This window comes from Cibotium barometz, chromosome 4 (genome assembly GCF_041138505.1).
Source record: "Cibotium barometz isolate CiBa-2024 chromosome 4, ASM4113850v1, whole genome shotgun sequence".
Taxonomy (NCBI): Eukaryota; Viridiplantae; Streptophyta; class Polypodiopsida; order Cyatheales; family Cibotiaceae; genus Cibotium; species Cibotium barometz.
In genome coordinates, this window is record NC_141049.1 from 15,522,538 (window position 1) to 15,594,626 (window position 72,089).

Sequence of the window (72,089 nt, forward strand, 5' to 3'; positions counted from 1 at the left end):
ATGCTATGGAAAAGAGCAGGAAATAAGCCAAGGCAGACAAGGATTTCTTGGGAACATGTTACTACTCCGAAGAGGAGTGGAGGGGCAGCCCTATTAGATGTTAGATTACATATGGTCGCTAAGAGATGGCCTTTATTGCAAGATATGTGTGTATCTCAAGGGGCATGGGTGGTAATGGCGAAGGCCCTCATAGAGGAGGTTCCACTTGTGCATGGTAATACCAGAATTGATGGTACATGGTGGGATATAGTGAATGGTTCCCAATAGGTTCGAGTGGTGGCTTCACCTCTCCTTTCTCATTTGATGATCTCATGGAAGGAGGTGTTGGCACACACTAAATGGAAGCCTTCAAATCAGTGGTTACAGTTGAATTCTATGGCAGGTGAGGTGTTGGCTACTTCACGAATTCTGAAGTGGCTTGACAAACTTGTTGAGCAACCAAAATTCAATAGAATGGCTCGATTGGGACTAGTGAGAATTCTGGATGCTTTGTTGCCACGTAGAGGCCGCTTATTGTCTTTTCAGAAAATCCGTCAATATTTTCGGGCTCCACATGGATATGTACAGTTATGGGGGAAGGTGAGAGAAGCACTTACACCGTTTGCTAATATTCCTTAGTTGGAGGATCAGCAACCTTGGTTAGATTGGGCATTTAGAAAGCCTCAGGACATTGCCTAGCATACAATAAATCAAGTGTACCATATGATGGTAGAAGATAAGTGTTGGATCATTGAGAAGGCTAATAGGGTATGGAATATCAGGAGGAGTAGGGCTTGATGGAAGGAAGTAATCTTACAGGGCTGGTGGTCTAAGATTCCATATCAACAGAAGGTGTTCCTATGGCACATGCTAGTTGGAGGCCTACCATGGAGGCCTACCATTGGTGGGGGACCAGTTGCGAAATCGATAGATTGCTTCTAGTAATTGTATGTTTTGTACTACATTCTTGGAAACATGCCCGCATCTTCACTGTGCATGTCTCCCTCCCCCCTCTCTCTCTCTCTCTCTCTCTCTCACACACACACACACACACACACACACAACCCTACTAATGTGTCTCTCATTCTCTTGTAGAGAAGAGCACACTCTCTATCCCTCTATGCGGAGAGCGATTCTTGTCCTACCGATGCATTCTCTACTCCGTTCAGACAAGCGATGAAGCATTTCTCTCTCCCCACTCCTCGTTGTGCCCTCACACCCCCGGCCCCCCGTGCCGTGCTTGGGCGACCGCGGGGGGGGTGAGGGCACGGCAACCAGCAGGCTTCGATGAGAGGATGATGGGATGGCAATGCCTGTAGAGCAAAGGGTGGACAGCCATATGCCAAGGATGGTTGGAGGGTAGTAGTTGGTGGGCAGTTGATGTGAGGAGGCGAGCGAGGGTGTAGCAGGTGGGCGGCTGAGGTTTGTGGAGTGTGGCGGTGCAAAGGAGAAGGGGCCAACGGTTCAACCTTAGAAAGAGAACCTTCCCATAGTTAATGGAAGGCAATAGTCCCCCATTAATTAATGCGTCATAAAGTAAAGTTTTCTCAATAGGAGACTACAATGAGTAAAAAAAGGAAAATCCAAAAATTAATTAATTAATGTAGGTAACTTTTAACTAAATTCAAATCGCCCGACTAAGATTGAGAAATGGTGATGCACCATTCCATTTGTTTTCCTTGCTTCTATGGCTAATGTGTCCGCAAACACAGACCACCAGTCAAAAATAAGGATAACTCTTAAATCTAACCGGTTTTCCAAAATCTCTATGGCATGCCAGTTTTATAACTAAAATATATGGTCTCACCTAGTTTTTCTTAATTATGGCCAATAAAAATACACTAGAATTCCATTTCTTTAGAGCACTGCAGATGAGTACATCCCTTGGAGGGGGCTCCCAACTACCACCAGTCACCCTTTTACCAAAAAAATCAATCTCCCAGCGTGTGTTCCCCAATCCAATAGCAGAATTCAGCATTTTAAGGATAGCTTTGCAATGTGGATTCATTCATCATATAAGAATTGACACAGTGTGCACGATAGCTCTGCCCTTCCCTGCTCGCCTGCGCCCTCCGCCCCTCCTCTTCGCTTCCCCCCCGTCTTCTTCTACCCCAGCATCCCGCCCCCCGTTTTCACCGCGCTCCTCCTCCCCCTTCCTTGCGCAACTGCACTTTTCTCCCTTGCCCGCCTATCTGCCCCCCTTCTGCGCCTCTGTCCACCCCCATCTGCACCCCTATCCGCCCCTTCTGTGCCCTCTGTCTGCTCCCCTCCTTCGCCATCTATCCACCCCCCCCTTCTTCTTCGCCCCTCCCCCAGCCCTTACTCCTACCTACCTCCCCCCCCTATGTTCTTTCACCTTTTGGCCGCCCCTTTCACCTTCGCCCTCTTTGCCGAGGTTTCTGCCCCCTTGAGCCTCCCCTTCCTCTCAATTTTTTTATCGTACCCTCTTTTTCTCATGTTCCCTGCAGGTTTGTTTCAGGTCTTCAGGGTGTTTTATTCGGCAAGTCTCGGCCTTTTCAGGAGGACTCCATGGCAATCGCTCCGTCATCCCCAACTAAGGCCATCGTCTCTTGCTTATCTTTTTCCGATGCAGACCTTCAGATCCTCGCCCCCACGACTATTGCAGCAATAGAGGCCTCCACCCTAGTTTGCAAGATTGTCGGTAGCCACCCCGTGCGTGGCCAACTCAGGGATCTTCTTAAGGCTAGCCTCCTAGGTGTGGCTGCAAAGATTGCAGACATTCATCCTTTGAGGCGTGGCTACTACCAAGTTGAGTTTTACTCACCCATAGCGTCTGATCTTGTCATGTAGCTAAGCCTCATTGCATTGCATACGGCCTAGACCTTCTTTGCACGGTGGCAGCACAGCTTCGACCCTGCATCTGATCCTCGCTGGAGTTTCAGGCTTTCTCGTGACTGTCTGCTTTCCAGGCCTCAAGAAGGAATATCTTCCTCTTCTCCCCGATAGGTGGTGCCATCAAGAGAGTGATGGAATCCCCTCCCCACCATTGCCTCGGCCCTCGCACGAGTAGTCGGGATTCCATCTCTCTGCATCTGTGTTGCCTCGTCAGATGTTGTGCCTCACACGATATCGATTCCCAGCCTTTGGGGCGATCCCATTTTACAGAGAGTGGAGTATTTCGGCCTTCCACGCCAATGTTTCATTTGTAGGCAGATGGGTCATCTGGCCAGAGCTTTCCCTCGGCGTCAGACTAGGAGATCGCTCGCGGTGCTTCCCCCTCCTACTTTCCACTCAGATTCTCACCAGGGGGCTGAGGGAGAAGCAGTTTCATAGGCCACGGAGCACCAAGCTCCGACCATGGATGACCCATTAGCCGGAGAGTGGTGGACGGTTGGCCCCCGCTCGGGTCATCGACCGAGCACCAGAGCTGAGCGTCGCCACCACACATGCCAGCCTGGTATCATGCAAGAGGTTTTGGTTCTATCAGAGAACCATTTCAAGCACTTATCATAGCACCCGTCCACAGACGACGGGCCCCCTCCAAGCACAGAGGGGGGGGGGGGGCCTTCGCCACCCTGATCTAGCAGTCGATTCCTTGTGCGACTTCTCCTTTGGCCCTCAGTGCCCAGTCGGGCAGGTTGACCCCACCTTCTTTTTGTTGAGCCTTCCCCTCAGCAACCTTCCTCTCCAATGGATACCTCTCAGTAGCATCCCTCTCAAGCCTCTCCGCCCTTCCGCTCCCCCTCGCCTCCCCCCCCCCTCTTCCCCCACCTCGACTCTACCCGCAGTTGCTCCATTTGTCCCTTCCTCTTTCTCCGTGCCTACCATCCCTCCCTCACCTCTCTAGAGCATTCCTCTAGGCCCCCTGTAGCCCTTGATCCAAAGAGGAGACAGCTAGTGAGTTCCATTCTTCGTCACCTGACTCATCATTTCTCAGAGCCGGTGGAGATGACCATTGCGGCCTCACTAGTGAGGGCTCTCCCACCTGAGTCTCCAAGCGGGCCCCCCACGATCTTGGGGCAGCCTGTGGATTATAGTTTCTTCTGGTGTCTTCCGACGGAAGGGACTAACAGGTTTGAGGAGACTGTAGTCCCTATTCGGGTATGTGTGGTCTTCCACCACTCCAGACCCTCTACGTCAGAGAATGGCACGATGATCTTCTCTTTCCCCTTGAGTGCCGTCCTCGAGACAACATGGGATCCAAAGTCGGTGACCGCTACCATTCAGGATCAGGCAGTTGAGCTATCACATCATCTATAGGATCTCCGCATCACCGACGTTCCTACTCATCTATGGCCTCTGGCCAGGATGGAGCTTGTTAGATCAACCCACAAAGACCAGGGAGGGGAGATGCTGACCTCCAATCTAGAGGTGCTTCTTTTTGTGTTCATTCATACCTCTATCGCAGTACCTCTCCCCCCTCCTTACAGATATCTCCATTGTGATCGATGGAGTACGGAGTATGCATACTCTCGTGCTCGGGCAAAGTGGCAGTACATGGAGGGCAGGATCCACACCCACTTGGCGCGATAGATTGGGACCTCATGGGAGGCTAGACAACTTGTGGGACCTCATGGGAGGTGGCCTTTGTGCTACCTTCAATGAGATTATGCTCATAGGTGACATGCCAAAGAGGCTCACAAAGGGCTTGATACATTTGATTCCCAAAGAGGGTGGTGATAGATTGGAGATCCAACAGTGGAGACCCATTACCCTTTTAGGGACGGCCTATAAGATTTTGGCCAAGGCCATCAGCAGGTGACTTCAGCCTTCTCTCCCATACTTGATCCATGACACTCAGATTGGTTTTGTTCAGGATCGGAGCATTCTGGACAACATCTTTACCTTTTGGGAGGCAATAGCTTCGGCCAGGATGCGGTAGCAGGACCTCATTGTGCTACTCCTAGACTTTGAGAAAGCTTATGATGACAGGGTGGATTGGAGCTTTTTGGAGGGCACTATCAGTCGGACGGGATTCTCCATGGAGTGTATTCGTGAGTCTTAGGACTTTATTTAGCATCTCACAGCCAGGTTCTCATTCAAGGAGCCCGAGGCAACAGATTTCCCCTTTCCCGCTCGGTTCGACAGGGCTGTCCTCTAGCACTATACCTCTTTCTTTTTGTCGATGAGGCCATGAGTAGTTTTCTCTCCGCCTAGGAGACCGAACTTCAGGGATTGCACCTTCTCCTCCGCACGCAAAAGGAGCTGCTGGACTCGGAGTTTGCAGGTGACACAACAGCCTACCTTGCTGGGCGATGTTAGGAATCTCCAGAGATTAACAGAGAGGCAATAGAGATTTTATGTCGTGCATCCGGAGCGCAGATCAACTAGCACAAGTCGTGTGGTTTTTGGGTAAGCTCAGCACCCACCCCGACTTGGCGACCAGTTGAGACTTTCTAGTGAATCTGGAGGGGCACTCTAGTTTGATACCTCGATTTCCAAGTTGGCATTGATATATCTCCTGAGCAACAACTCACTCCACTTCTTTTGAGTATTTGGAAGAAGCTTTTATACTGGAGTTCGACGAGGCTATCCCTAGCAAGCAGAGTGGTGGTGGCGAACTAGGTACTGCTTGCCACCATGTGGTACATCACCTCGTGCTGGGCCTTTTCTCGAGCATGTATTGGCCAAGTACAGCGTTTGATTCGAAACTTCTTGTGGGCCAGAATTGATGGGAGGCCAAGGTGGCATGGAGAGTGATCATTCAACCACGTAGCAAAGGGGGGCTTGGCCTCAACGGTCCAGCTATACAGAACCGTGCCTTGCTGGGCAAGTTGATTGTCAGAGGAATCCTACCTGGTGGTGAGCCTTGGAAGAATTTCCTCTTGGCCCGGATTTCAGCTCGCACTCCGAGCCTTGGACGCCCGTGGCCACAGAGTACTAGATGGATCTTCACAGAGATGTGAGCTTGTGGTTTTAGTCCTACCTTTGAGGACAAAGTCGCACAGCCAATCTACTTCGTGCTTGGGATCATCTCAAGCCAGCCCTTAGATAGATTGTTCTAGTGGCCTCAGAGGAGTAGCCTTTGATCTGGAACCCCCTGATCCGTTTACCCAGTGGCTACATGCTAGGGGCCCAACCACACATATCCTAGGGAGCCTTGAGCATGGGACCAACCAGGTCTCTCAAAGATTGGATTGCACATAGGCAATTACCTCAAGTGGAGTAGGAGAGAGGCCTCACAAGGATCCGGGGTAGAGACAAGCTCAACATCGACATTGACTCAGCTATTCCTCACGAGTGGCTGACTCCTATTCTAGACCCGACCCCCCCCCGGTGTGGCTAGGCGCGTTCACTAGAGACGATATCCTCATGGCAGTCCATGGAGCTTATGAGAATAGTGGTCTACTCACTTTTTCTATTGGATCCCATGGCAGACTAGAGAGATCAAAGCACCCCTTGGAGGATTTCAGAGTCTGCACCTTGCAGAGGGTGGGGTGATTGGTTTTCGGGCACATGCATGGCACATAGATCCAGCACCGGCCAAGGTGGCCAGGGAGAGACTTTGACGGTTATGGATTTGCGAGTGTCGACTTCTCACGCGATTGTAATGGAGCCCTGGAGAGTGGACTTAGCCTGATCCCACAGATCAGGTGGAGACTTTGGATACCCCTTTCTTTGCATGTACAGAGCAGCTTGGCCGCAAGATCCAGATGCCTGAGATAGATGGCACACCAGTAGCAGCAACACACTGGCAGTCTCTCAGGGCGTATCACAACGCTTCCTTTCAGATTTCTGGAAGAGTCTTTGGAACAGCTTTCGGCACAGAAAGATCTCTCTCTTTCTTTGGCTAATGGCACACAGGAGTCTGGTGGTTGGTACTTGGCTGGCAGTCGGAGGTCGGTCAGCAGCTTGCCCGAGGTGCGGCCACCCCCAAGAGTCTCAGCGACATTGCCTTTGGGATTTCCCGACGGCTCAGCAGATTTGGCAGCGGATTCTCTACATCTTCTCTATGGACAGGGCATTGACCCGGATCATCACTTGGGGTACTGTCACTTGGGCCATCGAGACTAGAGTGGTCAGGACTTACGAGGAGGATGGGGAAGGACTACGCCTTCAGCTCTCCCGCAGTACCAGTCACAGCCCGTCTGGCAACCTTGCTCATGCCAGCAATGGGAGATTTACAGTAGCATAGCAACCTGGCACATCTGGCGTGCTAGATGTAGCAAGGCTATCAAGGGTACCCACACTCCGCCGACTGAGACCATCGGGAGAATATGGTTCAATATCACTCACACCCTCTGCGGTTAGTGGGGGAAGCTACAAGGAGGTTCTGACCGCATGCAGAAGCGACGGGAAGCCTTCTTGAGACTTTGGAGGCCTGGCCCTTTCCTCACATATAAAGACGGTGACTCCATTTGGCATTTGTATAGTTGTTCCCCCTCCCCCTGTATGAGATAGCCTTCTCCTCACAGAGCAGCCAAACGGAGGAGAAGCATCTCTTCCCCTTTGAACATTTGTCTCCTGCCCTTATATAAGGTGAGGTTGTATTTAGCCCGTCATGGTTGTACTTAGCCCTTTGCGACTGTTTTTTCTTTAACTAATTGAAGGATCTTTTTCACGGGGGGAAAAAAAGAACTGACACAATGCTATCCTCCCATCTACTTGAAATCTTGTATAAGGGGAAAAACAAAATTATGTGCATTGCATACCAAAAGGAGCAAATTTTGCAACACTTGGGAAGTCTGTTTCAACATTTTCATGTAATGCTAGCTGAACATATTGATTGAGAATGTGATAAAAAATTCCATGTGTTCAACTCTTAAGGACCAAAACATGCCATAATCATTTTATTTTGATATAACCATTGCTATCATGGAGCAACAAAAGGTTATAATTGTCACCTTTTACTAGCCCACTCTAGTAGTCCATAGGGCTCAAGAAAGTTCAAAAAACACAAGCATAACACATCCCTCATCTTTCCCGTTTGAGGATTAGAAGAATAGCACTAGTTTACAGGTTTGAAAATTAGGTTCTATATTTTACAAAGGAGACTTTTAATATATGCATTCAATTTTAGGCAAAGAATACAAAATCAAATTTTGAAACCTATATTCGTACCCTAGCAAACAATAAAAGCCCTCAAACCTCAACAAAACCAAAACTTGTCACTGAGCTTTTTTTTTGAACTCCAAAATTTCTCTTGGAGGCTACTTTCATGAGTTACAACCATTGAAGGCATAAGTACAAGCACAACCTTAGGATAGCTAGCACTACTATGTTACTTTCAGCATAGATTATTGCAAATATTATGGGCTCAAAGGTAAACCCCAAGATAAAAAGTCAAACTTCCCCTATTGATGCAATCCTTAGTCTTGGACACGGTGTATATCGCTTTAGCTATGATGAAACACCTTCCTTCATGCTTGAACTCTTCAAACACTTGGGGCTTACTTGGCATGGCAATGTTGTTGACTCCTTTCTGAAGAGTACTTCTTATAACTCTGTTTAGGATTCAAGGCACAAAGTTTGTGTTTGGAAGCACCCATGTTGAACTCTTTCTAGAAATGGCCTTACCTCAAGGCGCGAGATTGTGTGAGTGGCAATGTTGCGCTGCTTCGAAAAAAACTAGACATTTTATACACAAATCAACTCATGTCACCATTAGAAATCATCATTAAGGCCTCTCTTTAAAAACGATCTTTCTGCAAGACACATGGTTGCACATGTAAAGAGCATCCATAATCACATTCTGATACTGTTACTGCAGTCAGCAAGCTCTAACACGAGTGGTAAGCTTGTGATACCCTACCAAAGAGTTAGTGAGCCCCAACCCAACATTTTTTTCAAGACAATGTTCTTGTGTGGGGGCCATGATTACATCCTAATGTTAACTGCACTAGTAGGGCAGCCACTACATCAATGCAACCAGGTTCTTTTCTGCTATCACTTGCAGTTTGACCTCGAAGGGGAAGTTCATACTGCTACTGCCAGTGGCTCATTTCATGGTTTAACCCCGATGCCATAATTTCATAAGGATTAACCTAGCGAGGGTGATGTGCCCATGTGTGTTTCCATTTTTCCATTAAAAACATTCACAAGAGAGGAGCATTTACATCGAGTGATTGTCTGAAGCAGAAAATTTGATGTTCCAAAGTCCAAAATTGAATGATGCAAGAATTCTTTTAAAGCGATGTCATGAAATTCTACATGTGACCACGGTAATTTAGTGAAAATTCTAACCACCCTGGAGTAAATTGACCACGTTTGGAGAGCTTGTATTTAAGAATCCCAGCTAAAGAATTATAGACATTTAAAGCAAACAAAAAGGACCCCAAATCGCTACACGACAAGGTGGAAGTGTGGCAAAACCCGGCCTCGAAGCTTGTGTACAATTCACAGCTCACCCTCTTATAGCATGCCGACTGCTCCTTGAAACCAAGGCCTAAAATAATTCATAGGAAATTGGTCTCGTGTCCATCTGCACACTGCAAGCCACTAAATTGGGCTAGGTCACTCTGCAAGGCATTTCTTAGTTCCTGTATCCAATCCCAAAATGAAATCTCCGCTGATTGATATCGTTCAACGCGTATTCCAGACGCAATGGACCAAGAGGGGAGTCTACTCGAATGCCAGCCCCATATCCATATCCAGTTCCAGGCTTACCACGGGCACCAGCAGGGTCCCCTAAATGTAAACAAGGGAAACTTTCATGCAGTTTTCTTCAAGAGCCAAGTCCACATTCTAAGCGTTATTACATGCATACACTCACCTGGAACGGTCTGGCCCGATCCAAGATCTGTGCCATAATCAGCAAAAACAGCACCTTCCACTGGTCCAAACTGAGACAAAAGATGCAATGCAATCATATAAAATCCTGGGGAAAAAACAGTGAAATACTTCACAAAAGAAAAAACACCATCGCATGCACGCACTTATATGCCCATAGGTGTGTGCACGAACATCTACATTCTAACACATGTACAAGCACATAATATCTTGTTAAGTTTATATGCATATGATACTACATCCACTAGAAAGTGGTAGCAATCATCTAGGTGGTCAGAAACGTAAATACCATCGGAACTGATATCTCGCCACTTGCCACAATGCACGATCTACCTGAGCCAACTGCTCCCTCCTCATATCCACGAACACTATTTGTGCCTCCAATAGGAAAGGCTTCATGGGGAGCCAGATCTCCAATTACTGTACCTCCAGAGAAGCTGTATACATTAAAAGCAATCATAATACTGTTTCAGTTTGCTCAAGAAGATACAGTCAGTGCCACTAAGTATGTCAGACACAAATGCACTCTGTTTAGAAATACCTGGCAATGCAACGTGCAGGACCTATTTGAACCCCTTGTCTGGTACGAAGGTTTAACCGGTTGAAAAACAGCCAGTCTTGCGCAATGGGCATACCTTGCTCCACATTGAAAACAAACTGATGGTACACATTTCAGAATCGAAATGTAGGGCAACAAACTGATCCATGGCCAAATAAAGGAAGCGTTTACAGAGATGATTTGCTTTACCTGAGAAGAGCCATGATCTCCAGACTCTGTATAAACTGTTTCAAGCTTGGCAACAAGCATGTCATCATACGCCTTGCCACTGTGCACAATTAGGCCCTTTTCAAACCAAATGATCCTAAAAACACTACAGAATTTGCTTTTTAAAAGAAGGTTTGCATACCATTACGAGAGTAGATAATCACCTAAACGTTAAGGGACCACCATACATATCTGCAACTTTGGGGCATCCATTATCATCTCGGGCTCCTGCACGCTGAGAAAATGTGTATCACATGTCAGAATACTGCATTTAGAAGGAGAAATAATAGAACTGAACCTCTCTTTAGTTACTCTTTCATCGTTAGTCATGAATCGGCGAGCCTTGACCTTGTGACTAAATAGGTAATGTGACAGGATGACATGGCATCATTGTTGTGTATCAACACAAAGCCCTCGACGAGCTCTATGATAACATGAGAAGATTAAGCATAGGCTATCTTTAATAGACCTAAAACCTACATAGTTCGTGAGAATACGCAGGTGTGAGCCTCCACTTTATAGGTTTTGTTGAGGTGGACCCTCTTTGACTTAGCAGAGGACACTTCCCTCTTTCATTTTGGCCATTTGCTCCTTGACCCCATATTGAGGCTACTAGGACCTTTAAACATGCATTATGGACACTTGACCTTCTAACTTGATGTGGTGTGGTCATTGGGCATTTTGAGTAGGGACACCGAAAGCCCACGATGAACTCTACCTATAGGCAACGATGCACGATAAGACTTTGCAATCCTCTTGTACATTAACCTTCTAGCAAAAGCTACAGTGGAACCCATTAAGTGTTCGCTTTGTCTTCCAGCAAAAATTAGATGCATCATACAAAAGAGGAATTTCTTGTACAAAACTCTTACCTGGAAAGATATACCAGCAGTACCACTCCACTTTGGTCTCAAAGGGCGGCTGTAGTCCACCCCTGCTGTTAGCCTGCCAATGGTGACACCCCCGTGCAAAGGGCCTGTTGATCCTCTTCTGATACCATGGACTATTGTCCCAGGAGTCCGAGAATTCTGTCATAGAGGTAATAGACAAGATAAGTAAGCACCATATTCTTACATGTGAACGCTCTGGCAGACACAGACACAACCCTTACCTGCACTGTAATAGAGCGTGATGTACGTTTATCATCTCCTTCAATCCAAGGGTCAGTGTAATTGATTCTAAACATCGAATCAACTTGGCCCCGCTCCAATGATATGTTTAACTTTTGATTTTTCCCCATGACATTTCTATGGGAGTATGCAAAACTGCAAAGAGCCGAAAACCTCTGTAAGTCTGGATCATTGATCATGATCAGCCACAGCATCACTGCCAGACAGACGACCTAGCAAATAAGTACTACTGCAATGATGAGAAGAGGCAAACCTGCCAATAAGAGCTGAAAGAGGACCACTTGTGATGCTGCAAGGGGAGAATTATCACCATAAGATTATATAGCATGCACAGAATACGTGAAGGACTTGAAAAGACACTACAATAAAGAACCACTGCTCCTACCCATTGCCTGATAAACCACCCCCAGCAGAAAACCCTCCAGGCACACGCTCAACTACGTTCATGGTTAAATCGACCATACCAGTGTCTGTTTGAGAGAGAAATCCAGAAATAGGAATCATGAAGCCTGTGACTAATTCATGCTTTCACAATTGCATAGGAAATCAGGCAGGGTATTCAACCAAATTCAAAGGGTGTTACCAGCAGCAGCAGCCTGAGGAACTATGTTCACATCCTCCATGATGCCCATGGTTAAAACTGTCTCCACATCCCGCCTGCCTTGCTGCAAACTGTAAACCTGCAGGGTACATCAACATATGCAAACAAATGAAAAACTCACCAAAGGATGTATGTATGTATGTATACATATATATATACATATATATATATATATACATATATACATATATATGTATATACATATATATAAATATATATACATGCATACATGTGTGTGTGTGTGTGTGCGCACACACACACACATGTATGTATGTATATGTATATGTATATGTGTGTGTGTGTATATATATATATATATGTTTTTTTAATATATATATATTTTTCATTAAAAAAGATATAGCAAGCATGCCATGCATGCTTGCAAACATACTCTACACACACACAAGACTACGTGAGATATATTTTTGAATGATATAATCAATAATCTATACCAATGGGAAGTTCAGGTTATTCCCCAAAAACTAAAGTGCGACTTGACTCCATGAGAGTCTACTCACCAAGCTTCAAATCATCAACTCCATCATGCAAAGCATAGACTATGTTCTATGGCATCCCCACTCACGTCATCAGCACCTAAGAGTAGGTGCAGGTTAATGCATAAAGATATGTCATTGTAGTAGACATATTTTCATTAATAAACCATAAATGAGTTTCTATCATTTGTCCAGAGATGAAGGGCAGATTCAGCCATGATGAAGGCTATCGCTAAACGCACAGTAGATAGTTGGGGAATTGCACTATTTGTTTTCCAAGCACAACTGCATGCAAGTATAATACGCACTTAAATAACTCATACTGATAATATTGCTATGGTCAAAACAAAATTAAGAATGTTCTCTTGAAAATCCATATTAGGGCTGCCGTGCAGGGGGGGGGGGGGGGGGGGGGGGGGGGGCAGGGGGGGGGGGCACGCGAGAGAGAGAGAGAGAGAGAGAGAGAGAGAGAGAGAGAGAGAGAGATTAACGTCTATAGAAGGCCAAAATGACCTACGAGACAAATACATAACTGCAAGACCATGTTGGTCTTGACCTAAATCTATGGTCCAAAAAAGAAAAACATACATGAAAAACATCCTAATAATCTACTAGTAAATCTGGTGTCAAGTATCAAAATTACAATCACTTCCGCTAGAATGTTCTGTTGAAAATCCGTATTAGGTCCGAGAGAGAGAGAGAGAGAGAGAGATTAACATCTACAGAAAGCCAAAATGACCTATGAGACAAATACATAACTGCAAGACCATGTTGGTCTTGAGCTGAATCTATGGTCCAGAAAAGAAAGACATACATGAAAAAAATCCTAATAATCTACTGGTAAATCTGAATGTCAAGTATCAAGATTACAATCACTCCTACTAAAAATCACATGGTATTTGTTTTTTTTTTCGACTAGCCTTTGGCCCAAGATCCTCCCGTAGTTACCAATTTTTCACCGCTCGTAGGCGCTTAATTATCTGCCCGTAGGCGAGGTCGCCGAGGAAGCACCAAGGGGGATTTTGAACCCAGGACCTCTTGGTCCTAGGCAAACACCTTCACCACTTGAGCTATCACCTCATTGACCATGGTATTTGTTTTTTCTTGGGTTTTGGCTCAGGTTTCTCTTTCAAGAAATCCTCAATGAGAGAGAGAGAGAGAGAGAGAGAGAGAGAGAGAGTTTTGGGAGAGAAAAAAGAAAAGATGAAATTTTCTAAAATCAGTTTAAAAAATCTTTTCTTCTCATTGCTAAGCAAATAGAACATATTGGCTTTTTGTAAAAAGGCAAGCCAAAAACAGGCCTTTATTAAGAATTGCTTGAACTTGATACAAAATGTTCAACCAACACACATGCCTGTCCCTTTTTGCTGGTTAACTGCCTGAGAAGTGTCTCTGGGTGTGTCTTTCCAGTCGTCGGCTCTCCACTGCTAGTGCAAGGGAAGTGTTGAGAATAAAAGCATAGAGCACATAACTAAGATTTGAATGGATAAAGCAGAAGTGATCGGAAAAAATACATACGTCTTCCTGTCAAGAAAGCGAATATTGATACTGTTCACCACTGCCTCCGACACTTGGACTCGTATGATGCCTCCGGATAAAAGCTCAACATCTGTAACCTACAAAAGATGCAGCAGTAAGAATGGCAAATTACATAGCCACCTTTTGAGAACATAAACAAAACATTAGGGGACTAATTTGCCTACTTGTGCAAAAAGGCCACGTTCCATGTACCACCCATTCAACGTGTCCAGCACCTTATTCAATCGCTGAATATTTACAACCTTTCCTGTCAAATTTTGCATTAGCATGGTCAGGCTCATACACAACAGCAGACTTTTTGTGATTAAAACCACAAAGATAATCCCATACATAAAGACAAACTGTACATGGGTAGCTTGAATGACGTCCTATATGTACGGGATTCCCTAGGGGCAGGCACGTGACTAGAGAATCTAGAGGGCGTAGACCAGTGGGTGAGATTGCTAATGTAAAGAGGAGAGATGCCCTAGGTATTAATCTATATGATTAAAGGTTTTGGGCCTTCACATTTAATCATATAGCCTGGGTCCTTTCCCTTGGCCATTCCTCTTCACATAAGCCACCTCACCTACCTGACCTGAGCCCTCTAAGATACCCTAATTGTGCACCCATCACTAGGGGAATGCCATAAATAAGAGACATTCACAGCTTGAGGAGATGAACTTCCTACTAAAAATTAAAATGTTACGCATGCATGCCCTGTGCGGTCAATAAATCCAATATGTGAAGCCTTCAATGTTCAAATTGCACAGCCAAGAAAACCTACCAAATTCATTTTTGAAGGCATCTTCTATGATCCTTGTGGGAAGAACATTTGCACCATCACAGACCAGGCCTTTCAGCTCATGATTTGGCTCCACCTTCAGCATGCACTTGTTTAGTTAGAACTAACAGCACAATTTAGAGATGTTTATGAACTTTCTATAGATGCACTGCACAACAAAGTGTCCCCTTTGATAAGGATAAACATATTTTAATACATAATAAAGAGGAAAGCCTCGACTCCTCTATAAGAGACGTATCGCAGTGGTATCTTGTTGACACAGATGTGCTCGGCTTCAAATCTATTAAAGGTCAGTCGCAAAACATGGCATTCCCTCTGCTCAAAATATGTCAACGGTTGCTGGAATGGGAGGTGCAAAAGAGCAACACTTTCACAGCACGAATTTCAGCAAGCCGTAATTTGAAGACTATACCTGTTATGGTAAAGACTAATCAACCCACAATGGAATAATTGGCGTCATTGCATTCTCACTCTATTTTGAGTCATGCAAATTCAAGACCTTCGCATTGGTATTCAAGAACATGTATGAAGGTAATGTACAGAGATTGGATGTGTATCACTCTTGGGCCTAGGCCCCAAAAGCATCATCAGATACTTGACTACATGACCGATTGCACTATTTGTTAGAAAGTAAAGGTTCCCCACAACAAGATAACAATTATTGGAAATCAAAGCAGCAGCAAGATGGCACAAAACCAAACAAGACAGCCATGCTGAAAATTTAAATGACACTAGCAATAGGGCCGGAAAGGGATGACCTTGAGCAGGCTCTTTAGGCATTACCCCGCAGGAAATATCCTAGCGAGGATGGACTCTGTCATCATTTGGTCCCTTCACCAGTCTTGACCAGTGTTTCACACACTGAGCGGAACCAAGGTGTGAACGGGGATTTTCCACATAAGAAAGCTACAGCATTTTACAGCCATGGTTTGGCCTGGAAGATGGCCATACAGCATGAGCAGCATGGGATTTGATTCATCAAAGTGACTTATAATATTTATAAGTCGGTGTGTTCACATATCATTAATGATGGGCTGGACATACTATTGTTTTTGGGCTTGGACAGGTGGACAAAAGGAGGCGCTTAGATGAAACTTGGACATCAAGTCAAGAAAAGCATAAAAGCTGATATATTTTGACGAGTTCAATTATTTTTGCGCTAGAACTTGGAGTACAAGCCAAGGAAAGCATAAAGTTGGTATTTTGGGCTAAAACAAGCCAAGAAAAGCCGTAAAGTTGATATTTTTGGGCAAGCTCACCTATTTTGGGCAAAAAGGGAAAAGGGCTACAAATATAGCTACTCGACTTTATTAAAGCAAAGTAGAGGACTGATTTAGGCAAGTCGACTTCCTTCATAGCTCCCACATGGCTGGTCGACTACCTCTATGGCTCCTATAGGGCTGGCAGACTTGCTCCAGAGATGCTACAGGGCTGGTCGACTGCCTCCATAGAATGTCACGTGCATCCCGCACTTGGATGCCACATAGAAATATCTGTACAGAAGGTGCAGGACCTAGGATGGAAAAATGTGAGTCCAGTCCGAGACGAGTCAGCCAAGGTTCCATCCCAATCGTCCGAGGTCAGGTATGCACTGTCCTGCACATGAAACAATGCCAGTATGCGCTATGAGTCTCCCTCTGGAATGATGTTAGTGGTTCTATGTATTTGGTAGGATACTGGATGCCAGATCACTGTGTAGACAGTTAGGGTTTGCATGTAAGAAAGGGGACAGTTAGGGTTTGCATGTAAGAAAGGGGCCAGCCCATAGGACTACCCCAAGGACAGATGTGGGCATGGGGAAGGTGTAGAACCATCCCCATAGGGGCCAGGAAGGCCTTGGCTGTACCCACCAGCCATGGGATGGCCATGGAGGGGTTGTAGGACGGCCCTAGGGCTCTTGGAAAGGTAGCCGACTGGTTACACAACCCCTAGGGGACTGTAGGCCAGGTGTGGGGCAGCCCACACAGGCTGCCCAGCAGCCAGGTTTGAGGCACCTGATGGCCAGCCTTTATTTTAGTCATGCGCAGCATTTTCAGCATTTAATGCTGTATTTTTCTAGTTGTGGAGCATTTTTTGGACAGCGGACTACTGTAGAACTAGCTGACTGGATGTCCTGAAGGGTATAAATGTCAGAATGCGCAGCGGAAGACTAACGCACGTAGGAGACGCATCACCATCGAGCTCCACGAACACCCCCAATAGGCACTGCAGGCTGCAGCATCCCTCCACCGGGCTCCCATCTCCCGGTGAGCTACCTCCCAAAACACCGGCCCGAGGAGATGATTATGACAAGGTGCCACTCTAGCCTATATATGGCTCTTCAACTTCCCATGCTTCCACTTATGGGATAATCCAAGGCACCTTCTAGCCATAGATCACACGCTCGAAATCACCAACCTTCCAACACCCTCCCTTGATTCGAGCTCCGCAAGCCACCGAGGCGCAAGGGGGGTCGCCCCCAAGACCACACACGCCTGAGCCGCCCAAGACCACACACGCCCGGGCTCTAATACCATGTCAGAATGCGCAGCGGAAGACTAACGCACGTAGGAGACGCATCACCATCGAGCTCCACGAACACCCCCACATAACTCTCTCTCTCTCTCTCTCGCTTCTTCCATGGCTTCCCCCTTGCGCAACCCGATGAAGGCGACCTTTATGGTCACAAACAAGAGGATAACAAATGTGGAAAAGGAGATGAAGGAATGGAAGGCGGAGATGGAGGGATGGTGGAAGGAGAAAGCCAACTTTCTCCAAATGGTATTCAATGAGGGTAAGCAGTGGAAAGAGGAGGAGGAGGACCTCATAGCAGAAGTCAAAGACCTTCACGGGGAAGTCAACACGCTCAAAGGCGTGATTTCAACTCTTCAGAGGGAGCTTGCAGAGGCTAAGGCAAATGGTGGACTTGAAGAAGGTGAAATTCAGCCATCCATGATAGAAGAGCTCAAGGTTATCAAGGAACAAGTACGGGCAATTAAGGAAGAAGAGAAGCAACACGAAGCAAAGACTTCCTCATGGGTGGAAGTCATAACCAAGACTCAAAGGAAGATGGATGAAGCGGAGAAGTGGATAGAGGTCGCCAAGAAGGGTAAAGAACAACCCCTACACCTACAATCATTAACATGACTTTGGAAGAGGAACAACGAAGACGTACACGTGCTTTGCATGTAAGGATTACCGGCCTTAAAGACGGGGATAAAGTTGAAGAGGAGGTGAAAGAGCTTATGGTGTTGATGGGGATTGACAGTCCGGCACACGCAAAAGCCTGGAGAGTGGGCAAAAAAAGCGGAGGCAACGGGGAAACATCAAAGGAAAGAGCTCTCATACTTCGCTTCCCCTCTATTGAGGCGAAGGAGGAGTTCTTGAAGAGGCGACCCACTTTAAAGAATACAGGCATTTTTCTTGGTGACGATCTTACTCTTTCACAGCTTGCACATATGAAGGAAGTCATGCCAGAGATTAGGGCGGCAAGAGAAAAGGGAAAGATAGCATTTTATAGAGAAGGGAGGGTGGTCATCGTGGAGCGACGCTCTACATGACGGTGCAAGACCTATGGGACCAAATTAAAGCTGGCAGCCTGGAACTGCAATGGATCCCTCAGACTTGATGTAGGTGCCTTTGAGGACAGCTTTAGAGATAGAGAGATAGTCTTCTACTCGGAGACTCACCAGGCCCCTGGTCAGATGATGCCACAGGTGACAGGATACAGATGGGAGACAGCTTGCAAAGTAGGGACGAGATCGGTACACAGTAGTAGAGGATCAGGGGGGGTGGCAGTTCTTTTCAGGGAGGAGCTGCAACCGCTTCTACACATCGTTCGGAGAGATGATCAGGCCAGATATATGTGGGTGAGACTGAGGGCCGACATAGGCAGATTCTTGTATATTGCCATATGCTATTTTGCTCCTAGTACATCGACATATGCAGCACCTAGAGGGCAGTCTCCTTTCTCTGTGCTAGATGATGACATATGGGAGTTCTCTAGTGATGGAGACATCATCCTGTTAGGGGACTTTAATGCCCGGACGGGCAACCGCCAGACAGCCTTTTATGATACCTCAGAGGAGATGCTGAGAGAGCTGGACACTCTGGATATGAGATTAGACAGACACTCACAGGATGTGGAGTGCACAGAGTATGTGTAAACCGGCCTTCAGAAAGCAAAGGACGGTGAAACAAACATTTGCACATAAAACACTTCAACACCATTGAGGACCCAGAAAAGGAAAACAAACAGGGGGAGCTAGAGTGCTCCTGCAAAAAGTACACGGACACCGATTGGCCCCAAATCGCAGTGGCGCCCCTTGCGGTATTTCTTTAATTGATTTTAAGAGCTTTGATTACAATATAAGGCTGGAAACTCAGCCGTCCCAGTAGAACTCCTGAAGCCTGCAAAGAACCTGCATCTGGCTTCTTGTCCACACGGCATCCACAAACAAGTCCAGCCATTGTTCATATCAAAAGACTCTCACACATTGAGCCTGCATACAGAAGCTTTCTCCCATGATCAAGGCTGCCACAACCATCCATAGCCTCTCACACTATGAACAGCATCACACCCTGACACATCCAGTGCTCCTGTATCACAACACAGACTCCCAAACTGTCTCTCAAGAGAGTATCACAGCACAGCATACCATACAGTTGACACACCTTTACAAACCCTCTCTACCTTCCAAGGGTACTATCCATCTCTGTCATGGAATCCCTGTCCCCTGTCTTATCAGTAGCAAGGTAGCAAGGCTGTACCAAACATGTGTCCACTCCTGTACCTTCTGCCTGCATGTGACCTGTCTCCTGGAGAAACCCAAATAACATGTTTCCTCATCGAGAAACCTACGACCTGTTTCCACATGAAACCCTTAGGCCTGTTTCCCTTTGAAACTTATGCCCTGTCTCCATACATCTAGTTACCTGTTCACACATGAAACATCTGGCAACATAGAGATTCTCGTAACTGTAGGTCCCTCTGTTCCTTTCTAGCAGGAAGAAAGCAATCTGCTCCATGAGCACGCACCCATGCGAGCTTGCATCACTCCCATGCCAAGAAACATAACCACAAGACCTGTACTTGCAGTCAAAAACCCAAGCACATGCTGAATTTGCGACCAAACAAAAACAGCCCATAAACTGTCCCAAAACAGTCCCGAATCAAAGCAAAGAGAAACTGAAAGTTCCATCAGATGAACGCCATCGACATGATGTCTATGTTCATGGAAATCCAGCCCCTCCTTTCTGTAGAAACACGGCGTCCTCCAAAAAGCACACACCTGGCAGCCTGTGTGTCTAGAGAAACCAACCTGTAAGCGTCTCTTGTGCAAAAGAGCATGAACTTCAGCCCTCTACGCCTGCAGTCCAGCCCCGTATGCATGGAGAAAAACATGTGCTGCTCTGTCCAGCACTGCCTGCAATCCACCTGTTGGCATGGGAAAGAGAGAGGGCACACCCAGTTCTGTGCGCCTGCAGTCCTGCAGCCGCCTGCAAGAAACGCAGCCCTGCAGCCCCTGCCTGTATGCGCCTCTTCTTCAGAAAACCCTCCACGCACAGCAGCCTGTATGCGCCTGCTTTCTGTCCTGTCCGTACAGCTGTCTGTACAGCTGTCCGTACAGTCGTACAGACCTGCATAGATACTCCTGTGCGCAGCCAACATCAGCAGCCGACTCCTCTCTTCCATGCATGAGAACTTGCACGCCTCCCCAAAAAGCAAGAGAGAGAAGCAAGAGAGAGACGTGGGCCTCCAAAAGTGGTGTAACATCTAAATATTACTTAGTGGCCTCCTAAGGTTTTGAAACCTTTTAAAACATTAATTTTATGGCCACCAAAGGTTATAAAACCTTTTTAATTAATGTCTCTTTGTCCCCCTTCACACTTGGGGTTGTCCACACATGGGCTTCCATCTTCACTCCCACCTGATGCCATTTCACACTGTCCACCATGTCCCCGTGCACACCTGCATCTTGTCCAGAGAAAAACACAGGGTCATGACAGTATGGGAGATATTTGGTAGATATGGGCACTGCACATGGGTTGGCCATGCCGAGCTTTGTTTCATGCATTGAGGACTTCACAGTTGGATCTCGGCCCATTGGGGTAGTAGCGGATCATGCATTGTTGACATTGACCATCTCTTTTCACTTTACCACAGCTCAGAGGACACGAGGGGCAGATCACACTCGATATACTTTTACTTCAGAGACTGATGCTGTCTACAGCGATGGGATTTATAGACGTCTGTACACAGAGAAGCCAGGGAGACCTTTGGAGGAGCTGACCCATATACTGACAGAGACTTTATAGGATGCAGCGAGAGAGGCATATCCACATACTCAGCCTGGACAGAGACAGCGTTCTAGGTGTATGCCCCAGAACAGCTGGTATGATGAGGAGTGCAGAGAGACAAGAGCCCGACTGCAGCGAGAGGTTGCTTTGGGAGTCACTACTCACCGACAGTCACGTATTGCCTTCCGGTGCCTTGTGCGAAGGAAGAAGCGGGCCTTCCTTGCTCAGCTAGAGCAGGAATTATACCAGCTGTTCTTGAGCCAGGATTCAAGGGAGGCTTGGCGTTTGTTTCATGAGTCCTCCCCTGCTTTGGCCATCACTTCTACAGAGGTCTGGGGTAGTTATGCAGCATCTCTATATACAGTTCCTGGACAGACACCTTTTCCTGACCCGCCAGCACCATGCCCACAGACATGTACTTTCTTTACCGCAGAGATGGTAAGGAAGGCCATTGATAGGATGAAGACTAGGAAAGCATATGATCATGATGGATTGGTCGCTGAGCACTTTATTCATGCGAGACATGCTGGCAAAGCTTCTAGCAGTGATGTTCAATCGTGCTATGTGTGAAGGCTTACCCGAGACTTGGAGTAGGTCCACCATTGTGCCTATCTTCAAGTCAGGGACCCTATGGAGCCAGGGAATTATCGCACTATTATGATTGGTCACACACTAGCACGATTGTATGCATCCATTCTTGAGCAGCAGTTGAGTAGATGGGCAAAGAGAGAGGGCATTCGAGCAGAGGGACAGGCAGGGTTCAGGAGAGGTTTCTCTACTCTTGACCACATCTTGACTCTGCGGGCCATTATTGAGGAGGGCAGGTCGCATGGGCGACGGATTTATCGTAGCTTTGTGGACTTCCGCAAAGCATTTGATACAGTACCCAGAGCCAGATTGATGAGGCGATTACAGGAGATGGGGGTACCCACAAAGCTCATATGGGGGATTATGGCTTTATATAGATCAGTTGCAGGACAGGTACGCACCCCAGAGGGGGTCTCTACTTTAGTTCACTCCACTATAGGAGTGAAGCAAGGTTGCCCATTATCTCCATTGTTTGGTATGTATGTGGATGAGGCCTCTGACTACATTGAGAGATTAGGGGACAGAGGAGCCCAGCTAGCAGGTACATGGATCCCACTATTGTTATATGCTGATGATATTGTGTTGATCTCTGACTCCCCTGAGGGTATGCAGCGTCATCTGGATGCTTTACATGAGTTTGCACATGATAGTGGATTGTCTGTCAACCTTGGCAAAACCAAGGTTATGGTGTTTAACACCACGCCACAGTGGGTTAGGCGATCAGCTCCCACATTTACATATGGGCAGGAGATTGTGGAGTATACAGATGCATATACATATCTTGGGGTAGTATTCAGTGGGCCAGTGTTTTCGATGAGGAGAGCAGCAGAGACTAGATTGACTAGAGCACATGCAGCCCTGGGTGGTTTGGAGAAGATGTGTTCGCAGGTTCAGTTTCAGGAACCTCGAACGAAACTTTGGCTTTTTGACACTCTAGTGACATCAGCTATGCTTTATGGAGTGCAGATATGGGGACCTTCAGTGGGCCATCACAGGGCTGGCGGGTGGAGAGGTATGGAGAGGCCTTTGGTATCTATGATTGCTAGGATTATTAGAGCCAAGGCCGTGGTACCTCATGAGATTATTCGAGCAGAGCTGGAGATCAGTCTCCTACATACATGGCTTGTGGGATCTCCCCCGAGACAAGTATGCACGCCTCGCCCTTGAGTCCTCCCGACAGTTAGCTTTACAGGGAGACACAGCTTGTTGGTATGGACAGATGACATCTTGGTTCCAGGCACACGGTTTTAGCATGGACAGATTGCCTCCCTTCCAGTATTCTCTGGAGGCACCCTCTCTCACTCTCAAACGGACAGAGATTACCAGACTCATCCGTCAGGATTTAGTTCAGCTAGACATTAGGAGGACATGGATACAGCCGACTGAGGAGCTAGGCACGAAGATGGCTTTCTACAGAGAGCATTTTCTTCAGCTCACAGCAGATGGTTTTGTGATCAGACCCAGTTACATGGATGTACACTTGTCTCATGCAGTACGATGTGCTATCGGTCAGATTCGCACATCCTCACACCAACTTGAGATTGAGATTGGCCGATATAGAGGTATACCAGCTGAGGCCAGGATATGCCGAATATGCCATGGGGAGCCAGGGACAAAGCTGCATTATATATGCCATTGTACTGCATACTATGAGATACGTGGTCGTTTCCACTGTTTATTCAGAGAGGGTTTTGGACCACTTTCCAGAGTCATGGGGTACCAGGACCAGAGGTGTTTGGGATTGTTCTTGCTTGAGCTGCGGAGATATAGAGATAGCCTGCTTAGGCGCACAGAGAGCCAGACTCAAAGGCACATTACAGACTTCTTTAGTCCAGCCATCACTGTGCCAGATGGACCACAGCAGCAACAAGACATGGATACCGCCCACACCAGCGGTACACTGATTGATCGTGCGATTGAGCTTGGGTGGTCCAGACGCCCACGACTACGGAGGAGGGCATCCCAGCATAGACAGAGGTTGCAGCGGCGGATTTGGATTATTCTTGCGAGACATGCGGGACACCCAGTCAGGGTGCTGACCACAGAGGATATTGAGGAGATCCGCCAACGTCCGATGCGGCACATATTATGAGATGGAGGCACCTCCATAGTGTACCCCCCCGTCCCGCATGATATTGTATCCCCTCACTGTACTCCACTCACCTCCATAGCGTACCCCCCCCCCTCACTATATTCACACCCTATAAGGGTTTCTGTTTACCTTCCAGTTCCAGTTTCATTTTCTAGGTGCCAGCAGTATCATCTTTATTTTTTCATTTTCTGGTTTTTTATCCAGACATTGTATCAGATCCACCATGATGTAACTTTTTGGTCTCATAGGTCATTATGGCCTTTTGAAGACGTTAATATAACATTTCATTTCTCTCTCTCTCGCCTTGTCATGGGCAGATTTGGGCCTGTTTATGGAGCAGCTTTTGGGGCTGATTTGGCTCGGAATTCGGGGCTGTTTTGGGCTCCATACTGGTCTGTTTTCTGAAAAGTTTTAAGGGCTATTTTATGGACAGTCTATGGGCTGATTATGAGCTGATTACCGGACTGTTTTGAGACAGTTTTTCGGATGGCTTTTGGAGCTATGTTTGTATCTTGGCTCTAGACTGAGACCTAGGCAAGAGATGTGTTGTTGCTTTGTGGAAAATCCGGTGTTGTATGCACCCGCACCTTGGTATCTTGTAAAAGCTTCTATGTGAATAAAGATGTTCCTACGGCGGGCCGGCCGTTCCAGCTCAGTGCGGTGTTATTGTATTGTTTATGGTTCTTCCGTTGTGTTATCATGCTCTGTCTGGTATTTGAAGTGTTGGTCTATTTCTATCGTTCCGGGTAGTTTCCCGCCCAGTTTGTGACAGACTCCTAGTCTCGTTTTTCATGCACCACTAGACCTCTCAAATACCCAAGCGTCTCCTCGTAGAGCAATCCTAAAACATGACCCAAAACCTGCAAAACAAAGCCATAAAACGTGAAGGTGATGGAGGCCTGACTCACCACCCAACCATGACAGCCGTGGGCAAAACCCACAAGACTTGGCTGTCCCCACCGAGCCACGAGCTGAGCTAACTAGCAAGACACACCAACCAGTCTCTACTCCGTGACGTCCCATACCGCCACGGAGCTACCCTCGCGGGCCTCGAGACTGTTACCAACCTCGGCTGCATGAAGCAGGTGCACGTCTACACTAGATCCAGGCTCCTGACCGCAGAGCTCTCGCAAAGACTTGCGAGACTCTGACCAACTGACTGACCTTGGCCACCCTTTTATAGGCTCTTGGCCGGTCACCGGGCGTCCACACTTGGGCGCCCCCCCGTCAATCCATCCCTAGCTCAGCTCACCAATCAGCTTGCCTAGCTCCAAGCTACCTCAAGCCTCAAAGCTAGTCTTGTGTGCACTCTGACCAACTGACTGACGTTGGCAACCCTTTAATAGGCTCTTGGCCGGTCACAGGACATCCACACTTGAGTGCCCGCCCGTCAATCCATCCCTACATACACTCTGTGCACATGACAAGACCTTTTAAAGGTTGGCCCATGGGCGGCCTTCAATGAGGTTATACATACAGGTTCTCTCCCAAAGATACCATGTGCCTCATTCACCTTATCCCCAAAAGAGGGTGGCGATCGTACGGAGCTTCGCACTAACACAGACTACAAAATCCTTGCCAAGGAGATCAGCTTGTGCCTTGAGCCTCACCTACTAGATTTGATCCATGACATACAAGTAGGTTTCCCCCGGGATAGGGCCGGGCAATCCAAGATAACATCTTCACTTGTTGGGAGGCGATTACCTGGCGATTGAGGATACAGCATCTCTCCTTCTCGACTTCCAGAAAGCCTGGGATTTCTTGGAGGGCACCCTGTTTGCAGATGGGTTTCTCAACCTCCAAGATTTGGGGTCTTTCCACCTTTATTCCTCCACTCTCACACCTAGGTTCTCATTCACAAGGCGCGAGGAGATTGCTTCCCGATTTCTTGATCTGTGTAACAAGGCTGCCTCCTGGCCCCCTTCCTTTTTCCTCTTGGTTGCAGAGGCGATGAGTTGTTTTCTTTGGGCATACAACAAGTTCTCTCTCCCACGTTGAGGGAAACCTCCAGTGCTTTGCTACCACCATTGAGGAGTTTTGCCTCACCTCGTCTGTCCACACCAAATAACACAAGTAGGGTGGTTTTTGGATCAGCACATTTCCGACCCTGAATTGGTGTCCAAATGAGGCCTTTCAGTGGATTCCTGGGGGCACCATGGTTCGCTACCTAGGCTGCCACGTGGGTAAAGACATTACATCTAAGCAACAAATCGTTGTCGTCCTCCTAACGTTTGGAGGAATGTTCTGTACCTAACACTAATCCTTGGGATTCGGTCCTAATCAAGGTTGGGGAGCCCTATTCGAAACTACCTAGGCTATGATGAGAGCTAGCCATAGTCTCCTCATAAATCTAGTATACTTGATGGCATCCTCAAGTGTTCTGTTATGATTGTTCCTCACAAGGAGCTTGTGATCTCATGCATGTATACGGATAAAAAGTTGTGGCATCCATGTGCCCTGCTTGAGACTGCAACTCTCTAAATCTCTGTAAATATGTGTCAAAAGACATGTTGCACATATCCAAGTCTGCAAACTTGGACACCACATCAAACTCATCCTCCGCTTGGAGGAACATCTCGGAACTGTGCCTCGAAATCTCCCCAAGTACTGGGTTTATCCCTGAGTTCTCTCCACCAAGTAAGGGCCTTCCCCTTTAGGAGACCCCTCACCATCTGTATCTTCTCGGCATTAGGGAAAGGCTGAAACTCAAAGTGCACGTTCCAACGGTTGATCCAAGAGTCTACAACCTCCTATGTCCTCTCCTCCTCCTCAGCCGCAAAAGCATCAAGTCTGAAGGAAGAAGCCAAAACAACCGTACCTAGAGTAGGGGCTGAACCAACCACTACCCTCTGAATAAGTAATACTTGTTCCCGCAACTGCTGAATATTAACCTGTAAATCTGTCCGGAGTTTGGCCATGTGCCCCTCAAGGCAAGTTTTCCTGAACTCAACCGGCTTCCCATGGGGTTGAGGATGCTCCTCATGGTCTGATAGGTTATCATCAAACTGAAGTTCAGGCTCCATAGATGAAGTGAAGATAATAAAGCGGATGTCACTGCAAGAAACTAAGTGCCGATTCTGAAATTCAGAAACCAAAGAGAGAAAAGCATGCTTTTACACGAGAAAAGACCAGAAATCATGCGAAAAACCCCCACCTATCAATCCTCCACGCATGTAAGGGGCTCCTCCCTAGGATCACCTAGTACACAGGCATAAACAAGATTAGTACAAACAAAGAAGGGTGCAGGCAAGCGCACTATCTAGGTCCCAACCGTAGATTCGCATCCGCAAACCACTGTAAACCGGCCTTCAGAAACCAAAGGGCGGTGGAACAAACACTTGCACATAAAACACTTCAACACCATTGAGGACCTAGAAAAGGAAAACAAACAGGGGGAGCTAGAGTGCTCCTGCAAATAGTACACGGACACCGATTGGCCCCAAATCGCAGTGGCGCCCCTTGCGGTATTTCTTTAATTGATTAAAAGAGCTTTGATTACAAAATAAGGCTGGGAACTCAGCCGTCACAGTAGAACCCTTGAAGCCTGCAAAGATCCTGCATCTGGCTTCTTGTCCACTCGGCATCCACAAACAAGTCCAGCCAATGCTCACATCGAAAGACTCTCTCACATTGAGTCTGCATACAGAAGCTTTCTCCCATGATCAAGGCGCCACATCCATCCATAGCCTCTCACACTATGAACAGCATCACACCCTGACCATCCAGTGCTTCTGCATCACAACACAGACTCCCAAACTGTCTCTCAAAAGAGTACTCGCATCACAACACAGCATACCATACAGTTGACACACCTCTACAAACCCTCTCTACCATCCAAGGGTACTATCCATCTCTGTCATGGATTCCCTGACCCCTGTCTTGTCAGTAGCAAGGCTGTACCAAACATGTGTCCACTCCTGTACCTTCTGCCTACATGTGACCTATCTCCTGGAGAAACCCAAAAACATGTTTCCTCGCCAACAACGGCATACATCTAGTTACCTGTTCCCTCATGAAACATCTGGCAACATAGAGATGCCCATAGCTGTAGTTCCCACTGTTCCTTTCTAGCAAGAGAAAACAATCTGCTCCATGAGCACACAGCCATGCGAGCTTGCTTCACTCCCATGCCAAGAAACATAACCACATGACCTGTACTTGCAGCCAAAAACCCAAGCACATGGCTGAATTTGCAGCCAAACAAAAACAGCCCATAAACTGTCCCAAAACAGTCCTGAATCAAAGCATAGAAAGGCTGAAAGTTCCATCAGATGAACACCATCGACATGATGTCTATGTTCATGGAAAACTAACCTCTGCCTTCTGTAAAAACACGGCGTTCTCCAAAAAGCACACACATGGCCTAGCTTTTTATGCGCCGCATGAACCCTGGTGATGCGCCACCTACAACAGTACAAAACTGACCTGAACTGGCCCACTTGTACCTGCTGGACAGAAACTGTACGCCGGCTGTACCCGACTGTACCAGCTGGTACAGATCTGTACCTACAATCAGCCGCCTATCAGCAGTTGTACAGCCGCCTGTACCTGCTGTACAGTTCCCTGACGGCTTCACCTGCACCAGCCAACCACAGCGCAGCAATCGACTGAATCAACGCTGCCTGTACTTGCAGCCGGCTGTACCTGCAGCAATCGTACCTGTACCTGCTGTCGTACAGATCAGTACGGGCAAGCTGTACGGCCTGTTCTTCCAGAACTCATAGCAGCCACACCTGACTGGAAAAGCACACCCACCACAAAAGATAGGCGCCTGCTGCTTTTTCTGCCCTACAGCCCCTCTTTTACCAAAAAGCTCACACGTGGCCCCAAAATAGCTTATGGGCCACGTTTTCTTTAATGAAGGGCTTTATAATAACTTTAAAGGTTTTTAAACCTTTGTCCCCTCCAAAATCCTTTTGTTCTCTTTCACACATGGGGTTGTCCACATATGGGCTCCCTTTTTGACTCCAACCTGATGCCATTCACACTGTCCACCATGTCCCCGTGCACACCCGCATCTTGTCCAGAGAAAAACACAAGGTCGTGACATACCCCCCTCTTGAAAAATGGCAAACGTCCTCGATTGCACTCAATGGCACAGTAAAGCATCTCATGAGCAAAGACACCCCATATGGCAAAAATAATGGCCCTCCAATGCATCTGAGTGATAAAATAATCATCCTGCACAATAAGCCACATTGTCCTCTTGCTTGTTCCTTCAGAACCTACAGCAAAAGTCTAAAACCAAATGGAAACACGTTAACTGTGTTAGCCAAAAACAAAACCATGCATCATTCTACATATGGCACACATATGCATGACACACATATGCATTCGCAAACAATATGCTCCTCAAAATGCTCTACCTACTCCAAAGTAACAGTCTAAGGGCTGCTCGCAAGCCTTACGCCCATGGGCATCCCGCAGGACCCATGACTGATGGTAAAACATGAGCATATGAAAGCACTCAATGCATCCAAACACTACATCCACTAAGTACTTTCCCACATATGTTTCATGGCCATCCCGCAGGAGTTACACCCAATGGTGCATCCATGAACATAATAAAGCACTTGATGTATCATACCAACATACATGCAGCACATGACACAATGCAGAGTATTTCCCAATGTATTCTCAATGGTACCAGGATCCAATGGCACCAGAATACAAAAATACCTCTACCTCAAAAAGTGTATGCATACATGCAAAAACAGAGTTCGATCCATATTTCCATGAACCAAACCAACTCTAGGACTGCTCGCAAGACTTATGCCCTCCATAGAGTTATCCATAGTTGCAGTTAGAGTTCCAGGTGCGCGCGATTGTGAACCATACTCAACCATCACCTCATGTGTCTAGAACACAATATCATAGAAGTCCCATAAGCAGATGTACTGTCAGCCTCAGTACCTTCGGGTGAATACAAAGATGTCACCAAGCGACTCCTAGATAACAAATGAGCCTGTCTGTAACAAGGGAGCGGAGGTGCTACCCCCCTCTTGAGCATCAGGCAATGCTCCAGACCTATGCTCTGCTGAACCTGAATGAGCCGTAACAAGAGTCGACTCCAACTCATAGGCATCAAAATAAAGCTGCAACTCCTGAGGTGAATCTGCTAAGTCACCCTCCTCCATCCACTTCGCATCCATCAGTGAACCTCCTCCATCCACTTCGTATCCATCAGTGAACAGCTCTTGAACTTCACAGGATAGCGACGGGAAACCTTACCTTGTACCTTTCTTTCCTTATGTGCCAGTATATGCTCAGGAATAAGAACCTCGTCAAGTTCCTCTTCCATCTGAGTCTCATCTGATACATCCTCAGGCACCCAAAACCTGCTTGCACTCCACCCAAGTGGTAAGCACAAGTCCTCGATGAAGCATAGTAGATCACCACTGCTAAACATAGAAAGAAACTGTCTTCCGAACCCATGAAGCCTCTATGAAGATACCACTGGTGACAAACTGTCGAAAGCCATAGCCTTCAACGCATCTCCTACACCATAACACTTCAACTGCTTCTTGTTCCTGGGAGACTACTTCTTGTCCTTGGTGTCTTTTCTCCTGAGCTTCATCTTCAGCTTTTGCTCTTCACCTCATATAGGCAAAGACACAAAATCCTGTACTATGTCCTGCACTTCCTTTTTACTTTCCTCATGTTGAAGCTTTTGATGTGACTCTCATGAGACAACCACGAGCTCGCCCCCTTAGGAAAGTTGGCGATTGTCTCGACCAAAGCAACCACGGACTCGCCTCCTTCAGAAAGTCGACGATGTGTCCCGGCAATGGAACCTTGTAAACCGGCCTTCAGAAACCAAAGGGCGGTGGAACAAACACTTGCAATAAAACACTTCAACACCATTGAGGACCTAGAAAAGGAAAACAAACAGGGGGAGCTAGAGTGCTCCTGCAAATAGTACACGGACACCGATTGGCCCCAAATCGCAGTGGCGCCCCTTGCGGTATTTCTTTAATTGATTAAAAGAGCTTTGATTACAAAATAAGGCTGGGAACTCAGCCGTCACAGTAGAACCCTTGAAGCCTGCAAAGATCCTGCATCTGGCTTCTTGTCCACTCGGCATCCACAAACAAGTCCAGCCAATGCTCACATCGAAAGACTCTCTCACATTGAGTCTGCATACAGAAGCTTTCTCCCATGATCAAGGCTGCCACATCCATCCATAGCCTCTCACACTATGAACAGCATCACACCCTGACCATCCAGTGCTTCTGCATCACAACACAGACTCCCAAACTGTCTCTCAAAAGAGTACTCGCATCACAACACAGCATACCATACAGTTGACACACCTCTACAAACCCTCTCTACCATCCAAGGGTACTATCCATCTCTATCATGGATTCCCTGACCCCTGTCTTGTCAGTAGCAAGGCTGTACCAAACATGTGTCCACTCCTGTACCTTCTGCCTGCATGTGACCTATCTCCTGGAGAAACCCAAAAACATGTTTCCTCGCCAACAACGGCATACATCTAGTTACCTGTTCCCTCATGAAACATCTGGCAACATAGAGATGCCCATAGCTGTAGTTCCCACTGTTCCTTTCTAGCAAGAGAAAACAATCTGCTCCATGAGCACACAGCCATGCGAGCTTGCTTCACTCCCATGCCAAGAAACATAACCACATGACCTGTACTTGCAGCCAAAAACCCAAGCACATGGCTGAATTTGCAGCCAAACAAAAACAGCCCATAAACTGTCCCAAAACAGTCCTGAATCAAAGCATAGAAAGGCTGAAAGTTCCATCAGATGAACGCCATCGACATGATGTCTATGTTCATGGAAAACTAACCTCTGCCTTCTGTAAAAACACGGCGTTCTCCAAAAAGCACACACATGGCCTAGCTTTTTATGCGCCGCCTGAACCCTGGTGATGCGCCACCTACAACAATACAAATGAAACCGATCCCGTCAAGTGGGAAAGACTCAATTGGACACCTACACGTTTAATAGCACAACTTTAAAACCACAAATATGAAATGGACAACTTAAAACAACTTGAAATTTAAATGACAGAAATGGAAAGATGGACACCAGCACTGGGGCCGGAACGGGCCGACCCCCCCCTCAATATATGATATATTTATTGGGAGTATTTAAAGAATACAATGCTTCACGGGTTCTGAGAACCAGATCATGTCCATGTACATATGAAAACAGTACTAAACAGATAGCTCGAATTACGATGTAGAAAAACTCGGAGCAGAACGACCACTAGTGTGGTCCAATCACTACGGTCCTGTGCTTTCACTGGACTCCGCGGAGAGCACCACACTGGTGTTCCGAGACCACGCACAGACAGGCGCTCTCGTACTAACGCCTGGCTCTCCCGATCTCAGCACCTTTGGACCGAGGTTCGCCCATATAGCTTGGACAACCCGGCACCGAACGGGTGTAGGCCGAGCGGGACGAATCTTTTACCAGATTTTAAACATTAAATGCTTTACTCAAATCTGAAAATCACTTACTTGTAGTTGGTTGATAAAAGACCAAGACTTGTGGAATGATGAAGTCTTCCAGGTGATGAAGAAGCAGTTGCCTCGTGGTGAACCACCAAGGCAGGTACCTCCGTAAAAGAAAACCAACACTTGTGGTATGATGAAGCCACCAACAGTAAGTGCTGCAGCCGTCAGGTAATAGTGTACAACCGCCTGACTATTAAGGTTTAGTTGCTGTACAAGGGAAAATAGCCGCCTGTTGGAGAGGAAAGAAAGGGCAGTTTGCTGGTGAAAACACGCAGCCTGCAAGACCAGGGGATTCGCCTGTAGAGGGCTGCGTATGCTGTATGGAGATGGCCGCCTGCAGCAAAGCTTATGTGTGGAGCGCACCACAAGTCAATGCTAGCCGCCTGTAGAAGTGGAGGCGCAGTCAACAGCATAGGAAAACAGAGATGCGCCTGAAGTGGGGCAGCCGCCTGTGAGGAAGGGCACCAGGCTGAAGTGTGTGCAGTCGCCTGTTGTTGCAGCCCTTGGGAAGAGTAGCCGCCTGGTTGCTGTAGAAGCAGCCGAGTAGGAGGTGGCTGTAGAGGAAGCAGCCGCCTCAAAGAGGCATGCGCAGCCTGTGTGTGTAGCACACCTGCAATTCTGTGCTGACCGCCTGTAGAGAGTTAGGCGCAGGCAGCAGCAGCATAAGCACCCCCAGCAGCAAGCGTAGCAAGACTCCCGTCGTCAGGAAGCTTACGAGGGGTGACGCCAGAAGCGATGGCCTTTTTCGCTTGATGGAGAGATTTCTTTTTAATAAATTAAGGTGGAGTTAACTGTTGATAATACCCACGCATGCATGAGGGTGGGGGAGTTTGGGTAGGTGCCTTTGCCCACCCCCACACTCACTTAAATGGGGCTCCCCACCTTGGCCCCAAAGTGGGTGCCCAAAGTGGTGCCCACATTTAAGTGAATGTGAACACTTCACCTTATAAATCAAAGGGTTAGTATTTAAAACATTTAAAACAACATGTACCATATACTTACCACCTGTTCACATGCACTGAAACTCGTCAGAATACAGGGCACACTTCACGACTCACTGGCAGGCGTCCCCGCTCAGTAAGTAACACGTCAAGCAGGCAAACACACGAATACATGTCATGCGAAAACAGTTTCAAACATGCAAAATATGTGTGCATGTGCAAAAAGTAACATGGACATATCTCCCGTTCATGGAACATGTACAAAATATCTGTCGGCACAAAACTGGCACGACATAAAAACATAAAAATCCTGGTCTTCCTATGGAGTGACAGTCCCATAGGTAAGACACAGTTCCAGGCACGAGTTTCCCTAGGTGTGACAGTCCCATAGGTAAAACATGGCACGAATACTGGCCCTTCCATGGCGTGACAGTCCCATGGATCGAACACAGTCCAGGTCATACACGGGTGGCACTGATCTGGCTCCCGTCCATACGACACCATCCTGCTAACACACGGGTGGCACCAGTCTGGCTCCCGTCCATGTCAGCAAAATACTGGCCTCTTCACATGAGACACTGGCCTGGCCTCAAGTGAACGAGACGCAAAAATGTGGGAATGGACCAAATGGTCGGCCAATTGGTGACATCCCCCCGGGCTTCTAAAGAGTTGACCTCAACTTAAAAGCCTCAAGATATGCCTGCAGCAATTGCGGATAATCTGCAAAATATTCCTCATTTACCCACTTGGCATCAATAGGCAAATAATTCTTAAACTTCACAAGGTATCTCCTGGAAAGCTTTCCTGCAGGTAGCTTTCGCTCCTTGTGAAATACAATCTGTTCTGGCTGGAGGATCTCCTCAAGCTCTTCAATTTCTGGCGGATCTTCTGTGACAGGCTCATCAGGATCTGGCCCCACATATTTCCGAAATAGACTCACATGAAAAGCATTGTGAATCTTCCAATGACTAGGTAAAGCAAGCCTGTATGACACTTCATTGATTTTGTGAATCACCTTGAAGGGTCCATAATAGCGAGGAGAAAGCTTAGGATATGATCCTTCTCGTCCTGGCCTCTTTCGAAGCCTAGCCTTCTCAAATTTCAGCAATACCCAATCACCTTCTTTGACTTCCATGTCCCTTCTATGCTTATCAGCAGCCTTTTTATGCTTATCCTGAGATCTTGCAATGGCTGTCCGCACCTGACCAAAGGCAACATCCAAGTCACGAACATATTCATCAGCAGCAAAAATCTCATCCTTGGTACGAAGGATGGGTGGCAAGACCACTCTGCCATAAATAATCTCAAACGGAGCCTTTCCTGTGGAAGCATGGATTGTATTGTTGTAGGCAAACTCAACAAGTGGAAGATACTTCTCCCATGCACTCTTTTGATCTGCCACATAACACTTCAACAAATCCAACACAGCTGAATTTGCAGCTTCACTTTGGCCATCCGTTTGGGGATGATAAGCTGATGAAAACTCAAGCTTAGTACCCATATTATCAAACAAAGCCCTCCAAAATAGGCTTGTAGTCCTGGGATCTCTATCCCCAACAATGGATTTAGGCATACCATGATGCTTGAAAATATTAGCAAGAAAAAGCTTTACCATATGATCAGCTTTAATGGTTTTCTTGACGGGCAAGAAGTGAGCTTGCTTGCTAAACCTGTCCACAATAGTCCAAATAGCATCATTCCCATGCTGGGATCTAGGCAAATCCATAATAAAATCCATCGTGATACTTTCCCAAGGTTGCGAGGGAATAGGCAATGGCTGAAGCAAACCTGGAGGCTTTTGCCTGTCGAATTTCACCTTTTGACAAGTAATACATTCACGCACATAAGCCTCAATGTCTTTACGCATGCTTGGCCAAAAGAAGTACCTCTGAATCATGCGAGTAGTAGGCATTATACCTCTATGACCAGCGTATGGTGGAGCATGACATTCGTCCATAACCTTTGGACGCAAATCCTTCACCACACATAGGCAATTATCCTTCATGAGATAACCCTCATTGATAACATAAGAGGCATGTGAATGACCAGCCATCAAATCAGTCCATATATGGCAAAAATCAGCATCCAAATGATACAAATCTCTCATAGCAGATAGATCGCCATGAGAGGCCACTGAGACTGCAGCAATATAAGGCCTCCTAGATAGTGCATCGGCCACGACATTTTTCTTTCCTGGAGTATGCACAATCTGAAAATGAAACATGGAAAGAAAATTCGCCATTCTCATTTGCTTCTCTGAAAGCTTGGTTTGAGATAGAAAGTATCTCAAGCTTTGATGATCTGTCTTGACCACAAATTCAGCCCCAAGAAGGTAGTGTTTCCAAATCTTTAAGGCATGAATTACAGCCAAGAGCTCTTTCTCATAGATATCCATATGAAGCTCAGCATCATGCAAACGACGACTCTCGTATGCAACTGCATGCCCTTCTTGATTTAGGACAGCTCCTATGCAATCACCACAAGCATCACATTCAACCACGAATGACTTGTGCAAGTCAGGAACAATCAATACTGGACCACATATGATCGCATGCTTGAGCTGCAAGAAAGCATCTTGTTCCTTTGAAGTCCATTTGAAAACAGTTTTCTTCTTCGTGAGATCATGTAGAGGAGTGGCAATCATAGCAAAATGCCTTATGAAACGCCTGTAATACGAACATAATCCCAGAAAACTACGTACTTGATGTACGTTTTGCAATTCGGGCCAATTCCGAATAGTCTCTATCTTTGCAGGATCCATTGTAACTCCATCCTTGGATACAATATGTCCCAGATAATGAATCTCTGAAAGGAAAAACTCACTTTTCTTGGCATTGACGAAAAGTTTATGCTTCCGCAACTCTTCGAACACTGTGACCAAATGAGTTCTGTGTTCCTGCTCATTCTTGGAGAAAACCAAGATATCATCAAAGAAGACTCCTGTAAACTTGCGATGGGGTCGGAATATCCTATCCATCATACGATTAAAAGTAGCAGGAGCATTGGTGAGACCAAAAGGCATTACCAAGAATTCATATAATCCGAAGGCTGTCCTGAATGCAGTCTTATGGACATCTTGTGGCACCACGCGAATCTGGTGATAACCACTCTTCAAATCAAGTCTGCTAAAGCAAGCTGAGCCATCAAGCTTATCCAAGATATCATCAATACGTGGAATAGGAAATCTGTTCTTGATGGTAAGCTTGTTCAAAGCTCTATAATCTACACACATACGGAATGATCCGTCCTTCTTTTGAACAAGAAGCACAGGAGAGCAGTAAGGTGAGGAACTGGGCTGAACCAAACCTTTCTCCAAAAGCTCATTAACCTGCTTCATAATTTCTTCTTGTTGTGCAGCACTCACTCGGTATGCGGGTTTGTTAGGTGGAGAACTACCTGGCACAAGATCTATGCAATGATCTTCGGGCCTTTGGGGAGGTAGTTCACCTGGCAATGAGTCAGCAAAACAGTCTTTGAATGCATTAAGAAAATTCAGCCTATCATTAGACATAGCATCCACATTTTGATGATTTGGCACAAGACTATCACGCACAAAAACCAAGTACGCTGAAAGACTCTTTTTGATTGCTTTATTAATTTGGATGTGTGATACAACTGGGATAGAATCCCCTTCTTTGCCAGCATCAATAAAGTGCATGCGGCCTTTATGCATAAAAGAAATCATATTAGACTTGTAGTCTTTGCGGGGCTCAAGCCTATGGTGCCACGGCTTGCCCAACAATGCATCACATCCATTCAAAGGAGCAACTAAGAAATGCTCATTGTCAAGATAACCCTGTATATGAATACGCAACTTTCCAATCAAAGGGGTAACCTGCACCTCTTTGCCAATAAATGCAGCTTCAGCTTCAATCTGAGGTCCCATGCTTTCAACCTCAATTCCCAATGCAGCTGCCATTTGCATAGAGATGAAATTGTCAGTTGCACAGTCATCAAACATGAAGAGTGCGGGCTGATCCTTAACTTGCCCCCAAGCCTTGCAAACCATTCTCTCTTTAGCATCATGACCTGTATTACCTTGCACATCAGGAACTGCATGAACATTTGCTTTGGTGTGCTTGTCCTCGTGCTTTGGTTTGCGATCTGGGCATTGCCGGAACATGTGGTCTTTGCTACCACAAGAAAAGCATTTTCCATCCTTAGCATATTGCTCTCTTTGCTCCGGGGTTAATCCAAATTTGTTCTTTCTTGGGCCCTGTTCTTTATTTTCAGCTTTACCACCCTTGTAAGGCTCCCGGAAGTTCTTTTTAGGTGGCTGTCCACCCTTTTGCTGATTTGGGACAGCCTTGTCCTTTGCTTTGGAACCTCCTTGATCCTGCTTGATCTTGAGCACCAATTGCTCTATAGCAAGGGCAGAAGCTGTGAGTTGTTGCAACGTATGTTTTGGGTGCAATTCAATACCCGATCTATAAGCAGGTTGCAATCCAGAACGAAACTTCCTCTTTCTTTCCTCCTCAGAGATTAACATGAAGGGAGTCACTTCCAGCAACACTTTCCAAAATTTGTTAACATACTGTTGCACACTCTCGTTATCTTTTTGTTCCAGCCTATCCCACTTTTGAGTGAGAGTTTGCTCTGCATTGGGTGGCAGGAACTGAGCATAAAATCTGTCTTTGAATTCCTTCCAAGTAGAGATGGGATCCTTGGTGATCTTTTCGGTGATCCACCAATGGGCAGCAGTGCCTTTCAGAAACATACTAGCATGGCGCACCTTCGACTTTTCTGTAAAGTCTTCATCGCTAAAAGCAATGTCGAACTGTGCCACAAACGCTAGCACCTTAGAAGCATCATGTTCACCATGAAAGACATCAAATTTGACAGATTTATCACCTGCTTTGAACTCCTTGAGCTTCCTGGCATGAGGCTCATGGTCCTCTCTTTTTCTTTTCCCCTTATCCAACGGGGTAGCCCTGTCTGCATGGGCTCCATGGGCCGTCATAGAAGCTTCATGGGGCACGGTGGCATGTGCTCCACGAACTCGAAGCTCAGATGCATGTGACTTACCTGCATATGGTATAGTCTCTCCATGAGACAACTCAGAAGGCAAAATTTTTCTGGAAGCAGACCTGTCACCATGAGATACATATCTTGCATGCATGTGACTTTCGTGCCCTCCATGAGCACTGGCATACATAAATCTGTCAGGCTTAGTGCCTTGGGGAGAGGATGCATGTCGAGAGGTGACAGTCACCTCTTCCTTTTGCATATAAGATTTCAGCCTCTGGGATGCGGGATCTCCATGCTTCAAACGAGGTGGATTTCTGAAAATCAGCTCCCCGTCATCCCCCTCTTTGATATCACCTTTGCGAAGGAGATAGGCAAGTGCCAACTCCCTTGGTTTCTTGCCCACTTCACGAGCCATTGATTCAAAGGTTACATCAACCATAGCATCAGCCTTCCTGGCTTCAATAGCACTTTGTAGATGAGGATCTTCATGCAAAAACTTCAATTCTTGCTCTTGAGCCTGCAAAAGTTTTCTCATATGTTCCATTTCAGCCCTCATAGCATCAGGGTCTTGTTCAAGCATAACTGTCTTTCCTGGAGACAGTTGACCTTTGGATTCACTATCCAGAACCCTTTCAAGAGGCTTGTGTCTACCTCGCAGGGCATCAGACCCACGAGAAGCACTAGAGGGACCCCTCGAATTTGGCACTTCCAAAGGGTTGCCTTGGCTGTCCATTGTGTTCAAAGTTTGCTAAAAGCGGGATGTCCAATACACAGGTTCGTTTCCCCACTAGGAAGAGGGAAACAACCGTGCTCTGATACCAATGAAACCGATCCCGTCAAGTGGGAAAGACTCAATTGGACACCTACACGTTTAATAGCACAACTTTAAAACCACAAATATGAAATGGACAACTTAAAACAACTTGAAATTTAAATGACAGAAATGGAAAGATGGACACCAGCACTGGGGCCGGAACGGGCCGACCCCCCCCTCAATATATGATATATTTATTGGGAGTATTTAAAGAATACAATGCTTCACGGGTTCTGAGAACCAGATCATGTCCATGTACATATGAAAACAGTACTAAACAGATAGCTCGAATTACGATGTAGAAAAACTCGGAGCAGAACGACCACTAGTGTGGTCCAATCACTACGGTCCTGTGCTTTCACTGGACTCCGCGGAGAGCACCACACTGGTGTTCCGAGACCACGCACAGACAGGCGCTCTCGTACTAACGCCTGGCTCTCCCGATCTCAGCACCTTTGGACCGAGGTTCGCCCATATAGCTTGGACAACCCGGCACCGAACGGGTGTAGGCCGAGCGGGACGAATCTTTTACCAGATTTTAAACATTAAATGCTTTACTCAAATCTGAAAATCACTTACTTGTAGTTGGTTGATAAAAGACCAAGACTTGTGGAATGATGAAGTCTTCCAGGTGATGAAGAAGCAGTTGCCTCGTGGTGAACCACCAAGGCAGGTACCTCCGTAAAAGAAAACCAACACTTGTGGTATGATGAAGCCACCAACAGTAAGTGCTGCAGCCGTCAGGTAATAGTGTACAACCGCCTGACTATTAAGGTTTAGTTGCTGTACAAGGGAAAATAGCCGCCTGTTGGAGAGGAAAGAAAGGGCAGTTTGCTGGTGAAAACACGCAGCCTGCAAGACCAGGGGATTCGCCTGTAGAGGGCTGCGTATGCTGTATGGAGATGGCCGCCTGCAGCAAAGCTTATGTGTGGAGCGCACCACAAGTCAATGCTAGCCGCCTGTAGAAGTGGAGGCGCAGTCAACAGCATAGGAAAACAGAGATGCGCCTGAAGTGGGGCAGCCGCCTGTGAGGAAGGGCACCAGGCTGAAGTGTGTGCAGTCGCCTGTTGTTGCAGCCCTTGGGAAGAGTAGCCGCCTGGTTGCTGTAGAAGCAGCCGAGTAGGAGGTGGCTGTAGAGGAAGCAGCCGCCTCAAAGAGGCATGCGCAGCCTGTGTGTGTAGCACACCTGCAATTCTGTGCTGACCGCCTGTAGAGAGTTAGGCGCAGGCAGCAGCAGCATAAGCACCCCCAGCAGCAAGCGTAGCAAGACTCCCGTCGTCAGGAAGCTTACGAGGGGTGACGCCAGAAGCGATGGCCTTTTTCGCTTGATGGAGAGATTTCTTTTTAATAAATTAAGGTGGAGTTAACTGTTGATAATACCCACGCATGCATGAGGGTGGGGGAGTTTGGGTAGGTGCCTTTGCCCACCCCCACACTCACTTAAATGGGGCTCCCCACCTTGGCCCCAAAGTGGGTGCCCAAAGTGGTGCCCACATTTAAGTGAATGTGAACACTTCACCTTATAAATCAAAGGGTTAGTATTTAAAACATTTAAAACAACATGTACCATATACTTACCACCTGTTCACATGCACTGAAACTCGTCAGAATACAGGGCACACTTCACGACTCACTGGCAGGCGTCCCCGCTCAGTAAGTAACACGTCAAGCAGGCAAACACACGAATACATGTCATGCGAAAACAGTTTCAAACATGCAAAATATGTGTGCATGTGCAAAAAGTAACATGGACATATCTCCCGTTCATGGAACATGTACAAAATATCTGTCGGCACAAAACTGGCACGACATAAAAACATAAAAATCCTGGTCTTCCTATGGAGTGACAGTCCCATAGGTAAGACACAGTTCCAGGCACGAGTTTCCCTAGGTGTGACAGTCCCATAGGTAAAACATGGCACGAATACTGGCCCTTCCATGGCGTGACAGTCCCATGGATCGAACACAGTCCAGGTCATACACGGGTGGCACTGATCTGGCTCCCGTCCATACGACACCATCCTGCTAACACACGGGTGGCACCAGTCTGGCTCCCGTCCATGTCAGCAAAATACTGGCCTCTTCACATGAGACACTGGCCTGGCCTCAAGTGAACGAGACGCAAAAATGTGGGAATGGACCAAATGGTCGGCCAATTGGTGACAACAAAACTGACCTGAACTGGCCCACTTGTACCTGCTGGACAGAAACTGTACGCCGGCTGTACCCGACTGTACCAGCTGGTACAGATCTGTACCTACAATCAGCCGCCTGTCAGCAGTTGTACAGCCGCCTGTACCTGCTGTACAGTTCCCTGACGGCTTCACCTGCACCAGCCAACCACAGCGCAGCAATCGACTGAATCAACGCTGCCTGTACTTGCAGCCGGCTGTACCTGCAGCAATAGTACCTGTACCTGCTGTCGTACAGATCAGTACGGGCAAGCTGTACGGCCTGTTCTTCCAGAACTCATAGCAGCCACACCTGACTGGAAAAGCACACCCACCACAAAAGATAGGCGCCTGCTGCTTTTTCTGCCCTACAGCCCCTCTTTTACCAAAAAGCTCACACGTGGCCCCAAAATAGCTTATGGGCCACGTTTTCTTTAATGAAGGGCTTTATAATAACTTTAAAGGTTTTTAAACCTTTGTCCCCTCCAAAATCCTTTTGTTCTCTTTCACACATGGGGTTGTCCACATATGGGCTCCCTTTTTGACTCCAACCTGATGCCATTCACACTGTCCACCATGTCCCCGTGCACACCCGCATCTTGTCCAGAGAAAAACACAGGGTCGTGACAACCACCCAAGAGCCAAGGGCTCAAGTTCCACTAGTCCATGCCAGTCAGCTCGTGTTGCATGCACGAAAGCCTTCTGTATTGCACTGAAGGTAATCCAATAATGAAGTCCATACTGATACATTCCCATTTCATCTGGGGGATGTCCAATGGATGTAACTTCCCAGGCATTTTTCCTCTCTCAGCTTTGACTTTCTAGCATGACAGACATTGACGTACATGATTCAGTACATCCTTTTTCAGACCAGGCCAAAAGAAGCTTTTCTTTACAGACATGTAGGTTTTTATGAAACCTGGATGTCCTGCTATAATGCTGTCATGGGCTTCATTCAAAATTTGGTCCTTGGTTTCCTCATCATTGGGAATGCATAGCCTGCGATTATAGTACATAATACCATCATCCAGGCTGTACCCTTGAACTCTGTTCAACTCCTGCGGAGTTTTACTTTCCTGCATAAGTAGGGTAGCAATAGGCCTGATCCACAACCCTAAGCCTGATTAAGAACTGTCAAAGTCACACACCAACAGCACACACACCACCCTAGGGCACTGAGCAACATCGGCGGCTGGGATCCCATCTCCCAACCGTTGCTCCCCCCAGAAACCCGGCCGGAGTAGATATCTATGACAAGGTTCCTTCAACTTCCCATGCTCTTGCATATGGGATAATCTACCACAACTTCCAGTCATGCGATAACCCGAGAGTAGCTACAAGAATTGCCACCTCCGACACCCTCCTTCAATTCAATCACCTCAATCAAACAGAGGTTAGGACCACCCAAGACCACACAGGCCGAGCTCTGATACCATGTCAAAATCACGCAGCAACAGCATGCACACCACCCTAGGGCACTGAGCAACATCAGCGGCTAGGCTCCCATCTCCCAACCGTTGCTCCCCCCAAAAACCCGGCCGGAGGAGATATCTATGACAAGGTGCCACCACACCCTATATATGGCTCTTCGACTTCCCATGCTCTTGCATATGGGATAATCCACCACAACTTCTAGTCATGCGATAACCAGAGAGTAGCTATGAGAATTGCCACCTCCAACAAAAACAATATGTTGATTTAAACATGATTAAAGACAGAGGAGAGAGAAGAAGAGAGACGTTGGTGTTAGGGATTTTCTTGTATTTATATGGTACCAAAAGATTGCTTTATGCTTTGTGAATGGATTGCAACCTAAGCTTATGCAAGCAGTATACATGGCTAGACCAAAAACCTTAGGAAGCACAAGACAAAGCTCTACAAGCCGAGTCCTTGCACATGCCTTGGATGGTGGGTAAAACAAAGAACGATAATCGAGATCCATCCCAAAAGAAGAGGTTCAAAGGAGGATCTCAATCAAAGATTGAGCCACAAGAGAAGAAGAATAGGAGTGGGGATAAACCTCCACTTTTCCGAAAGAAGATATCCCGTAAGCAACTTGAAGAGTATGTCAAGGAAGGAAAGTGTTTCCAATGTGGGAAGAAGGGACACATGGCTGTAAAATGTCCCGACAAGCCAAACCAAGAAACCAAGCTGCCCCAAACCGATGCATTGCCAAAGGAACTTCAACATCAGGATGATACACCCCTAGAGAGAAGGCAACTTTAACCAACCCGTGCTTATCCATTTTGATAGTGGTGCTACCCACCACTATATCCATCCCCGAGTGGTCGAAGCTATGAACCTCCCTTCAGATAGGTTCGGAGCTCCTATTCTACAGGTGCCACCTTCGAGGGAATGTCAGCAGTAGTGACCCCTATCTTGGAAAAGCTTCAATTACAGATTGGAGATTATGTGGACCATGAGAACTTTGTTGTTAGTAAAATTGGACATTTTGATGTAATTTTGGGTATGCCTTGGCATAAGAAGATAGATCCGGCCATTGACTGGGCTGGAAACAAGATTAGGTTTCCTTTTAAAGATAAGAATGTAACTTTTGATATAGAAGTTGAGGAAAATTCTATTCCACTCATCAGTCATGTGCAGGTTCCTAAGCAATAAAGCAATCTATTTCTTCGGTGACCCCTATCTTGGAAAAGCTTCAATTACAGATTGGAGATTATGTGGACCATGAGAACTTTGTTGTTAGTAAAATTGGACATTGTGATGTAATTTTGGGTATGCCTTGGCATAAGAAGATAGATCCGGCCATTGACTGGGCTAGAAACAAGATTAGGTTTCCTTTTAAAGGTAAGAATGTAACTTTTGATGTAGGAGTTGAGGAAAATTATATTCCACTCATCAGTCATGTACAGGTTCCTAAAGCAATAAAGCAATCTATTTCTTCATACTTGGTATATATCAGAGATCCAACGAAATCTGAGAGTGATGAATCACTCCCAATTCTTGATCATGAAAGGAAAGATTTCCTAAAGAAATATGAAGATTATTTTACAGATACTCTTCCAGGAGAGTTACCTCCAGAGAGACCAAAAGATCATCAGATTGACATCATGCCAAGAAGTTCACCTCCTAACCGACCTCCTTATTGTGCGAGTCAAGCACAACAGGAGGAGATTATGAAGCAAGTGAATGAGTTATTCGAGAAGGGTTTGATTAGACCTAGTTCATTACCCTTTTGTTCCCCAGTTTTATTGGTTCAAAAAAAGGATGGTTCTTGGTGTTAGAAAAAGTGATCTATGTCATATCATAGACAAGGTCAAAGGGATGTGGATGAATGTGGTGAAGGCTAGGAGTTATCCCACATGCAAAGGCAAAGCCCATATGGTACTTGGACCTATATAAAGGGTCATTTCAATGTAATGTAACACAACAATTCATTCTCAAGTACACAATCTCTTGGTCAAGTAAGTGCATCTTGTGTTGCTTTGTATTGCTTTTGTCATTTGTTTATAATCATGTTTAGCATTATGTTTGAGCCTCCTTAGGCTAGCCTAGTCCTAGATCCATGATTTCCAACATGGTATCAGAGCCTGGCAGGCTATGGCTTAGCTTAGTTTAGTTGTTTTGCCATTTCTCTTCAATATGGTGCCCACAAAAGGAAGTGCCATTGAGAAGAAGGAATAGCAAAATTATTGCATTAGTCTTTGCACCATTAGGGATCTGGTAGGTTCAGCTCTCCAATAGCTTAGGTCTATCTCTCTTAGCTTAGCTTAGTATTTTTCACATCATTAGCACTAATCTCTTTCATTAGGATTATTGTGTTGGTCTCTTTAGTTTAGAGCCCTTTAGACTCTCAAAGGAGATAAGAGTCCATAGACGAGCGCTCGCTTTGCCATACAAGAGGTACTTGGAACACACACCGCATGAAGAGAGAGAGTGAGCATCTAAAGAATAGATAAGCAGCTCGGCAACAAAGCAAAGGCTAGCCGGCAGTGAAGGCTATGCTGTAGACGGCAGCATAAGAACGAGAGATAGCAGCACGGGCCTCAACATTTACATCTCCAAGTGCCAGCTGTTTCAGCAACCTCCGAGACACGCATTTGCAAGAACAAGTAGAGCATGTGTGGCAGCTCACGACGGTGCACGGCCAACCACGAACCTAGTACAGAAGCCAGGAGGGAATGAGAAGCTATCACTGTCCAAAGCAGTAGAAGAAGGAGCTGCCCAGTAGCGCAGGCCACAGCAGAACATAGGCGGTGACGGCGAGACGAAGAAGGCAGTTGACCAGATCCTTATCCAGCATCATCTGTGAAGCCTTCGAACACCAAGCAGATCCGAAATCGACGGAAAGCGCTGACATTTGGCGGTGCCCATCAAAAATACTAACGGTGCGCTGACAACGCAGTTATAAAAACCACCGTTGATACTAAGGTATAAAAACCTTAGTGTAAAAGAGGCCTCCATAGTGGGTGTTCACATGGGAAGCAAATGCTTCATCATCTTGGGATTTCTTTCTTTGGAATTTGTATTCCACAGTGGCATCATCAACAAAATCATCAACAACAAAGATGCAGATGAAGATGCAGACAGAGATGCAAAAATGGATGAAGATAAAGACGAAGATATCGATGAAGATGAACAAGATGCTGTCTATGTTGATTCTTATGTCATGGCTCACATGTCATAATGACGAATGAATTATGCCCTCTCTTACCCAAAGTTTATGTATGGACACCTCTAACCACCGATGATGTAGGTTATGTGTTTTTATGATGCTCACAATATCTCTCAATAGGCCATGTAGCCCTCAAGGGGGGATTGATGGGGAGTTGGGTCTCCATGACCAACAAATGATGATGATGATGCCCATGGATATGATGATGATGATGCTATGATGATGATGGGGTATGGGAGAGGAATGTTTTCATGTAGGAATGTTTTTCATGTCATGTCATTTTCTTTTCGCAATGTAGAAGCTATGCTCCCTATGAGCGATGCTAATTTCTTTTATGTACTGTAGAGCTATACTCCTTATGAGTTAAGCTTTTTCTTTCATGCAATGTTAGAAGCAAGGAAGGGCATTATGATATGCCATGATCAAGGAAGGGTGTTAGAAAAAGTGATCTATGTCATATCATAGACAAGGTCAAAGGGATGTGGATGAATGTGGTGAAGGCTAGGAGTTATCCCACATGCAAAGGCAAAGCCCATATGGTACTTGGACCTATATAAAGGGTCATTTCAATGTAATGTAACACAACAATTCATTCTCAAGTACACAATCTCTTGGTCAAGTAAGTGCATCTTGTGTTGCTTTGTATTGCTTTTGTCATTTGTTTATAATCATGTTTAGCATTATGTTTGAGCCACCTTAGGCTAGCCTAGTCCTAGATCCATGATTTCCAACACTTGGCACATGTGTATTGATTACAGGACTCTTAACAAGATCACTATGAAGAACAAGTTCCCTATTCCTAGGATTAATGACATCTTAGATAGATTGGATGGAGCCACCATCTTTAGTAGAATTGAGTTGAAGAGTGGTTCCATCAAGTCACGATTATTCCAGAGGACATTAAAAAAGACCGCATTCAGGACCACATTTGGACTCTGAGTATGTGGTGATGCATTTTGGTCTTACAAATGCGCCGGCTACCTTCAACCGAATGATGGAAAGAATATTTCGACCACAGAAAGCTTGCAGCTACTTTCTTTGATGACATTATTGTGCATTCTAAGAATGAGGAAGAGCATCAAAAGCACTTTGATATTGTGTTTCAGGAACTGCGAAGCACCAGTTATATGTGAACACCAAGAAGAGTGAGTTCTTTTTGCCACAAATTCACTACTTGGGCGGCTGGGCCACATAGAGTCCAAGGAAGGAGTCAAGATGGATCTAGACAAGGTCAAGGCTATTATGGAATGGCCAGAGTTGACTAGTGTGCATGCAGTTAGAAGTTTCCTTGGCTTATGCTCTTACTACAAAAAGTTCATCAAGTGGTTTGCAGTGGTAGCTAGTCCATTGCATGATTTAACAAAGAAAGCCGTGGGATTTCGGTGGACCAAAGGTGAAAAAGAATCCTTTGAAGCATTAAAATTTTATGCTAGCAAAGAACCGGTATTGATTGTTTTGAGCTTATCAAAGCCTTTTATGATAGAATGTGATGCCTCAGGAGATTGCATCGAAGCAGTCTTGAACCAAGAGGGCCATGCTGTGGCCTATGAGAGTCGAAGACTTCAAGAAGCCGAAAGGACCGCACCTACATATGAGAAAGAATTGATGGCCTAGATGACTATATTGGATTTCACACCAGGCAGTCACTGCGACCAGATGGCCCAGATGACTGCATTGGATATCACAGTCGGGCGGTCATTGCGACCAGATGGCCTAGATGACTGTATTGGATTTCATAGTTGGGCCGTCAATGCAACCAAATGGGCCGATGAACTCTCGGGCGGTCCTAGCGACTAGATAGCCTTGAGGATAGTCTGAGCGGTTTCCCTCGGGAGCCAGATAGCTCAGCACCGGTTTCCAATGAGACCAGAACATGAGGATCATTACTTGTGCATTGCATGCTGATGTATGTTTGAATTTCTTTGACTTTGTGTGCGGTTTTTGATGTGTGAACAATGCTTGGGTTTATGGCATGTGATTGTCCACTGGGCCCCAGACTACTTGGCCAGTACCTGGAAGACCCAGTAGACGCAAATGATGAATAGTTGTTTGTTGACTAGCTTCTGTCTAATTTTTGCAGAAAGTAAGTATAAATTAATTTTATCTAACACATGTTTCAGGCTTGAAGAAGAACCATCAAGAACAAAGCCATTGGTCGAAGATAAGACATCGAGATGTTGTCAAATGAGCAGATGAGACCACAAATATGGGGAAAGACCAAATGCACAAACTCACTAGATGGGGCTAGCACCTGGAGAATGTGACACGCTTACGAGAATGCAGAACACAGTCAGACATCAGATAAGTGTAACTATTTGGGCCCCCTAGCTCTTTTCACATGATGAAACACATGCCCGGGCACTAGATAGATTGATGAAAGCATGGGAACAGGGACTATTATATTCGCACATGGAAAAGCACCAATTTTGGTCAAAAAGTAGGGAAATGCAAAAAAAGTCGAATTGAGTTGACCGCAAGCCAAGGACACCATTGGAAAGAGGAGATTGAGCCGAACCAAAAAGCTAAAAGCCGCTTTTCCAAAAAGCAACTCTAGGGCCAAAAAGCAAGGAACTGAAGCTAGAAAAGAAAAATTCAAGAACTTTGAGAAAAGATGAGTAATATTTTATTATTATTAAAAGACTAAAGCGAAAAGAGAAAGCAAAGAAAAAGTACTGCTTTTAGCAAAAAGCAAGACCCTCCCCAAGTATAAAAGAAGCTTGAGCCCCTCTTGTTGAGCGTCGAGCGTGTGGAGAGCAAGGAGATCATCATCATCATCATCATCGACCACTTCTCCCTACACCACCGCCGGACAGCCCGTCTGCGCCCGTCCGTGCCGCCGCTAAACCGCCGCCTGCTTGGCCCATCGGCCCCAGCGTTGTGTCCAACTCACCCTCTTGCGCCACCTAACTTAGCCTCTGCGTAGAGGCTGCCCAGTCGTCTGCGCCACCTGTGTGCTGCCTGCTTTTTCTGCTCCGCCTGTTTCACTGCCAATAGCGCCATCACCAGAGCAGCAATGCTGCCATTGCCCACCCTTGGCATCCAGCAAAAGACTGGCAAGCAGTGTTAGCAGTCATCTCCTATCTGTATATTTACACCAGGGCCTCTGTTGTGGGTGTGCCCACCTGATTTAGGTGTTTTCTCATTTTTCCCCACTCTCCATATTTTTCCCTATTTTTTCTATTGTGTGGAGGGCTGTCGGCCGCCCACCTGCCTCTGTGTGGTATCCAACAAGATTGTTAGAGCTGGCCGACTTAGTTACTGCTGGCCGACAGGTTTTTTTGCAAGCGACTAGGAGTGCTGCTGGTCGGGTACCTGCAGAGGGATGTCAGCTGTCTTTACAGCAGGCCGACTGACTATAGGGGCCATATAAAATGGCCCCTTGGCCCCCCACTCATTGTATTCTTATATTCGGGATTCCTAGTGTATATAGCAGAGTTACACGCCTCTCTCTCTCCCTCTCCCTCTCCCTCTCTATTGCTGTGTTTTTCTGCAGTGCACTTGCTCTTGTGTTTTCAGATCTTGTCTTCATCTCTGCTGCATATTCTGACATGGTATCAGAGCTCTAGGCTCTTGGAAGATCTTGGGAACTGTGTGAGCAAGAGGGGGGCTGTTTTGTTGCTGATTGGTGGACTGTTTTGGACCGTTCGGGAGGAGGAGAAGCAAGAGGAAGGCGGGCTGATTTGCTGGACAGCCACTTGCAGGTTTAAGTTCTTCATTTTTCCCACCCACCCACCCTTTTCAGTTACATCCCCGCAATGGCAGATTTACTTGAGATGGCTGAGAAGCATGTGAAGATCCCGACACTCCCCACGTTCCCAGTGGACCGTCAGTTGAACGGGAACAACTACGGCATATGGAAGGTAATGATGGAATCTGTTTTGGAGTCTTACAACCTTGCTGATTTCATTGTTGTTGGGGTTCCATGGCCGGAGTTAGAGGAAGGGGAGTTACCCTCGATTCGGAAGGAACGTGAGGCAAAGGCACAGTTATGGGATCGTGTCAATGCCAGGGTCCGTTCTTTCATTTTCCTCACTTGCACACTGCATGTAATCAATCATATCAAGCATATGACGCTGGCCAGAGGCATATGGCAGCATTCGGCTTCTCTCTATAACAGGGTATCACCCATGAAGAGGATCTCCTTGGAAGTACAGATGCGGGTGATCAATCCTGCAAAGTCATCGACGATGCAGGAGCACATCAACAAGCTGCAGACTCTTCAGCAAGAAGTTCTCCAGGCTGGGAAAGAGATATTATCGGAGGATATGGCCATTACGTTGCTGTCGCATTTGCCCTCTAAGTACTCAGCATTTTACTCTTCTTTGATTACACCAGTGGTAAGCTCAGCACCATCACCTGGGAGGAGCTTGTGCCCATGGTCTTGGACCAAGAGGAAAGATTCACGAACCCTCCACAGGGCGGAGGTTCAAAGGCCATAACTGGCAACGGTCAAAAGGCCGGAATAACAATAACAAGGACAAAGGGAAGACTTCATCGGAGAAGTCTTCTGAGAAGAAGCCCGACGCAGACCGAGAGAAACTGAAGGCCAAGAGGACCTGCAATGATTGTGGCGAGAAAGGCCACTATTGGAGGAAGTGTCCTAAGCGGACTGGGAAGAGTGCTGATTCTTCAGCTTCAGCTACAAAGACTCTAGCCTTTCTGCACTTAGAGATGATGGACTCAGATGCTTCATCTTCTTCAAGCAAGGAGGCAGCTGGCTTCACCGCAAAGAATACTCGGGAGTGGATTCTCGACAATGGTGCTTCCAAACACATGACTCCTTCCCATGACTTCTTTCTGAATCTGAAACGGCAGTCAGGTCGCATTTTCATTGGCGACAATTCCACAATTCCGATACACAGTGAGGGCCGGATGGAGATCATTCTCGACGGCAAGGGAGGTAAGCATTCCTCTCGTGTTCTTTACGTCCCAGCACTTGGTTTTCATCTATTGTCAGTGCATGAGGTATGCAAGACTGGCTTCCGGGTGGAGTTTGAGGAGCATTCTGTTGCTCTACGGGACCGCGAGACTGGCCAGGTTGTTTGGGAAGGCGGCATGGAGAATGGTATCTACAAACTCTCCGCACTCTCCTCATTGACAGGTTCTCAGGTTGGTTGACTTGTGGGAGGTGACTTGTGGCACTTTCGGTTTGGCCACTTAAATGTGGATGCGCTATAGCGAGCTTTCCGGGACCAGATGATGGTTGGCTTGCCAGATGTTGGCAGCAGGCAAGGACGTTGCAGTTCTTGCATACGTGGTAAGCAGCACAGGGAATCCTTTCCGAAGCAGGCTTCCAGGCGGGCTTCGAAACCGTTGGAGTTGGTACACACTGACTTGTGTCGACCTATGCAGACACCATCCTTGGGAGGTTCTCTATCCTTCATGCTGCTTGTTGATGATTGTTCCAGATTCACATGGGTCAATTTCCTTTCTCAGAAGGACCAAGCTTTTGCTCGGTTCAAGGAGTGGCATGTGATGGTGGAAAAAGAGTCTGGATTGCAGGTAAAGACTCTTCGGGCCGACAAAGGAGGCGAATTCTCTTCAAATGCTTTCATGAGATTTTGTGCAGATCATGGCATCAAGAGGGAACTGGCCAATACAGGTTCGCCATCAGAGAATGGAGCAGTAGAACGCAAGAACAGAACTGTGGTGGAGATGGCGAGGATGATGCTGGAGCATCGTGATCTTCCTCATCCACTTTGGGGAGAGGCTGTGGCTACGGCTGTCCATATCCTCAACCGGTCTCCGACGACTTCAATACCTAACATCACTCCCTTTGAGGCATATTTTGGCAGGAAACCTGATGTCTCCCATTTCCGTGTGTTTGGGAGCGATGCCTATGTTCACATTCCGAAGAAGCAGAGGGGGGAGCTCAACTCCAAGTCCCAAAAGCTTACATTTGTGGGATATAACTCTCTTTCCAAGGGATACAGGTTGTTTGATCCAGAGAGGAATGAGATTGTTGTCAGCAGGGATGTGGTCTTTGATGAGCATGTTCCGGTTTCCACTGTTGATGATCCGCCACTTCTTGGAGACCCAGTGGATTCAGATGATGATTCCCAATCTATTGTTCCAGCTGGACAACCACAGTCAGTTCCGGAGGTTGAGTCCGCAGCTGGAGTTGAGCCCTCGCAACAATAGGAGGCTCCACGTTCTGTTTGAGTACCCAGGTGGTTAGTGGACACCCTTCGGGAGTCGGGTGTCATGGAGCTTCCCTCCGAATGGACCACAGAGGATGGACCTCGAAGATCGCACAGAGTCCGTGATAAAAGTCATTCAGCGGAGCTTTTATAGGTAAACTATGCTTTGATGTCTCGTATCATGCAAGACAAAGAGCCCACTTCCATCAAGGAAGCCCTTGCACAGGATACTTGGAGGAAAGCCATGCAGGTGGAACTGGATGCCATCGAGAAGAACAACACTTGGGTGTTGGTACCGAGGCTGTCAAAATGGTCAGTCATTGCTTTCAAATGGGTCTTTAAGACCAAATATGCGTCAGATGGGTTGGTGGACAAACACTAAGCCAGACTCGTGACTAAGGGTTATGCTCAGCGGCCAAGCATCGACTATGAGGATACCTTTGCACCGACAGCGAGGATGACCAAGATTCGGACCGTTCTTGCCCTTGCTTCTTCTCAGAGGTGGCCTGTGTTTCAGATGGATGTCAAATCTGCGTTCCTTACTGGTGACCTGCAGGAGGAGGTGTATGTTGAACAGCCTCCAGGCTTTGTGGTTCCAGGATCAGAAGGGATGGTTTACAGGTTAAGGAAGGCCTTGTATGGTCTTAAACAGGCTCCTAGGACTTGGAATCAGAAGACTGATTCCTTCTTTCTCCGGACTGAATTTTAGAGATCGGTTGCAGATCCCAACCTGTATCTCTTTCGAGAACGCGGCATGGTTACGTTAATCATCCTTTATGTGGATAATCTCATTCTCACCAGCGGTCATGTGGAGCACATTGGAGTGACGAAGGCTACCTTGTCAAAGGAGTTTCAGATGACCGACTTAGGCTTACTCCACTTCTTCTTGGGATTGGAGATCTGGCAGACCCAGAGGGGGTTTTTTGTCTCTCAGCAGCGGTATGTTCATGAGTTGCTTGAGGCCTTTGGGATGGAGAACTGCAAGCCTATTACGTCGCCGATGGACCCGAACACAAAGCTGACAGTGAATGATCCTTGTGAGCCAGTTGATGCCTCTCTGTACCGGAAGCTGGTTGGTTCATTGATCTTGTTGCTGAACACCAGATTGGACTTGAGCTTTTCTGTGGGGTTGTTGAGCTCATTCATGCAGACGCCGTTGAAGTCTCATTGGGCCGCAGGATTGCGGATCTTGCGGTATCTGCAGGGTACGAAGGATCTCGGACTCTTTTACACAGAAGGGGGAGTGGAGGATGGAGTCAAACTCCAAGGATGGAGTGACTCAGATTGGGGAGGAGATCCAGTGAAACCGGCCTTCAAAAACTTGACGGGCGGTGAAACAAACACTCGCACACAAAACACTTCAACACCTTTGAGGACCTGAAAGGGAAAACAAACAGGGGGAGCTAGAGTGCTCCTGCAAATAGTAAAAGGACACCGATTGGCCCCAAAATGCAATGGCGCCCCTTGCGGTATTTCTTTACTTGAATAAAATTTGAGTACATATTACAACTCGTAGAATCCTCTACCAATAGGATCCCTTATAGCTTTCACCCAGGACTTCCAAATAAGAACTCTCGTTATTACAGCACAGCATTCCATAGAGAAGGCACACCTGTACAACACCTCTTCCTTGGGTGGCAAGACAGGCAGTTGTAGTCAACCAGGCTCTCCTTGCCACACCATAACCGGTCCTCGCCACCACACTGTGGTACATCACCTCCTACTAGTCTCTCTCCCATTCCTACATTGGCTAGATTAGGGGGCTGATTCGGAACTTGGAGAGGATCGTGACCGCCACAACGCCAGCACCAAAGTCTCCTGGGACAACATCATTCTTTCTTTATATCAAGGAGGCCTTGGCATCTCCTGCAATAGTAGAACTCATTGTTATTCAACCATCAAAAAGAACCCACATGAATCATGATCAGGCTGCACCTAACGAAGGGAAATCCTCTGACCTTGAGGAATGCCTTCACTTGATTCTAAGCATTGATAGGGCTATGATGACTTGCACAAACGCATTTAACTATTGTCTTGGAATTCTTCTGTACAATCGAACTCCAATGGATGTCATGACAATGGACTAAACAAAAAGAGGCACTTGCTATTTTGATAACACTGCTTTATGAGCAAGTCATCCACGATTGTTACTATGTTGAATACCAAGGGAGCATGTCAACCTTCACATTGTGGGTGTTCGGTGTCTCATTTTCAGTTTTCTTCTGGGAAAATATGGAACTGTAACAGTGAAAGGGTATGTTGACCTCGACTTTGCAGGGGTTTTTTTTTTTGGGGGGGGGGGGGGGGGGGGGGTATTCAGCAAAAGAGAGTCAATGTAGCATAGCATCTCTTCTTGACTTACTATGGCATAGCATAAGCTCTTGAACGAAGCACGTTATGTATGGTACACAGAAAAATCAGAGAGAAAAAACGGCTTTAAGAACCTGGAAAATGAGGCGAATGCCATCCCTTGTATCTTCGGCGATGGGCATGCAAGCAGAAAAGTACCCAGTTTCAATGATCCGATGGACATCCTCCTGTACCTCCTTCACTGTTAGTGCAGAGTTGGGTTTGGAAGCTTTCAAAGCACAGCCGGCGGTACTGAGGAGCTCCTTGTTCTCCAACTCCTCTCCATCCTTGTTCTGGATGAGGACCTCGCTGATGAGGACGCGCTCCTGCTCCTCACTGGACTCCTGCTGCGAGCTCGAGGGGACCCTGCGGTGAGATCTCTGGTTAGAGTTAGTGTTGGAGCTAAGGCTAGGGTTTGCAACGGGAAGAAGGGCGAGGTCTTTGGAAGGAGACAAATTGCCCTCCTGCAGAGGTTTGTTGCTGGCATTATTACCATTTGCAGAGAGGGAGGTGCAGAAGAAAAGGGGGGAAGGTTTAGGGGCGAGGATGCGGTCACGGACGAAGGTCTGCAGGAGGTGTTGGAACTGCAGGAGGCAAGGGCGGAGCTTGGCTATGGCGAGGCAAGAAAGGCCATGCAGAGGGTGGGCAGGGGAAGATAAGGAGCTGGGGACGGGTGATGTGGGAAGCTTGATGGGGGCAAACGAAATCCGAGCTTGAGAGGGGTTTTGGGCCCCCTTTCCAGAAACCACCATGCCTGCAAACCCTGCTTCAACCATCCCCTTCCTCCATCACCATGCGCGCTTCTAGCCCATTGCTCTTGCCATGTGGCATTCTCGCCTATTTCTTGGAAATATATATATATATATATATATATATAGCCATAATTTTACTAATGTAAAGAGTGGACAACTCCAAAAAAAATTAGAAGTTTTAGTTATATAAATGACTACTAATGACTCTTCTCTACTTTAAAAATGACTACCCTCGACTCAAGAAGACAATCAAAAAACTTAAACCATAGGTATTTATAAAATTACCGACTAAAATTCCCATGGACTGAATTTATTTAATGAATATTTTTTTCAATTGTTGTGCTGACACCTTGATTAAATTTAGACTGAGGATTACTAACAAACCATAAGCCACGTGTAACCAATAGAGTACAACAAAGAGAGAGCATCCACACGCACTCGAGACAAAGCAACCGAGATAGAAAATTGCACGCAATAGTCAAGATAGAAAATTGCACGTTGAGAGAAAAGTCCATGAACCAAAGAACAACAGTCAAAAATGAACATTGAAAATTTTGAAGACACGCTTAATATTTCACTAAGCTGTAATTCCATCGCCTTCTCTAGCGGCACCATCCCATCATCAACTTGCACATTCAACTCATCATTTGCAAGGTCAATGGGATTTGCCATTGAACCACAAGCATCACCAGTAGCAAGACGATCTGCCTCATCATCGTTATTCGTCGCCATAGGAACCATATAATCCGGATTAAAGTACTGGCCATTACAGAAGTATGGACATGAGATACATGACCATCTGGAAGTGCAAATGATGAAGAGTCCCACCGCACTCCAAGAGGCAAAAACTCCTTTAGAGCATTCTCTATGAACGAAGTCCCAATTGGAATCCCACAAGCTTGTATCGGCATCACCGTTGCCAATGCCACTAGTGATGGATGCTTCGAACAGCTTAGCCTTCTTACCAACAAACAAGGAATCCAAGAATGGTATTCAAATATGCATGCACACATAAGAAAACCTATAAGGGCGCTGAAGCCACATGAATCTAGACGATTTCTCTATAACATCAACATCATGAGCGATCGATAATTTCTCCAAAAGCTATTGGTTATTTGGTAGACGATTTCTCCAAAAGCTACTAGTTATTTGGTAGACAATTTCTCCAAAAGCTACTAGTTATTCGGAAGACAATTTCTCCAAAAGCTACCGATTATTCGATTGAGAAGTAGGCATACGGGCGTTTTTAAGCGACGATTGAGTTTTATATAAAGGTTAACTAAGGTTTAAAAGTTCAACTATCGGATCTTATGATTTAATGAAAGTACTTGCCACTACAGAAGTATGGGCATGACATGCATCATCATTTGGAAGTGCAGATGATAATAAGTCCCACTGCACTCCAAGACAAAAACTCCTTTAGAGCATTCTCTATGGATGAAGTCCTGGCTGGAATCCCACAAGCTTGTATCGGCATCACACGTTGCCAATGCCACTAGTGATGAATACTTCGAACATACTTCGAACAGCTTAGCGTTCTTACCAATATGGAATCCAAGAATGGTATTTAGGTATGCATGCACACATAAGAAAACCTATAAGGGCGTTGAAGCCACATGAATCTAGACGATTTCTATGCGACATCATGAACGATAGACAATTTCTCCAAAAGCTACTAGTTATTCGGGAGACGATTTCTCCAAAAGCTACCGATTATTCAGTTGAGAAGTAGGCGTACAAGCGTTTTTAAGCGACGATTGAGTTTTATGAAGGTTAACTAAGGTTTAAAAATTCAACTATCGAATCTCATTATTTGATAAAAGTACTTGCCACTATAAAAATATGGACATAAGATGCATCACCATCTGGAAGTGCAGATGATGGAGAGTCCCACCGCACTCCAAGGCAAAAACTCCTTTAGAGCATTCTCTATGAATGAAGTCTTGATTGGAATCCCACAAGCTTGTATCGGCATCACCGTTGCCAATGCCACTAGCGATGGATGCTTCGAACAGCTTAGCATTCCTACCAAACAAGGAATCCAAGAATGGTATTCAAATATGCATGCACACATAAGAAAACCTATAAGGGGGCTGAAGCCACATGAATCTAGATAATTTCCCTACACCATCATGAGCGATCGAGACGATTTCTCCAAAAGCTACTGGTTATTTGGTAGACAATTTCTCGAAAATCTACTAGTTATTTAGTAGACAATTTCTCCAAAAGCTACCGATTATTCAGTTGAGAAGTAGGCGTACCGGTGTTTTTAAGCGACGATTGAGTTTTATGAAGGTTAACTAAGGTTTAAAAGTTCAACTAACGGATCTTATTATTTAATGAAAGTACTTGCCACTACAAAAGTATGGGCATGAGATGCATCACCATTTGGAAGTGCAGATGATGTGACGAGTCCCACTGCACTCCAAGACAAAAACTCCTTTAGAGCATTCTCTATGGACGAAGTCTTGGTTAGAATCCCACAAGCTTGTATCAGCATCACCGTTGCCAATGCCACTAGTGATGTGGATACTTCAAACAGCTTAGCCTTCTTACCAATATGGAATCCAAGAATGGTATTCAGATATGCGTGCACACATAAGAAAACCTATAAGGGCGCTGAAGCCACATGAATCTAGATGATTTCTCTTTGACATCATGAACGATAGACGATTTCTCCAAAAGCTACCGGTTATTCAGTAGACAATTTCTCCAAAAGCTACCGATTATTCGGTTGAGAAGTAGGCATACGAGCATTTTTAAACGACGATTGAGTTTTATGAAGGTTAACTAAGGTTTAAAAATTCAACTATCGAATCTTATTATTTGATGAAAGTACTTGCCACTACAAAAATATGAACATGAGATGCATCACCATCTGGAAGTGCAAATGATGAAGAGTCCCACTGCACTCCAAGGCAAAAACTCCTTTAGAGTATTCTCTATGGACGAAGTCCTAGTTGGAATCCCACAAGCTTGTATCAACATCACCATTGACAAATGCCACTAATGATGGATACTTCGAACAGCTTAGCCTTCTTACCAACAGGGAGTCCAAGAATGGTATTCAAATATGCATGCACACATAAGAAAACCTATAAGGGTGCTAAAGTCACATGAATCTAGATGATTTCTCTGCAACATCATGAACGATAGATGATTTCTCCAAAAGCTACCAATTATTCAGTTTTGAGAAGCAGGCTTGTGGATGTTTTTAAGGACGATTGAGTTTTATATGAAGATTAACTAAGGTTTAAAAAATCAACTATCAAATCTTATTATTTAATAAAAGTAATTGCCAATACAGAAGTGAGATGTATCACCATCTGGAAGTGCAAATGATGAAGAGTCTCACCACACTCCAAGGCAAAAACTCCTTTAGAGCATTCTCTATGGACAAAGTCATGGTTGGTATCCCACAAGCGTGTATCGACATCATTGTTGCCAAAGCCACTAGTGATGGATACTTCGAACAGCTTAGCCTTCTTACCAACAGGGAATCCAAGAATGGTATTCAGATATGCATGCACATATAATGGCGTTGAAGCCACATGAATCTAGATGATTTATCTGTAACATCATGAACGATAGACGATTTCTCCAAAAGCTATCAGTTATTTGGTAAACGATTTCTCCGAAAGCTATTGATTATTCGCAAGTGTGCGGGCGTTTTTAAGCAATGATTGAGTTTTATGAAGGTTAACTAAGGTTTAACAAATCAACTATCAAATCTTATTACTTAATGAATTTTTTTTTCAATTGTTGTGTGTCCCTATTTGGGCTAATGTGAGTTTTTAAAAAGTGATAAGGGGTGCATAGAGTGCATGTTGATGCATTTATGCACCACATCAACACGCAAAAACTCACAAAAATAAGGATTATAGCTCTCTTTTGCATAAGAGCCCATTATTAGAAGTTTAATTAATCTTTAACTATGGGTTAATTCACACATTAGGCAATGAGCCCATTATTAGGAGTATATTGGTTAATTCACACATTGGGTAATGCACATGGCTTAGCAATTCAATGCTCAATCCAACTATATGCTTAATTGTATGAATTAATTAGTGATTAGTGGTTAATTAGGATCCTTTATCAATCTAAAAAGGAATAAATTAGTGAAAGGGTTAATCTTAAATTAATCCTTAATCACTTTGTTCCACAACTCATTAGTGGCTAATATGCATTCACTCTATGAATATGCCTTGCGAGTTAGCTAAAATCTACTTTTGAGGTTCATTTACGATATGTGTAAGAGGTATGTAAGAGGGTGTAAGTGTTCACTTTCATCTCCCACTTGCCTTTTTGGAAAAACTTCTTCCACACAAATCAGATTCCAAAAACTATTATAAAAACTCATGATCTTTTTTTAATCACTCTTGTAAGATCACGACCGAAAAAATGTGATCATGGTTAAAAAAAAATTATCACAGTTGAAAAATTCCAATCACGATAAAAAAAATCCCAATTACATTGAAAAATTTGGATCACGATCGAAAAAATCCGCTCCCACAAATCTGATCACTCTAGGAAAATCACGCCAAAAAATCACGAACGTGACTTGGAAAAATGTGATCACGTTAAAAAATCCGATCGTGAGACTACATAATCACGCCAAAAAATCACAACCATGTGACTGCATAATCACGCTTGCATACTCTCTCTCTCTCTCTCTCTCTCTCTCACACACACACACACACACACACACACACACACACACACAATTGGAGCATACTCATGGCCTACAAAATTTCATGTGAAAAAAATACGGGGATAGGGGAAAAAAAGAGAGTATAAAAAGTAACCATGTTTTCAAGCATGTATAAAGGGAGAATCAAGGTGAAAAAAACGTGTCAAAACAATAAAATCAAGCTTATAGATTACTTTTAGACTACTATTTGAGCTACCAAACATAATAATTTTGATAAGGTTAGGGGAGAAAAGTTATAATACTCCAAAAATTCTACCACTCTCCTATAGAACTTGTTTCTGAATTCTTTTTGTAGCATGTTCGAAAAAGGGCTACAAAAATTAAAAATTTTATTCTAATATTTTCTTTTAAAAACACATGATTTAATAGTGACGAAAAATAAGTTTTGAGACCTTCTCTACCATCTAGGAAACTACTGGCATGCACACTTTTCGAAAAAAAGCCAAAATGAGGATGCAAAACCTCGGTATGAAACTGGTAAAGCTGTGAAAACGATAGACACCAATGAACTGTCCAGATAGGCCTCATCAATTAGATACTTGTAAGGAACTCATGCATCAAATCTCCCTCATTCATTTCCTCAGACTCTAACTATTTTCGTGCAAGTAGACCACTTGTGTCTCATAAAGCACAACAAGTGCATCCCAAGCCTACTTAGCAGTTTTACATAAACAAATAATGCTTCTTTTAATGGAAAGTGCCATCAATGCATGTGGATGTGTATCCCTGCCATCCAAAGTATCACATGGCTTGTTCCACTATGGGGAGTGGATGTCACAATTACATCTGTACTAGTATCACCATCCAAAGTACATGTACTATCATGTGTTGTGGTGAGATAGGGCATGCCTCAATGCTAATAACAACATTCCAAAGCTCTTAGCAACCAATATATGATACATCATATAGGACCACAACATGTAGTTGGTCCCATCAAGGTTCTCCTCAAGTGGAAAGCATGCAAATACATCACTACCTACTATTTTAGCTTGCAACAAATAACAACACAGAATGCAAATATCTCAATTACCTATAGAACTGACAATGTCCACACAGAAAGCAAATATCTTAACTACCTATAGTACTGATAATGCCCACACTGAATGCAATGGAGATAGCTAGCAATAGATTTAATGACCAAGGAAACCTGAAAAGTGTATGAAAAATGACATACTATAGAGAGTATAAATATTCTAGCAGGAATGCATAAATTGTAGAGTGTATAAATATTACTAGTAGCAGGAATGCAAAAATCGATGAGAATGTTGACGTTGCTATTGAAGTTGTTGATGAGCTCAAAGATGCAATGTCGATGCTGCTGAAGGCCTTGTTTGCACACCAAATACTATTGTAATGTAGAAAACCCGAACTCGAACAAAGACAGTTCAAACGAACAGTGAAAACCTTACAACATGCTTATAAGCCCCAAATAGCCAAAATGCCCAAAAAGCACAAAAATCCTATTAATGTAGTTAATATTTAATAGCACACTATAAGGTATACCTTCTCCACCTAAAAGGATAGCTTAATGTAGTTAAAAGTTAATAGCACACTATAAGGTATACCTTCTCCACCACCTAAGAGGATAGCTTAATTTGAGATAATCAAAAAGCAACTCAAGGAGAAGATGATAAGGGGGTGAGGGCCAAGAGAACCTACATTAATACCAATTGTTGGAGTGGAGAGAAAGTTAGCAAGCAAGGAGAGATATAAAGAAGTACAACACTCAAAGTATATTGACAAGAATAAGTGAAGTAGAAGTGAAGTTACATGATAAGGTCACTTACACACACTTAAGAGAGTGTATACATATGTCCGAGAAAAACACCTCCTAAAGAGAAAAAAGTGTCCTAGCCCATTATAGCTTACGTTCACACATTACTACCATATAAATAGCTATATTTAGTATCTATATCAAGGCATTTGACCCTAATAGAGGTACTTATACCTCCTATGACCTCAAGTGTAAGCTAGACATAATTTTTAAGCTTATTGAAGAAGTGGGGTATTCCATTTTTTGAGATCGTGTTTTTAAAGAAGAATGATATACATCAAAGGGAGTCTAGTTGGCATAATCTTAGCTAAAAAATGATACAGAATGGGAAAGTTCTTCTTTTGTAATCCTTTCTTCTTCTTCTTCTTTTTGTGTGAAACCACTAGGATCATGGGGAGACACATCGTCCAACTCATTTTATTGATTAAAAATTGGGGTAATGATGAGAAAAAAGGTGCCTCCTTCATGAGGGGAGATCCCCACTCTGAGGTGTCAAAATTCAGTTTTTTAATTGTTTTCTTTGGTCCTTAGTCCACTCTTCATCTTATGTGAGTATTTACTCATTTTTGGGAGGTTTTTCTTTTATTCTTCAATTTATCTCCTCCCTACATTTGGATTAATCTTATTCGTCCATAAGAACCTTAATCCAAAATTTTCAGAAAATCTGGACCCTTAGGCTAAGGTCTTTTGTGCACATTATAATTTATTTATAATGCACCTTAGGAATTTCTTTTTAAACTTCTGTTTTAGGGGAATTTATTTTAATAAGAAGGGATATTTTTCCATCCAAAGATATCTAAAAACTGAATTATCTCTCTCTAGAATATTTTCTCTCTCTAGGCCAAAACAGGCAGAAACAAGATATTTTATTATTCTGAAAAGGGGATTGATTACATGGGAAGAAACTGGACATCTTGAGGGGATGGGGAGGAATCTTACATCTTCTCCTACTTGAAAAATGCGAGATGTCCTCATCTCGCAAACTGGGGGTAATCCCGCATCTGTTTGGCTTCTTTCTCCCATGTGGCATCTTCAAAAGGATAGAACTTCCATTTGACTAATAATTCTCTCAGAATTTTGTTCCTGGGAACCTTCTCTCGAACATCAAGGATTTCTTTAAGTTGGAGTTCCATCTACCCTTGGGTTGAAGAAGTTAAGAGTTCATCACATTAAGCACATGATTCGGGCTCGGTACATACTTCTTAAGTAGGTTGACATGAAATACATTATGTACTTTGAGATGAGGAGGCAGAAGAAGTTCATAGGCCAAGTCACCTACTTTCTTTGTAATCAGATATGGCCCACAGTATCTGGGGGATAACTTCTTGTACTTCCCAAGAGATAGAGAACTTCTTTTGGGGCGTACTCGAATGAAGACCATATCTGCTTCTTCGAATTTTCTGCATGACCTCTTCTTATCTGCATACTGCTTCTGTCTATCCTGGGCAGCTTTTATATCCTTGCGGATTGACTGCATCTGCTGCTCCATGTCATCAAGCATCTGTATGGACATCTCAATCCTAATCAATGGGTCGGACCAAGTTAATGGTGTTAGGCAGTCTTGTCCATACAAAGCTTTGAAAGGGCTCATCCCGATACTTCGGTGATAAGAAGCATTGTAGGCAAATTTGACTAGGTGCAAATAGCTTAGCCACTTCTTGGGTTCCCTGCCACAGCATGACCGAAGTATATCTTCACTTGGTTCACCCTTTCTGTTTGACCATCGGTCTCGGGGTGGTAAGCTGTGCTGCTGAGATCCAAGAAAGTTCCTACTGCTTCGAAGAATGCAGTCCAAAATCTTGACGTGAATTTGGGATCTCGATCACTTACTATTCTCTTGGTGGGTAGGCCATGCAATCTGAAGATTTCCTTGAGGAACACTCTGGCCACATCCACTACAGTGTAGGTTTCTTTTATTAGAATCAGATGGGCAACTTTGATTAGTTTATCAACTACCCACGAAGATGGAGTTGTAACTTGATTACACTGAAGGTAGTCCAGTAATAAAATCCATACTGATACATTCCCACTTCATCTGGGGGATGTCTAATGGATGTAACTTCCTAGGCATTTTTACTCTCTCGGCTTTGACTTTCTGACATATCAGGTATTGACGTACATGATTAAGTAGATCCTTTTTTAGACCAGGCCAAAAGAAGCTTTTCTTTACAAACATGTAGGTCTTGATGAAACCTTGATGTCTTGCTATAAGGCTATCATGGGCTTCATTCAGAATTTGACCCTTAGTTCTCTCATCATTGGGAATGCATAGCCTGCTATTATAATACATAATTCCTTCATCCAGGCTGTACCCTTGAACTTGGTTCAAGGGTACAGCCTGCTATTATAATACATAATTCCTTCATCCAGGCTATACCCTTGAACTTGGTTCAACTCCTGAGGAGTTTTGCTTTCTTGCATAAGTAGGGTAGCAATAGGGCCAAAGAATCTATCCTGCGTGATCTTCTCTCTTGCTTCATTAATCAATGGATTTGACACCACTGTGATTTGCAAGCAAGGAGGCTTTTCTGCTGAGGACATCTGCTACCACATTTTCTTTGCCTGGGTGGTACTTGATTTCAAAATCAAATTCCTGCAGGGTCTGCATCCACCTTCTTTGGCGCATGTTGAGATCCTTCTGAGTGAAGATCCACTTTAAGCTCTGATGATTTGTCATCAAAGTGAATCTTTGACCCAGTAGGTAATGTCTCCACAACTTCAGGGCATAGACTACTAAAAGTAGCTCCAGGTCATGGACAGCATAATTTCTCTCATGCATTTTGAGTTTTCGAGATTCATAGGCCACTACCTTCTTGCATGAGCGCACCTCCCAGGGCAAAACCACTGGCATCAGTTTTATTACCTCAAAGGGTAGATAGAAATTGGGCAACTTCAGAACGGGATTGGTTACCAAGGCGGTCTTCAGCTTATCAAAAGCACTCTGACACCTGGCAGACCATTGAAACGAGGTATTCTTCTTGAGAAGATTAGTCAGGGGGGAGCTATGAGAGCATACTTAGGTATAAAAATTATATACCAACCAGTTAATCCCAAGAATCCCCTGACTTCTTTCACTGTCTTTGGTTTAGGCCAATCTATGACTGCTTGGACTTTTGCGAAATCTGGAGAAATTCCATCTTTGGATACCAAAAAGCCCAAGTATTCAACATGGTCGATAGAGAAAGTGCATTTGCTCTTTTTTGCAAAGAGTTGGTGCTTCCTTAGAATCTCAAGAACTTTACGAACGTGAGCTTCATGGTCAGCTGCATTCTTTGAGTAAATCAAAATATCATCAAAGAAAACAAGAACAAAATCATCCAAGTATTCTCTGAGAATGTCTTGCATTAGGCGATTGAATGTAGCTGGGACATTTGTCAATCCAAACGGCATGACAGTAAATTCATAATGCCCATAGCGAGTATTGATGGCTGTCTTCAAGATATCTTGATCATTAATCCTGATCTGGTAATACCCTGATTTGAGATCTATCTTTGTGAAGATCTGGGCTCCATTTAGCCTATCCAGAAGCTCTGTCCAGAAGCTCGTCAATTCTGGGGATAGGATACTTATTCTTAATTGTCAGCCGATTGAGACCTCTGTAATCCACACAGAGTCTTAACGTTCCATCCTTCTTTTTCTGAAAGAGAACTGGCGCTCCCCAAGGTGAAACACTGGGTCTTACAAACCCTTGTTCTAACAGCTGCCTAAGCTATTCCTTGAGTTTAATGGCTTCAGGGACTGGCATTTTGTACGTGCGCTGGGCTACTGGCTGAGCTCCAGGGGTCAATTCTATCTCATGATCTACTTCCCGAATCAGAGGCATCTCAGTTAGCTCTGCTGGGAATAAATCATCATACTCAACCATTCTGGTTCTTTAGCCTTTAACTTTGTGTCTACCGAATTCATTTTGATAACATAAATGAGCTTCTTCTTTCTAAGTCCTTTCAGTAACCTAGAAGCTTTTACTAATTACAGATCTGGGGATCTGAAAACACCAGTTCCTTAAACTTTGTGCCTGTGATGGTCACTAAAGGAAATGGTTCCATTGTGACAGTGAATGTCAGCTTGATTTTTGTGAAGCCAATCCATTCCAAGGATTCCGTCGAAAACTCCCAAAGGTAAGACTCTGAACTGGCAGTCAGTTACATTCCCATCTAGATCAAATTGAATACAAACTATCTCATGGTGAGTGAAAAGAATCTTCCCATTGGCCAATTCAACTTGCATAGGTTTCCCTGATTTCTATTCTAAGACTAGCTTACACAAGCATCCTGGGGAAATAAATGAATGAGTACTACCTGAATCAATCAAAAGCTTACATGGCTTACCCTTATACTCAGCTGGAGCATGGATGACAGAGAATTGACGATTTGGCCCTTGGTTTTCAATCGCGGCATAAATCTGACCTCTTTCCTCTTTCACTACTTCTGCTATCGTAACTGCTCTGGCTGCTGTAGATTGGGGCGGAACTCTTTCTCTTTGGTTACCAACCTTCCGGGAGGGAGTTTTGAAACTACTCTGAACAAAGGCAGATGGTTGAGCTGCTGGAGTCCTCCTAGGATTGCCCTGATTTTGGAGAGACGGTGATTTGACTGATATGAAGGGGCTGGTCTCTGCACTCTGGGTCCTTGACTTTCGAGCAGTCTTTAAGCTGCTGACCAAAACCCTGACACCCAAAACACCTGTTCTCACTTCTAAGCTCATCCCTCTGAATCCTTGAAAGAGGTGGGGCTCTTGAGAAAGTGTTCTGATGAGGGAAGGGTCTTCCTTCACTTCTGAATCTCCCAGTATCTTGATTCTGATTAGAGCCTTGCTGCCTCTTTGGGGGTGGAAAGTTTGAAGCACTTCTCGGGGTTTGGAACCTTTTAAAGTTTGAGGATGCAGGCTTCAGTGGGACCTTAACAACAAATTCTTTGGCAAAGTCCTTTGCCATTTTGACAGCTTCTGCCATTGAGACTGGTTTGGCATTTTTCACTAAAGTGTCCAATGGCTCGTTCATCCCTTGAATGAATCAGGCCATCAACTGCTCTTCATCCAAAAGTGGAGAATATTTGAGGAGAAGGGCAAATGCCTGATGGTATTCTTCAATCGTCCGGCTATCCTGCTTCAGTTCCAAGAACTCATTCATTTTGGTTTCCAAGAAGCCCGAAAGGACAGAACCTCTTCCTGAGGTAAGCTTTAAGATTTGACCAAGTCTGGGTATTTCAGTCGAGACGGTTTGTCTCACAATGGTTCCTCCATGCGACCCTGGCCGTTTCCACAATTTTCAATCTGGCGAGAGCCATCTTCCTCCTCTCGTTATAACCGGTTACATCAAAATACTCTTCCATTCCTTAATCCATTTTTCCACTACTTCTCCCAACTGTTCCCCTTCACCCTTGAAGGGACCAGGTTGGGATCGGTGCAGGGCTTTACAAACGTCCGGATCCAACTCTTCATTATCGGTAAGAGGATCCGGCTGCCTAGCACGGGCCGCACGCCTCATGATTCTGACAAAACAATATTTTTTGTCAATTTAACTTTGTCATCAGATTTATGACTATTTAATTTTTGAGATTTATTTCTTAAACAAATAAATATTTCATTATAATTCTTGAAAACAAGATTCACTCTGATAATTTTATTAACTAATATTCACAACCACGAAAACAATTTGGAATCTTTTGCAAAATATCATTTATTATCAAAAGTTTTTGATATATACATAGAGCGTCTCGGCTCCAGAAGTCACCGCCTCATTCGCGTACGCATGAAAAGGCGATATTGCGATGGAGACATGCTATGATATACACGATTCATCACTGATAATGATGCTGTAATTCTACTCCTAGGAATAAAGCGGCTAAGAAGTCTAAAAATACGGCAAGAATTTCTAAAATTTCGAGGTGAATGATTATAGAGTTGTACAAAATGAATATTTCGTAGCCTTATCAAGATCATGGCTAGCGAGATATTGTGTATGAATCTCTCTCATTGATTGGTATTGACGCAAATACTTCGCCCTCCAGAGAACCACATATGCTGACGTCGCTCTATTGGATCATGAAAGTATAAATCCTCAAAGTGACGAGCAAGTCTCACTCTGCTTTCTCGGGTTGTAGCGGAGTTGATGAGATTTTCGAAGGCAAAGGTGATCATATCTCCTGACTCTGGGAGAGTCGAGGAATGCTGACAGATTTGGGGTATCCATCTAAAAATCCAAGTCAATTTATGAGTTTTCAATTTATGAAGTTCATTTCAACATAATCTTAAGTGAAATTATTTCCCAGATTTACTTTAAAATTTTAGGCAATTTCTGCTGTTTCTTTGTAAGTTTACAACAGCGCTCTGATACCAGCTGTGAGACCCCTCTGCCCCCTCCGTGCACTAAATTCTTGGTTGCTAGCAGCGGAATAGCTTCCTCTTGCACGGGGCAGGGTTTCCCACTCGGGGCCTCGCCCTCGAATGTCCGGACATGAGACTAATCTGGTGGTCATTTTCCGAAACCGAAATCGGGAAAACTTCACTTATCTGGAAAACGAGGACGATTCCTGAAAGATCCCTGCCCCGTCCGTGCAACGGATTCGGGGGTGCTAGAAGCAGCGGAAGTAGCACTTCTTGCGTGGGACAGGATCTCTCACTCGGGGCCTCGCCCCCCCACGGATATCCGGACAAGATACTAATCCCTTGGTTCTTCAAAAACCGAACCCGAAAAAACTTCCCCCTACAGGAAATCACGGGCGATTCCTCCAGGATAATTGTACTCTAACGTAGCCAGGGTCATTACTGACCAAACTGATCCGACTGAACCTGTGAGTCCCTTGGTCAGATCAAAGAAGAAACTTGCACTTGGATCATAGAAACCAATGCTTTTTCCCCCATCGAGAGGCACAGCCGTTGATTCTTTTTCCATAGAATAATTACTATCTGGGATTTACTTCATCTATCGTACTATAACAGAATTGAGTCCCATTTTACGGATCCATCAGTCCCATCCAACCGCCCAACCACTGTAGTGATGGGATCCAATTAGGAATTTGGTTAGGTTTTGCCTCGGGTACCACGGAAAAGACTTCCGAGGTCCCCTAGCTGGATATTCATGCAAATTTAATGCCAGTCACACCACTTACACACCCAATATGAAATTGCCTTTTTCACAGATTCAGCTATCTTTAAAACAATCATTTAATGAAACCATAGTGTCACTGATCATAATCCTCCAAAATATCCGGTTGAATCCTAATTTCCAATCATTCCTTCATCGGTGTACCTATGGCATCATTGGCAACCAAAACGCTCACCACCTGTCCCTCAGGGGCCTTTTTGATAGTTCCTAGCTCATAGTACCCGACAATATATTCACTTATAAAAATCAAGATGGAATCTCCGTTGAAGATTTGCAAGATCAACCAATAGATCCATATAAAAGAGCCATGGACTCATCCGTTGAGGACCAACAAGGTCAATCAACCAGATCCATGCCCGGTTTCAGAAAACAACTCTTACTCCTTGTTCTAATATCTTTCCCGATGCACATGTGGGTATCTTCTATGGTCAGCACCCTCTAGGATCCTTCGCGGCGGCGGGTGACCTAGCGCTTCACTCATAGGCCGCTTCCTTGGTCCCTCATCCACCATACCGGAAGCTCACCATTTTAATCTAACCGAGGCTGGTCAAGACCTCGATCGGCGGACCTTTCTACGCGAGATGTCCTCCGTTGACTCTCCATCAGCTGTTGCAACTTTATCAGTTAGGTCTCCTCACGACCTCATTCTCAAGACGGTCAAAATGCTTCCCCAGCATTATTGACATAAAAATAAAAACAGGTCATAAATACAGTTTCTATAATGAACTCACGTCTTTCACATTGTTCCACATCTGTCCACATTACTTAATCCATATCCAATTCATATGTATTTCTATTCTCATCCAATCACATCATTTTTCATCTCATCACATCTTTCCTCATTTATCCTCATCACATCTCATCTACTTGCATCTACCCATATTCACATCCCATCACACCTCATTCATTTACATCACATATCATTCATTCACATCTATCTCAATTTACATCACATCTCATCACATTCATTTCACATCTCATCTCATTCATTCTTATCCCGATTCACATCACATCACATCTCATCCATTCACATCCCATATCATTCAATTACATCCGATTCACATGACATCACATCTCATTCATTCACATCCTGATTCACATAACATCACATCCGATTCACATGACATCACATCTCATTCATTCACATCCTGATTCACATCTCATTACATCTCATCCATTCACTCACATTGACATCACATCCTTTCCCATACACCTCCACATCCCTTTTTTCACATACACATCCACATCCATTCTTCCACATACATATCCATTCTTCCACATACACATCCACATCCATTCTTTCACATACACATCACATTGACATCACATCCTTTCCCATACACCTCCACATCCATTCTTTCACATACACATCCACATCCATTCTTCCACATACACATCCACATCCATTCTTTCACATACACATACACATCCACATCCATTCTTTCACATACACATCCACATCCATTCTTCCACATACACATCCACATCCATTCTGTCACATACACATCCACATCCATTCTTCCACATACACATCCACATCCATTCTTCCACATACACATCCACATCCATTCTTTCACATACACATCCACATCCATTTCACATGCTATTCCCATTTAGTAGCTTTTTCTAGTTTGATTCCGATAATGGGACTTTTTCTAAATTTCTACCAATTGCTTGGCCTAATTAAAGGTTCCTTTTCTCGAACGACTATTTCTATATTCCTTCTTAACTCCTCAATTGAATTATATTCAATATTCCTCTTTTAAATAAAAGAATTCATGGGATTTATAGAAATCAATTCTACCCCTATTTTTAATTTTGATAAATAATCATAAATTGAATTATACTAAAAATTCCTCTTCTTTCCATTTAATTTCTTGGATCTCAAATACCATGGGAATTCTTCTTTTTTACATTTAATTATTTGCATTCCAATGTCATGGAAATTTCTCTTTTATCATCAATATTTCTCATAATAAAATACCCATTAATTCAATATGCTAGGAATTTCTCTTTTCCCATCTAAATGATGGAATTCCAAATGTCATAGGAATTCCTCTTTTACCATTTAAATATTTCTCATAGATAAAATAAATTTATCTAAAATTTATCTTTGGATTGAAATAAAATATCCATTAATTTCAATATGCTAAGAATTTCTCTTTTCCCATCTAAATATCCATTAATTTCAATATGCTAGGAATTTCTCTTTTCCATCTAAATAATGGAATTCCAAATGTCATAGGAATTCCTCTTTTACCATTTAAATATTTCTCATAGATAAAATAAATTTATCTAAAATTCATCTTTGATTTTAAATAAAATACCCATTAATTTCAATATGCTAGGAATTTCTCTTTTCCCATCTAAATGATAGAATTCCAAATGTCATAGGAATTCCTCTTTTACCATTTAAATATTTCTCATAGATAAAATAATTTTATCTAAAGTTCATGTTTGAATTTAAATAAAATACACATTAATTTCAATATGCTAGAAATTTCTCTTTTCCCAATGATGGAATTCCAAATGTCATAGGAATTCCTCTTTTAACATTTAAATATTTCTCATAGATAAAATAAATTTATCTAAAATTCATCTTTGAATTTAAATAAAATACCCATTAATTTCAATATGCTAAAAATTACACTTTCCTCATTTAAATATTTGAATTCCAATATGGCGAGAATTCCTCTTTCATCATTTAAATTTATCTATGCAAAAAGATAAATTTAACTAAAATCCTTCTTTAATTTTTAAATAAAATATAAATTATTTTAGCATCCCAATTTTTCTCTTACTTCATTGGAATACATGGATTTCCATTGTCACGGGGATTACTCTTTTAACATAAAAATGAATTACTAAAAATTTCTCTTTTTTCTAATTAACTATTTATGCATAAACATAAAATCAAATTTTCCATGATTATAATGAGAATCATTCAATTAATCTAGGATGATTAATCCTAGAATATGGTAGGAAGTCCTCTTTTTATATTATGAATGAAAATGATTTATGTGTTAATTTTTTAGAAATTATTGATAATTCTCAATAATTTTGAAAACATAAAGTTTAGTAATATCTATGATATAATAACCATTAATTGGATCAATATCTAATTATGCACTTGATTCCTAATTTCTCCATGAATTAAATAGCATAAAAGCATTAAAAAGCCATTTATTTGGCCTCAATTTGACAAGCATAGAAATTACTTTTAGATTAGAGAATTGCTTCATGAGAAGCTTCATTTGAATATAGAATAGGTCATAGGAATGACCATTCTTTGGGGGAG

At 44.7% G+C, this 72,089-nt stretch overlaps 1 protein-coding gene across 2 annotated transcripts; it reads right to left on the reverse strand.

Annotated features, from left to right (window-relative positions):
• Nucleotides 1–8,957: 8,957 nt before the first annotated feature.
• On the reverse strand, nucleotides 8,958–55,390 carry LOC147638956 (outer envelope protein 80, chloroplastic-like). Of its 2 annotated transcripts, XM_086785936.1 has the most exons (16): nucleotides 54,545–55,390; nucleotides 14,966–15,059; nucleotides 14,364–14,446; nucleotides 14,179–14,276; nucleotides 14,015–14,084; nucleotides 12,149–12,245; nucleotides 11,951–12,035; nucleotides 11,819–11,854; nucleotides 11,547–11,700; nucleotides 11,308–11,463; nucleotides 10,600–10,670; nucleotides 10,418–10,496; nucleotides 10,211–10,326; nucleotides 9,959–10,106; nucleotides 9,653–9,722; nucleotides 8,958–9,567 (listed from the first exon to the last, which is right to left on the reverse strand). In XM_086785936.1, the coding sequence occupies exons 1-16, from the start codon at nucleotides 55,223–55,225 to the stop codon at nucleotides 9,413–9,415; spliced, it is 2,193 nt and encodes a 730-aa protein (XP_086642062.1). In that variant the 5' UTR covers nucleotides 55,226–55,390; the 3' UTR covers nucleotides 8,958–9,412. The 2 variants fall into 2 exon arrangements, with proteins under 2 accessions (XP_086642062.1, XP_086642073.1); XM_086785947.1 differs by lacking the exon at nucleotides 8,958–9,567 and having other exon boundaries at nucleotides 9,653–9,757.
• Between the last annotated feature and the right edge of the window lie 16,699 nt (nucleotides 55,391–72,089).

Bases quoted from the DNA above. Each gene is read 5' to 3' on its own strand.
- LOC147638956 (XM_086785936.1), bottom strand. From the start codon at position 55,225: ATGGTTGAAGCAGGGTTTGCAGGCATGGTGGTTTCTGGAAAGGGGGCC. The intron at 15,060-54,544 runs GTTCTTAAAGCC...TGCATGCTGAAG, and splicing joins GCATTCGCCTCATTTTCCAG to GTGGAGCCAAATCATGAGCT. The intron at 10,497-10,599 runs GTGATTATCTAC...AATTGTGCACAG, and splicing joins GGTGGTCCCTTAACGTTTAG to TGGCAAGGCGTATGATGACA.